This window comes from Lepus europaeus, chromosome 5, assembly GCF_033115175.1.
Source record: "Lepus europaeus isolate LE1 chromosome 5, mLepTim1.pri, whole genome shotgun sequence".
NCBI classification, from domain to species: Eukaryota; Metazoa; Chordata; class Mammalia; order Lagomorpha; family Leporidae; genus Lepus; species Lepus europaeus.
Window position 1 is genome coordinate 85,255,646 of NC_084831.1, and position 72,089 is coordinate 85,327,734.

General features: G+C 42.4%; 1 protein-coding gene across 1 annotated transcript; it reads left to right on the forward strand.

Annotated features, from left to right (window-relative positions):
* The first annotated feature begins 21,889 nt into the window (after window positions 1-21,889).
* CDC7 (cell division cycle 7) lies at window positions 21,890-52,234 on the forward strand. The gene is made up of 12 exons (XM_062191724.1): window positions 21,890-22,004; window positions 22,602-22,774; window positions 31,734-31,817; window positions 32,127-32,262; window positions 35,930-36,023; window positions 36,109-36,251; window positions 39,419-39,668; window positions 40,268-40,363; window positions 41,092-41,270; window positions 42,053-42,135; window positions 44,951-45,100; window positions 49,219-52,234. The coding sequence occupies exons 2-12, from the start codon at window positions 22,660-22,662 to the stop codon at window positions 49,611-49,613; spliced, it is 1,725 nt and encodes a 574-aa protein (XP_062047708.1). The 5' UTR covers window positions 21,890-22,004; window positions 22,602-22,659; the 3' UTR covers window positions 49,614-52,234.
* The last annotated feature ends 19,855 nt before the right edge of the window (window positions 52,235-72,089 follow it).

Consider the following 72,089-nt stretch of genomic DNA (forward strand, 5'->3'; position numbering starts at 1 on the left):
GCAGCGCCAGCATCCCATATGGGCATCGGTTCTAGTCCCAGTTGCTCCTCTTCCAGTTCAGCTCTCTGCTGTGGCCTGGGAGGGCACTGGAGGATGGCCCAGGTGCTTGGGCCCCTGCACCCGCATGGGAGACCAGGAAGAAGCACCTGGCTCCTGGCTTCGGATCAGCGCGATGCGCCGGCCGTAGCAGCCATTTTGGGGGTGAACCAATGGAAGGAATACCTTTCTCTCTGTCTCTCTCTCTCACTGTCTAACTCTGCCTGTCAAATTAAAAAAAGAAAAGAAAAGAAAAATAGCTGGCAGCTTTGTATGCTGCTTTACAGGTCTGTGAGCCTATAACTGCCCATGAGAAGATCCAGGTGTGGACCATGTATCCAATAGCTGGCTGGTTGTGGTCCTGGGTGACAGCAGCAAAGACAGGAGTACCCCTGATGCCCACCCTGGCCAAATGAGGGGCATACCTAGATCAGAGGGAGGCTATTAGGACTAGCTCCCTTTCCCAAGAATTGCAGGCCCTGTTGAGCCTGGTAACATACCGAACTGTGCCCGATGAGAGCCCTCTGGCTGTCCTGGAGTTTCAGTCGTTACCTTGAGGGTATATCACCCTTGCCATCTATAGCTGACGGATCCAGCTGAGGCAGTCCAGCTACATGGATCACAGTGGTGGTAATGATGGGATATGTGATAACTGACACCATTTGGTTTGAAACAGGTACTAGACAAAGTAGCCAGTGGGCTCAACTGCAGGCTGCATGGATGTTTTTTATAAATGAACCAGGGTCTTAGGATCTTGGGACAGACAGCTGGGCAGTGTTCCAAGGAAATCTTCATGGCTGCTTCAATGGGAGCAATAAACCTGGGATGCATGTCATTGGCCAGTATGGGAACAAGCAATGTGATGGGACCTATGGACCATGGATTCCATAAAGGAGGTCATGGTATATTATTTGAGTGGGCATCATCCACTGCTAGCCCCTGGAGAAGACGAAGCAGATGCACTAGCTCAGGCCCGTAGGCTCCAGATGCATGGCATGGATAAGGCTGTATGGTTGTGCCAGAAACTGGGGCATACATGTCCCTGGACCATGTTACATGTGGCCCAACATTGTAGTATAGACAGTAGTCCCAGCAAAACAATCCAGATGGTCAAGAGATGCCCAAGATGCACATGGGCACGCTCAAAAAATTTGAGCTGCATCTCACCTGACCACATATTGTGTGGAGAAGACCTCCTACAACACTTGCAGGTGGACTTTATAGGATCTCTACCTTCAGAACAAGGATTTAAGTATGCATGAACTGCTATAGACACAGCAACAAGACTTTTCTTTGCCTGTCTAGTTGTGTGACCACTCAGGATATAGTCATACGGGCACTGGAACACCTGAGTACAGTATACGGCCTCCTGGTCAACGTAGCTAGTGACTGGGGTTAGCATTTTGTGAGCCATAGAGTTCAAGTTTGGGCCAAAGATATGGATATGGATATATCTTGACAGTTGTATGTTCCCTATAGACCACAGGCTGCCAGCATGATACAGCATGAAAATGACCTACTAAAGGAAAAGTTAAGGCTGGGAACTGACCCACCTAGCCCCAAGGGGTGGGTCTGCCAATTGAACCAAGTGGTTTGCTTTTTAAATGAGCAACTGAGGTACATAGGAACGTCCCCACTAGATATGCTGCTGCATAGGCAGCCACAGTGTGTACAGATCCAGATTAATACAGAAGATGAGCTTCCGCAGCCACGGGTGGCCCAATTGGTCTTGTATTATTACCAGTCCCTTCTCTTTAGGTGGAAGGAGAGGAGACTAGATGGTTCTGGCCATGGCTTATGACGACTAATGTTACCCCCTGGATTGTCCTGCTTACTCCATGGGAAGCAGGGGTACTGTATGAATTACAGGTAACACCCATGGTACTTTCATGGCTGACCCCAGAAAAAGTGGGAGACTCCAGACATGATAAAGGAGCCCTATTGAGGGGAACATATGTGTTAGCCATATGGCCCATTCCCTGACTGCCCATAAGGGAAACACAGGAGGGGTCCGGGTCTGGTACCACCAACCAGGACATGCTCCACTCTCTGCTACCATTATCTCAAGAGATGAAATGGCTGTTTGCATATTGCCTGAAGGGCCTGACTTGACTGTAATTGTCTCTGTATAGCTTTTGTCTTTCTGACCAGACTGACTCAAGCCAACAGCCTAGTTTCATGGGCTCACACATATGCCATGGTGCATAATGTGTCCCATGGTTCTGTGTGCACCAAGTTCCCCAGAGGAGCAACAGAGGGTGCATACACCCAGCTGCTAAGGGGAACTGGACCTGGTTGGCTTCCCAGGACCCCTTGAGGCCAAGATGGGATGCAACCCAACGAGTGATCAAACACCTTCTACAATGAGATCAAGACAACATCCACTTCATTGGATATGCCATATGAAACGGTTGGGGGTGGTTGTTCAAGGAACAGACAGAGCTTAGGCTGAGGATTTAGATGTGAATAAAACAGCAATGGTCCATTGAAAATCATACCACAGAATACACTCCATAGGAAATGACGGAACAAAGACATAAGCCTCACCCATTCTTGCTCATTGCCCAAAAGATAAACATTGGAATGTATTCCTTGTCCTTGAACCTCAATTGGGTGTCATACTCTATCGCCTTCATACTCCATCCCCCACGGCCACCTGAAAGTCCAGTTGCTGGAACACTTGAAAGACCAGTTCCTGAAATTCCCCTCCACCTGCTGCCACCTACCCCAACCCCATCCCTAGCCCTCCTAAAATATAAAAAGGCCCAGCCCCTGGGGATCAGGGCCTTCTGCCACGTGTTCCATCAATGTACATGCAGGCAGTTGGTCACCCACCTCTACAAATTTATTTTCTCTGAATAAATTCGGTCTGGCTATAAATTCATACACTGCCTCCTCTTTATTTTGCAACTTTTTTCCTAACAGGAAATATGTGAAAACACTACCAAAGTTACAAAGCCCAATTATTGGTGGCATGGGGGGAAACACCAGCACTAAACCCATGAATATGCTCCCTCTTGGGCACCTTTGGGTTTGTGGACAGTATAACTGGCTGTACCTCTTCCCAGCTAACAGTACTGTAGAGGCCCTTGGGGGCAGCCCTATATCTCTAGTACAATTCTAAATCTCTGCCTGAGATGCCCCACAATTGGAATAGCATATTCTGTAGTTGGTACTGCCTTGGTGGTTTTACCCAGTGGTGGTACTGTTTCCGCCAAGTCTTTGAATCAAACATGCCAGGCTTTAGCCTTGTTGATGAATGAGACAACACAGATGGAGAAGGTAGCTCTCCAAAACCACATGGCCCTAACCACAGCCCAAGAAGGGACTTGTGCTACTCTGCATGTAGAATGCAGTGCCTTTACACCTGACAATCAATGTAACATCACACAGGCCCTCACTGAAGTAGATACTGAGGTAAAAGCTGTGCTAGCTTCATCCCACGTTCCCTCAAGGGAATGAAGGAACCATGTGTCCTCCACTTGGTGACAGATTTTGGTTGCCCTCACCTTGATATCTTTCACACTGGTAGTTTGTTGTTGTTTCCTATAATGCTGTGTGGTGTGCAGGTCCAACGAGCTGCTACATGGGCCCAAAGAAATCAACCTGCTTAATGGGTGGAATGTTGGAACTGTAAAAAAACTGAGGCAAATGGCTTGAGTACTAGTATTAAGATTGCATGCTGCCAGCCAGCGCCACGGCTCAATAGGCTAATCCTCCGCCTTGCGGCACCGGCACCCTGGGTTCTTGTCCCAGTCGGGGCGCCGGATTTTGTCCCTGTTGCCCCTCTCCCAGGCCAGCTCTCTGCTGTGGCCTGAGAGTGCAGTGGAGGATGGCCCTAGTGCTTGGGCCCTGCACCCCATGGGAGACCAGGAGAAGCACCTGGCTCCAGGCTTTGGATCAGCGCGATGCGCCGGCCGCAGCCCGCAGGCCACAGCCGTTGGAGGGTGAACCAACGGCAAAAAAGGAAGACCTTTCTCTCTGTCTCTCTCTCTCTCACTGTCCACTCTGACTGTCAAAAAAAAAGATTGCATGCTGCTATGCCTTTTTATCTATGCCTCCATGGCAACTGGGCAGGTCCCACTAATGTATTTTCTTCTGGTCAGCAGGCCCGTAAGGCTGATAGATTTTCTGCTGGCTAACTTCTTGGCTAGTGACCACTACTGTGTACCCCTGTACAAAAGGAGCCAGTCCTTGTGGGCTGCTGCTGCTGTGTTACAGTCACCTATGCTGCTGCTACCTGAATAAAGAATGAGCCATCTGCCTACAGCTCCGCGCGTGTTTTTTCAGTTCCTGTTCCCTCATGCCTCAATGTCCGCAACAACGCAGCGTGGTTTGACACCCTGTAACGCATTCTCTGAGATTATGGTTATGCTTTTTGAGGGATAACCACAAGGGAGTGTTTCTAGGTTGTGAAGATATAACCTTAATTTTTTGCTTCTGTTTTGATAGGCAGAGAGGAATACCCCAAATACCTACCATAGCCAGGGCTGGGCCAGGCCAAACCCTGGAGACAAGAATAGTGTCTGGGTCTCCCATGAGGCTTGCACAGACCCAACTACTTGAGCCATCACTTACTGCCTATCGGGATGCATATTACCGGGGATCTGGAATTGGGAGTGGATCCAAGACTTGAATCCAGATACTCTGATATGGAATGTGCCTGTCTTAACTGCTAGACCAAATGCCAGCCCCATAACCTTCATTTCATAATCCTCATAGAAGCTTCCAGTTTTCTAAAGAAGTAACATAATGTGGAGCTCCAAATTTTAAAATAGAGGTGCTACTCTATCCGTTTAATGTGACTAGGGAGAGAAAAATGCATTCAAATATGTGAGTAACAACATAGGATTTGAACTGGAAGAAGGATTAGAATCATTTCTATTAAAAGCTGTGGAAGCCATTTTATTGGTTTTAATACCACCTAATTCCAGCTACACAGCAGCAGCAAAGAAAATTCAGTGGATCTTCACTTTCATTTCAAACAGAGGCACTAAAAATAAACTCTAAAGTCACTGTCAATTCACAGTCAGGCTGCTAACAAAGACTTCAGCATATGGATTTCTACCATATTTCCTCATTCTCTGCCTTGCAGAAGGTCAGGAGAAAAGGATATTTTGGCACATGGAGAGGATAAATGGAGGCCATCTTGTCAAGAAAATGAAGGTACCAGGGCCGGCACCATGGCATAGCAGGTGGGGCTGCCGCCTGCAGTGCTGAGTCCCGTGTGGCCACCAGTTAGAGTCCCGACTGCTCCACTTCCAATCCAGCTCTCTGCTGTGGCCTGGGAAAGCAGTGGGAGATGGCCCAGGTCCTTGGCTCCTGCACCCATGTGGGAGACCCAGGGAAGCTCCTGGCTCCTGGCTTCGGATCAGTGCAGCTCTGGCTGTTGCGACCAGCTGGGGAGTGGGCCAGCGGATGGAGGACCTCTCTCTCTCTCTGCCTCTCCTTCTCTTTTTGTGTGGCTCTGACTTTTGAATAAATAAATAAATCTTAAAAAAAAAAAAAAAAAAAACGAAGGTACCATAAGGATGCACAGTCACAATTTTTAACTGTTGTAATTAACTAAAGTAAATATTGTGCCTTCTTTCTCCATATTGAGTAATTGATATGATGTATAATTAAAGGTTCTTCTCCACTCTTTAGTGACATTCTTTTAATCTGTATGTCCAGGCAACTGAAAAATTGCGACCTGCAAGCTGCAACTCTGATACTCCAGGAGCTGACAACCCTGTTCCAAGAGGAACCACATAGTAATTTTTATTTATTTATTTTTGTTAAGATTTATTTATTTATTTGGAAGGCAGAGTTAGAGAAAGAGAGACAGAGAGAGAGAGAGAGAGAGAGAGAGAGAGACAAAGAGAGAGAACTATTGCTAGTTCATTCCCCAAATGGCTATAAAGGGACTGGGCCAGGACGAAGCCAGGAGCCTGGAATTCCATTTGGGTCTCCCAGGTAGGTAGCAGGGGCCCAACTATTTGGGCCATCTTCCACTGCCTTTCCAGGTGCATTAGCAAGGAACTAAATTGCAAGTGGAGCAGCTGAGACTCAAACCAGCACTCATATGGGATGCCAACATTGTAGCAATTTAACACTGGTCCTAATATTTTTTGTTTTGATAGTTACACATTTTTATGTCAACTACTTAATTCTGCTCCTGTGGGATGAAAGCAGCAATAGGCAATATGTAAACAAATGAGCATGGCTATATCCCATAAAATTATTTTATGGATAACAAAAATATTCTTTCAATTTTTCCCCAATATGTAAAAAGTGTAAAATCCATTCTTAGCTTGCAGAGTGTACACAAGTAGGTGGTGGGAAGGACAGGGCTGTTGGTCTGTACTTCTCAGACTCCTGTGTTGCTCCACCATCAAGTTTATCTCTATGTTGAAAGTTTCACAGTAAATTGTGCCTTCTCTCCATTTTAAATGCTATTCTAGTATTTTAGGAGGGGCAAGGATTTGCAATTTAACTGTAAAATTCTTCTTCAGAATAAAATTTATATATTTAAAACCTAAAACTGAGAGGATAATTGTTCTAAACCTGAAAAACCACTAGCACTAAACCCCAATTAACATTGCTATGTAAAACTGGGTATTAATAAATTATCTCAAATAATGGACATCCACATCTTTTAAGTTTTTAAAAGCTGACTACTTGCAGTCTTATTCTGGAGCCTAAAAACACAGGGATATGAACATTTTTATATACCACTGAGGTATCATTTTTAAAGTATTCTCTTGAGTATGTTTCTTTACCAGTAAAAGGGCCTTGATCTTGGAATTTCTAGGGATTTTTCAAAACCTTTAATCATCTCCTTTAAAGATAGTAGACAACTGGCAGTCAAACCACTATGGCTTCAGTACAGTGGGTATTTCCCATTGGTGGGTGAAGTGAAATTGTCAGCTTGTTTCAGAGTGGTACCAGATGCTAGCAAGTTTCAGTCCCTGGAGATGAAACTTGACATAGCACAGCAGTTGCTCCTTAACCTCCCTGTCCTAATGGTACTTTACTTACACTAGAGCCCTGTGAATGCACAGAAATCTCAGATTTCATAAGCTTGCCTTTACATTTTTAAAATATGAATTTGGCCCTGCAAGTGTCCCTAAACTTTAGTAATAATAATGATTTTTTCCAGGGTGCTTGAAATCAGTATGTTTTAAGGAAAAATATGTTGTTTATTGCTCTGTGTGCTGCAGTCACTTTCAAGTGCAGCATATTTATTTCATCCTATAAATATTTTTTCTCCTTTGGCAGATTCCCAGAAATTCCTTAAACTACTTCCTATTATTCATGTTTTTAATTTTTGAACCTGGCTTACAACTACCCACAGGTACCATAAAAAAGGATAGCTAGCAGACAAACAAGGCAAAAGATAGATATTTGTTGTACTAAAGAACTTGGGTTTCTTTTAAAAGTTTTTCTTTCAACCTAATCTTGAAACATTTATATGTCTTTCAACAATGCTGGAAAACATGACAACAAAAATCAGTATCCATTTTCCAGTAACAGAGCATGCAATTATTTGTGCATGCAAACTTATCTGAACCTGACAAGTTTATTTGCTAGCTATGTTGAAAATAACTTTTGGGGCCAGCACTGTGGCGTAGTGGGTAAAGCCGCTGACTGCAGTGCCAGCATCCCATATGAATGCTGGTTCAAGTCCTGGATGCTCCACTTCCGATCCAGCTCTCTGCTATGGCCTTGGAAAGCAGTAGAAGATGGCCCAGGTACTTGGACCCTTGCACACATGTGGGAGACCTGGAGGAAGCTTCTGGCTCCTGGCTTCCGATCAGCGCAGCTCCTTCCGTTGTGGCCAATTGGAGAGTGAACCAGCGGATGGAAGACCTCACTCTGCCTCTCCTTCTCTCTGTGTGTAACTCTGACTTTCAAATAAATAAATAAATAAATAAATCTTAAAAAAAAAAAAAAACTTCTAAAACAGTATAGTTGAGCTGGCGCCGTGGCTTAACAGGCTAATCCTCCACCTTGCGGCGCCGGCACACGGGGTTCGAGTCCCGGTCGGGGCGCTGGATTCTGTCCCGGTTGCCCCTCTTCCAGGCCAGCTCTCTGCTATGGCCCGGGAGTGCAGAGGAGGATGGCCCAAGTGCTTGGACCCTGCACCCACTTGGGAGACCAGGAGAAGCACCTGGCTCCTGGCTTCGGATCAGCGTGATGCACCGGCCACAGCGGCCATTGGGGGTGAACCAACGGCAAAAAGGAAGACCTTTCTCTCTGTCTCTCTCTCACACTATCCACTCTGCCTGTCCAAAAACAAAAACAAAAACAAAACAGTATAGTTGAAGTTTACTAGGAAAACTGGATCTCCAAACGCAAAAGAAAGAAGTTAATCCGTTACCTAACACCATATACAAAAGTTAACTCAAAATGGATCAAAGTCCTAAATAGAAGACCTAAAATTATAAATCTATTAGAAGAAAACAAAGAGAAAAATTTTCTTGATGTTGTATTTGGCAGTAATTTCTTGAATTTGATACCATCAAAACTAAAACTATCTGCACATCAGAAGATATTATCAATAGAATAAAAAGATATTCTGCCCAATGGGAGAAAATACTAACAAACTGTGTATCAGATAAGAAATTAATATCCTAAATACATAAAAATTACTAAAATTCAATAATAAAAAGTTAAACAAACCAATGGAAAGAATTTACAAAAGACTTGAAAAGACATTTCTCGGCCAGCGCCATGGCTCACTTGGCTAATCCTCCACCTGCGGCACCGGCGTCCCAGGTTCTAGTCCCAGTTGGGGCACCGGGTACTAGTCCCGGGTGCTCCTCTTCCAGTCCAGCTCTCTGCTGTGGCACAGGAGGGCAGTGGAGGATGGCCCAAGTGCTTGGGTCCCTGCACCCACATGGGAGACCAGGAGAAGCACCTGGCTCCTGGCTTTGGGTCGGCGCAGTGCCCCGGCCGCAGCAGCCATTGGGAGATGAACCAATGGAAGGAAGACCTTTCTCTCTGTCTCTCTCTCTCACTGTCTATAACTCTCTCTCTGTCTCTCTCTCTCCCTGTCTAACTCTGCCTGTCAAAAGAAAAGACAAGACAAGACATTTCTTGTGGCAGGCACTGTGGCGCAACGAGTTAAAGCCCTGGCCTGAAGTGCCAGCATCCCATATGAACACCGGATCTAGTACTGGCTGCTCCTCTTCCGATCCAGTTCTCTGCTATGGCCTGGGAAAGCAGTAGAAGATGGCCCAAGTCCTTGGACCCCTGCACCCTCATGGGAGACCCGGAAGAAGCTCCTGGCTCCTGGCTCCTGGCTTCTGCCTTCAGATTGGCGCAGCTTCAGCCATTGTGGCCAGTTGGGGAGTGAACCAGTGGGTGGAAGACCTCTCTCTCTGTCTCTACCTCTCTCTGTAACTCTTTCAAATAAAATAAAATAAATCTTAAAAAAAAAAAGACATTTCTCCAAAGAAAATATTCAAATGGCCAATAAGCACTGAAAAGATGCTTACCATAATTAATCATTAGGGAAATGCAGATCAAAACCACAATGAGATACCACCCCACATCCATAGGATGACTACTATCAAAAGCAACACAAAATAGCCTAGAGGTTAAGACACCCACATCCCATACCTTTGTACTTGGGTCCAATTCCTGGTCCTGGCTCCTGATTCTGGCTTCCTGCCAATGTATATCTTTGGAGACAACATTGATGACTCAAGGTATTGGGTTTTTGCCACCTACATGGGAGGCCTTGCTGGAGTTTCCAGCTCCGAGCTTCAGCTCCTGCACAGCCCAAGCCATTGTGGGCAGCAGGATAATGGGCCAGAAGACAGGAGCTCTTCTTCTCTGTCTGTCTGTGTTTCTCTTTCTCTGTATCTTAAGTAAATAAAATTTAAAAATCAGGAAATAACAAATGCATCAAGGATGTGGAGAAATTGGAATTTTTGTGCAGTTATTAGAGAAGTAAAATGGTACAGCTGCTGTGGAAAACAGTATGATGATTCTCCAACAAATCAAAAATAGAATTGTCACATGGTCTAGCAATTTCACTTCTTAGAATATAACCAAAAAACCTAAAAGAATTTGAGGAGATATTTATACAATCATGTTCATAGCAGCATTATTCACAATAGCTAAAATGTTAGCAACACAAGTGTCTACTGATGGATGAATGGATAAAAAAGGTGTGACATATACATATGATAGATTTTTTTTTTTTTTTTGACAGGCAGAGTGGATAGTGAGAGAGAGAGAGACAGAGAGAAAGGTCTTCCTTTTTGCCGTTGGTTCACCCTCCAATGGCCTCTGCGGCCGGCGCATCACGCTGATCCGAAACCAGGAGCCAGGTGCTTCTCCTGGTCTCCCATGCGGGTGCAGGGCCCAAGGACTTGGGCCATCCTCCACTGCCTTCCCGGGCCATAGCAGAGAGCTGGCCTGGAAGAGGGGCAACCGGGATAGAATCCGGCGCCCCAACCGGGACTAGAACCCGGTGTGCCGGCGCCGCAAGGCAGAGGATTAGCCTGTTAAGCCACGGCACCGGCCCATATAATAGATTATTATATGGCCTTGAAAAGATGGAAATTCTGGTATTTGCTACAACATGGGTGAAACTGGAGACCATTATATTAAGTGAAATAAGCTAAAGACTCAGATTTGTCACAAAAGAACAAATTTATATGATTCCACCTATATGAGATATTTAGAGTAGTCAAATTCATAATGACGAAAAATATAATGGTGATTTCCTCAGACTGAGGGAAAGGAAGATAGAGGAGTTATTGTTTAATGGGTACAGTGTTTCAGTTTTACAAGATGAAAAGAGTTCTGGAAGGAGTTGATGGGTGCCCAAAATAGGAATGTAGCTATCATTGAAGCATACAATTAAAAATAGTTATTATGGGACATTTTTATAATATGTGTATCTTTCTCTGATAAAAAAAAAATAATGTTGGACATTGCGGCACAGTGGGTTAAGCCATCACTTGGGATATCCACATCCTATACCAAAACGCCTGGTTCCAGTCCAATTACTGCATTTCTGATCTAGCTTCCTGCTAATGCATCCTAGGAGGCAGCAAATGATGCTTCAGGTGCTTGGGCCCCTGCCACTCACATGGGATCAAGTTCCTAGCTCCTGGCTTCAGTCTGACCCAGCCCTGTCTGTTGTGGGCATTTGCAGAGTGACCCTGTTAATGGAAGATCGATCTCTCTCTCTCTCTCTCTTTCTCCCTCTCTCTCTTTCCCTCTTTCTCTCTCTCTCTCTCTGGTTCTGTCTCCTTCTTTCTCTCTCTCTCTCTCTGGCTCTGTCTCTCTCCCTCTTTCTCTCTCTCTCAATCTCTGCCATTTTTGTAGATAAAAATAGAAAACATTTTTTAAAAATAGAAAAATTATAGCTGAGGTCTAATATAAATCAAGACCATTGTCATCAAAGAACCCTATATTTAAATTCCAGCTATGCAACTTCCTTGCTTGTTGTCATCAGCAACTTACTTGGTCTTTCCTTATGCTCATTTTCCTGATCTATTAAACAGGTCCAAAAAATTAAAGAATTAACAAGACAACACGCATAAAGATCTCACTACAGCCTGCAACACAGTGCCCATGACAATGCCTCTCACTGTATCAAGAATTCAAATACACCTCAAGTGAAATGGAGAGGGAACTGTGGAGATCTTCCCTTACAGCACCACCATCGAACTTTCCTAACTCTTGTTCAGGACCCCTGAGTGAAAGAGAAGTCCTCCAGTATGATCCCTAGAATTTACGTCCCTCAGTGCCAGTACTGTGTTCTTTTACCTGTAAGTGTCCATTTCCCTCATTGTAATGTAAGACTAGGTATAGATATTAGTTACCTGCTTCAAGTCCAGCTGGACCCTGAGGAAGGGGTTGGAGGCAGAACAGCTTATCTCAGTTCACTCTCAACTATTTGCCATATTCTTAAAAACTAACAGGCCTGTTAGAGGCGCAGTAGGCCACAAAGAAAGTAATGTTGGAGCTGGTGTTGTAGCATAGTGGGTATAGCTGCTGCCTGCAACGCCAGTATCCCATATGAGTGCTGGTTTGTGTCCGGGCTGCTCCACTTCTGATCCAGCTCCCTGCTAATGGCCTGGGAAAAGCAGCAGAAGCTGGCCAAAATGCTTGGGTAACTGCCACCCACGTGGGAGACCTGGATGAAGCTCGTGGCTCCTGGCTTTGGCCTGGCTCAGACCTGGTCGTTTGCAGCCAACTGGGAAGTGAACCAGTGGGACAAAAGATCTCTCTCTCTCTCTCTCTCTCTCTCCCTCTCTCTCTGCAGCTCTGACTTTCAAATAAATAGAGAAATCTTAAAAAAAAAAAAAAAAGCTACAACACAGAAAAACAAATTTATTCCTTTGATCCACTCATTAGAATCTCTCATCTGGTTATTATTACTTCAACTGCTTTCTCTAGAAAAGGCAATGGCATTTGGTTATCACTAGAAACAACATCTTTGTGATCAAATTAGCAATGATGAGCACAGGATCGCTACTTTTGCTGTCTTGTAAACCTTGATGTCATACATCAACAAACTGGATATTCCCTGCCCTTTCACCATCTCTCAAATAAACAGAAACTAGAAACAGCCTGTGTGCAGTGTAAGACCTCACAGAGGAGAAGACTAATAAAAACTGAAGTTCTTCTGAAACAGACTAATTCAGATAACTTCAAGTCCTTTCTTACTCACTGGCTTGCTTGCTATTGCTCTCTCACTAAGCAGTTATCTGTCAAGTAGCTCACCCAGCTTGTCGCCTCTTCCTCTTACAGAGTAGTTCGGTTCTTACAATCTCCCCAAAGTGACCACAACAAAACTCAAGCCTATTTTTTTTTCTTTCCCACCATTCAGTCTCCTTTGTTAGAGCTTTATAGTGCTCACTTTGAGAACAGCATGCAAGAACTTTCATGATGCAGCCCCTGTTTATTCTCTAGCTTGACTCCTACCAATCTCTCTCTCCTATATGTGCTGGTGTAATGCCAAACAACTCATAACTTCCTGGACACATTTGTCTGTTCCATTTCTGCCACAATGCCTAAGAGAGTGTCTTTTCCTCCCCCTATTTCCCTGTTGAACTATTGATTTTTTAAAACTCTCCTTGGACTTCAATTTCCATAGAAAAAATTCTCTAAGAGTTCAGCACTCCCTCTTTTGTGCAGTTATTCCATTTTATTCATACATCCAACATCTCACAAATATTTCCTGACTAGTTAATATGTATCAAGTATTGCTCTAGGGAGTCTCATCATCACCCTTGTCATTGTGGTTAATACTAACAAAGAGTTCACAGCGTGCCAGGCACTCTTCCAATCTAAACAATAGACATTATTAATTAATTGACCTAAGCAACAACTCTATGAGGTAGCTACTTTTCGAATTACCACTGTTGAAATGAGGCAAGTGAATCCCAGAGATGTTAGGTAACTTGCCCACAGTCAACCAATTTTAAAAAGCATACAGAGGATGGCCCTCTTCCCTACCCTAATAGCAATCATATGTCCAGTGAGAAAGACTGACATTAACAAGTAGATCATCTTACACATAAAAGCAAAGTGTAGGTTGCTATGGAAGTGTGCACCCCAGGAGTCAGCCTATCCAGATGATGAGGCTCCCCAACAGAGATGTTCAGTGCAGACCTAGGAAGGAGGAACAAACATGAAATCCACTTCAAAGCCCAGATAGATGTCAAGTGACTTGAGAGAGGAGACCTCCTTTTATCCATCTCTATATTACTGGTACCTATTGTATTTCTAGGTGCAGCAAGTGTGAGAGGCATCTACTGAATGAATATATAAATTAAAAGTGGTAGATATCTATGAACTCTGTCAGAAGCTTCAAGCACCATTTGTTATGTGTAACAATACTGCCAGACAGTTTTCTTTCCTTTTCTCATCACTAACTGATAAATCAAGCATTGGAATTTTATGTATTTCAGATCTCCTTAGTATTCCAATGCAGCTTCAAAATTGACTCCCAGCATCTAGGATTTCATGATTAAAATTTATTTCAAAAATTGAGAAATTATTTAAGAATTAAAGTGATCTTTTTTAAAAAAGATTTATTTACTTATTTGAAAGGCAAAGTTACAGAGAGAGGGAAGTGAGGTAGAGAGAAAAAGGAAGATCTTCCATATGCTGGTTCACTCCACAAATGGCCATAATTGGGGTGGGGTGAGGTGCTGGGTCAGGCCTAAGACAGGAGCCAGCGGCTTCTGACAGGCCTCCCACGAGGGTGACAGGGACCCAAGGACTTGTGCCATCTTCTGCTGCCTTCCCAAGTGCATTAGCAGGGAGCTGGATTGGAAGTGGAGCAGCTGGGACTCGAACCAGCATCCATATGGGATTTCTGCACTGCAGGCAGCAGTTTAATCTGCTGAGCCACAGTACCAGCCCCAGAACCAAAGTTTTCTGTCCTACGTGTATTCTATGATGAATGGCTAATGCTTCATATTATAATCTGGGGATTTTTTTTTCAGTTACCTATTGCCTGAATGGAAATTTTATGTTCATATTCAAAAGCTATATGTTTGCTGAATTTTTACCCTGGGTGGCCCATCTTTGGGAAGTTTTTAAGAAATACTTCAGCTATTCATTATAGCTCAATAGTAGAGGTAAGGGCCCGTGTTTAGTCTAGAGAGAGTGCTACCATCTGCTGGTTCCCTCCCCAAGTGCCCATAATAGCCAGGACTGTGCTGGGCTAAATTCTGGAGCCAGGAATGCAATCCAGGGATCCCATGTGGGTATCAGGAACTCAATTACTTGAGCCATCATCTGCTGCCTCCTAGAATCTGCATTGGCCAGAAGCTGGAGTCAAGAGCTGGAGCTGGGAACCTACACACTCTTATGTGGGGCACAGGGATCTTAACCACTTGGCTAAATGCCTACCCTTGAACTTAGCTTTTAATCCATTTTCTATGAACTTCTTGAGGTACTCTCCTATAGCAGAGAAAAAACAATGACTACGTAAAATAATAGTTTTGAATCCATCTTCCAAGGTAAGAGATAGGGAATGAAAAAGAAATTAAGAAAAGGAAAAGTGGAAGAAAAGAGAAATAACAAGTGAAAAAAAACACCTATGCTGTTTTAATCTTAGATTATTCTAAATGTTGTATTGGGAAAGGAAAAAAGGAAATGGGAGAGGACATAGGGATCCTTGAAACAGTATGAGGACAGAGGTCAGTAGGCTCTGTCCACTGGAGGGGGGATGTGGAAGACTGCAGTGGCAAATGACCAGGAGTTGCTTAGAGGAAAACTGACTCCTTAGGCCTAGGAAGGTGCCCATCCCTGTTTTCCCAGAATTAGGGACCAGGGCTGGAGAACGGGTATTTCATCAGTAGCAAGTGCTGCATAATACACCTCCCTGGACCTTTTCATGATCCTGGAAAGTGCTGGAGGCAGTTACAGAGAGTGAATTCCCTTACATCTCAATAGAATGGTAGCTCAGAGTTGAATTAAATTTGATTCAGATGAATTGGTAAACTGTCATTTTTGAACAACTGAGTTGGAAATTGAACTTGCCTGGTTGGTTCACACAACAGTAGATGAGTAGAGATTTTTATTCTAGTTTTAATGCCATGTCCATTAAAGAGGAGAGCAAATTAGGGGAATGATTAGCTGTTCTCTACCTGGGTGGGCCCCTGGTATAGACAGAACCAAATCCTCATAAGGCTTTAACCTGCTGTGCCGGCCCCCTCAACATCCTTAAATAACAATTATTAATTCAGCAATGAATCACTTCCAATCTTAGTGAAGATATAACTGCAATCAACCACTTAAAACCTAAATTCAAGGCAGGCATTTTGGCATAGCAGGTTAAGCTGCCACTCGGACTGCCTGCATCCTACATTGGAGGGCTGGTTTGAGTCCTGGCTCCTCTGCTTTCTATCTAGCTTCCTGATAATGTGCTTGAGAAGCATGGGAAATGACCCATATGCTTGGGTTCCTGCCACCATGTAGGAGACCTGGACTGAGTTCCAGGCTCCTGGGTTTAGTCTGGCCCAGCTCTGACTGTTGTGGGCATTTGGGGAGAGAACCAGAAGATGGGAAATCTCTGTCTCTTTCTCTGTCACTCTCTCAGACACATAAATAAATTTTTTTAAAAAATTAAATTCTCATTCTTCATTAATTCTATAGCCATTTGTTAAGTCCCTATTGTGTGCACAGCAATGTGCCCAAGGTACTGTGATAGGATCATGGGGAAAGAGAGAACATATCTACTATAAATTAAATGAGCTAACAGTGTCAGGCCTACTTAGCTAAGGACTTTACAAGCTTTATGTCACCTTATCCAGCTTAATCCCTATTAAAAAAAACAAGCAAACATTTTGTCCATTTTACATTTGTGAAATATAGAGACCATCAAACATATTCAGTGACTTGTCCAGGTTACATCGTTAGTATAAAGCTTAAAAACATTTCAAGACACAAGATGCAGCCATTCAAAGAATTATTTACTGTGCACTGAATATGAAATATACCAAAAAGAAGTTAAAGACTATAAAAATTATATGATTAAAAGGTGGAAATAACTTTTTTAAAAAAAGATTTATTTATTTATTTTGAAAGGTTACAGAGAGAGAGACAGCGACATCGTCCATTAACTGGTTCACTCCCCAGATGATGGCAATGGCCAGCACTGGGCTAGGCTTAAGCCAAGAGCCTCCCATGTGGGTGAAAAGGGTCCAAACACTTGGGCCATCCTCTGCTGCTTTTTGCAGGCCATTAGCAGGTAGATGGATCAGAGTACAGCAGCTAGGACATGAAGTGGCACCCATAAGGAATGCTGCCATCAAAGGTAGCAGCCCTGGAAATAACTTTGGCAAGGTTTCTAACAACAGGCCTTATAGATTGATGTGTCCTATTTCTAAATCAATGGTTCTCACCCTTGGTTACACATTAAAATCAAATGGAAGAGCTTTAAAAGATCCTGATGCTTGGGTTCCAAACCCTAAAATTCTGATGTAATTGATCTGGAGTGGCATCCTGGGATTACAAATTTAACAACTTCTCAGATGATTCTAACGTGCAGGAGTGATTGAAAACCTGTGCTTTCAAACAGGGCTTTTGAGATTTTAATGTGTGCATGAATCAACTGGGGATCCCATTGGACTGTAGATTTGGAGTCAGTAGATCTGGGGTGGTTTTGTATTTCTTCCTTATGGCTATGTATTGAAATGCAGGCATGCATAAAGTACTAGAAAGAGCCATAGAATCCAAAGGAGGGGATATTCCTTATCAACTGACAAGAAAGTATTTTAGGTAATATAGCTGGTATATCCTTGGCCTGAGACCAGGTTATGGAGTCAGGAAAATATGACCTTTTCATAACAAAACAGATTTTTGGGGGCAGGCATTTGACCTAATGTAAGTTAAGATGCTGGTTAGGATTCCCACATCCCAAATCAGAATACCTATGTTAGATTTCTGGCTCTCTCTCTGCCAAAGATCTCATCTCACATTTTACTAAGAACAGTGATGTGATCAAACTACCTTGTCTTCCGACCCATACACAAACCACTTGCCTCTTAATTTATTTTTTGTCTTTCTCACTTCTTAAAAGGATGGGAATCGGGGTTCTTTTTTAAAGGCCCATCCACCTCCTCACGCTTTGGATCTGTTCTTTCAACTCTTCAATAATTTCATCCCTGGAAGTATACCCTTTGTCTCCAATATCAATAATTTCTTTCCCAGGCACATCATTCCCACACTCATATAAGCATTTATCTGCCAAAACAATGACATGAACCACAAAAAAAACTTCCTTGCTCTACCTGCCCCCTCTAGCCACCATCCCGTTTCTTTGTCCCTCACCCCACCCCAAAGAAAAAAAATCAACCAAACTAAGAAACCTCACTTCATATCTTGTGTTCTTAACTGAGTTCTTCAATACAATCATTCTGCCTAGCTACTCTTCCAAAATTGTTCCTGCAAAAGGCTCTCATGACTGCCTCTGGTCAATTCTGTGTTCTCACTACTCTCTGTGCAGCTTTTGCTATAGTTGTCCATGGCCTTCCAACTGTAAAACCTTCTTTGCTTGACATCTATGATGTCAGCTTTTAACCTCATGAGCTATTTCTTCTCAGTCTATTGCTATCTCTTCTTTCTCCTCTGCTGAATTTGGAGATACTTGAATTATCATAGCCCAGTACTCTATCTATAATCTTTGCTTAGATAATGTAATGCAGGCCAATACTTTAAGTTCCATCTATAATTGCCAAATATATTCCAGACCAATATATTCATCTGGTTATTTGACATTATCACTTGTGTATGTAATGGGTAATGCTCTCCAAAGATGACCAGGAATGTATCTGTAGCTGAACAAGTTGGATTTTTTTTTTAAATTTAAATTTTTTTATTTTAAAAAAATATTTATTTATTTGAAAGTCAGAGTTACACAGAGAGAGGAGAGGCAGAGAGAGGAGAGAGACAGGGAGAGGTCTTCCATCCGATGGTTCACTCCCCAGATGGCCGCAATGGCCAGAGCTTTGCCGATCCGAAGCCAGGAGCCAGGAGCTTCTTCCCGGTCTCCCACGTGGGTGCAGGGGCCCAAGAACTTCGGCCATCTTCTACTGCTTTCCCGGGCCATAGCAGAGAACTGGACAGGAAGTGGAGCAGCCGGGTCTCAAACCAGCGCCCATATGGGATGCCGGTGCTTCAGGCCAGGGTGTTAACCCACTGCGCTACAGCGCCGGCCCCAACAAATTGGGTTTATTACTTGATTCAGAGAGAATAGACACTATAGGGAACCATGGTATATATCAGAAAGTGTCAGGAAGGACTTGTGGGGCTGGCACTGTGGTGCAGTAGGTTAATCCTCCATCTGTGGCGCCAGCAACTCATATGGGTGCCGGTTCTAGTCCTGGTAGCTCCACTTCCTTTTTTTTTTTTTTTTTAAGATTTATTTATTTTCTTGAAAGTCAGAGTTACACAGAGAGAGAAGGAGAGGCAGAGAGAGAGAGAGAGAGAAGTCTTCCATCCACTGATTCACTCTCCAATTGGCCGTAACGGCTGGAGCTGCGCCGATCTGAAGCCAGGAGCCAGGAGCTTCTTCTGGGTCTCCCATGCGGATGCAGGGGCCCAAGTGCTTGGGAAATCTCCTACTGCTTTCCCAGGCCACAGCAGAGCTGGATCAGAAGTAGGGCAGCCGGGACTTGAAGCAGTGCCCACATGGGATCCTGGCACTGCAGGCAGAGGCTTTACCTGCTATGCCACAACGCTGGCCTCAGCTCCACTTCCGATCCAGCTCTCTGCTGTGGCCTGGGAAAGCAGTGGAAGATGGACCAAGCGCTTGGCCCCTGCATCCGCGTGGGAGACCCAGAAGCTCCTGGCTCCTGGCTTCAGATCCGCTCATCTCCAGCCGTTGCGGCCAACTGGAGAGTGAACCAGCAGATGGAAGACCAACCTCTCTGTCTCTCCTTCTCACCGTCTGTAACTCTACCTCTCAAATAAATAAATAAATCTAAAAAAAAAAAGGAAGGACTTGTGATAGAATTTGGGCTTGTCTTAGAGGGATTAAAGAGTTTTAGCTAATCCAATTAATTAATCCAATCTTGCTGTGGATTAGAAACTGTAAGGAAGCAAGGGTAATTCTATACTTGGATATTTTAACGTTTTATCTAGAAGAAAGGAAGACTAGACTGCAACTAAGATTGTCATTGATTTTAAAAAGCAGTCACTCATATTAGCTCAGAAAAGGGAGTGTTTGGTCATTTTTGTGGCTTGAACAATGTTTATACTTTTTTCTGTATTCATACATGATTACAATGATCTGTTTTGTCTTGATCTATCATTGTCACAGAGTAGCCTTGTCTGACATTGACATTTTGCAAAATTTTTAGTTTGACTAAAGAACACCAATGCCTATTGTGACTGCCAGGCCAGCTCATGGCAACATTAAACTAAGCTGGTATTCCAGGCCATCTCCTACATGCCAAGGTCTGTTTTTCTACTTCCCAGCATCCATACTGGAATTCTCCGTTTACTCCTCCTACTTCCCATGATTTTACAGCATTCCCTTCTATATGGCACCATCATCCATACCTGTGCTCACCAAAACCCCAGACCCACTGTTGATCCACTTTTATTGATGCTGCCCTTTTCCTTATCCTCCACAGCCAGTCACCAGATCCTATTGTCTTCTCTATTTCTTCTGCCATCATTCTGGTACAAACCACCATTACTGCCCTCTTAACTATGTAGAAGACAGGCACTTGGCACAGTGGTTACAATGCAGCTTGAAACACTTATACCCCGGCTGGCACCGTGGCTCAATAGGCTAATCCTCCGCCTTGTGGCGCTGGCACACTGGGTCCTAGTCCCGGTCTGGGAGCCGGATTCTGTCCCAGTTGCCCCTCTTCCAGTCCAGCTCTCTGCTGTGGCCCGGGAGTGCAGTGGAGGATGGCCCAAGTGCTTGGGCCCTGCATCCACAGGAGAGGCCAGGAGAAGCGCCTGGCTCCCGGCTTCGGGTCAGCGTGGTGCGCTGGCCGCAGCGTGCTGGCCGTGGTGGCCATTGGAGGGTGAACCAACGCTAAAGGAAGACCTTTCTCTGTCTCTTTCTCTCACTGTCCACTCTGCCTGTCAAAAAGAAAAAAAACAAAACAAAACAAAACAAAAACCACTTATACCCCATATTGGAGTCCTGGGTTCAAGCCCCAGCTCCAAATCTAATTCCAGCTTTCTGCCAACGCTCACCCTCGGAGGCAGCAGGTGATGGCTCAAGTACTTGGCATATTTACTATTACCTCCCACAGAGAAGGCTTGAATTGAGTTCAGGGCTCCTAGCTTTGCCCTTGCCCATTAATTGCTGTCATGAGCATTTGGGTAATGCACCAGAGATGAAGATCTGTGTGTGTGTGTGTGTGTGTCTCTCTCTCTCTCTCTCTGCCTTTCAAACAAGACAAATAATTTAAACTTGAAGTAGCTTCCAATTTTCTCTGCTTCCACTCTTGGTCCGTTTGTGTCACTCCCGTGCTTTAAAACGTTCTAATGGATTCCCATTGTATTGGGAATAAAGGCCAAATTTCTTGGCCTTTTTCAAAGCTGCATGTAGTCTAGTTTCTTACTAACTCTGTCTTCATCTTTGATTATCTTCACTTTCCCTCTGCTTCTTCCTCTGCCCAGGCCTTCGTCTCCCCTCAGGCAATACCAAGCACATCCCTATCTCTGGACTTCCTCTTCCATCTGCCCTACAACCTCTTCTGGGTCTGTTGTCTGAGGGGGCCTTCCCTGACCATCGCATCAAGGTACCGCTTCCCTGGCCACTGTCACATTTTTCCATTGGAGACCTAACCAAATCTGCAAGAACAGTGTTCATTTACTCCTTCGTTTGTTGTCGCCAGCACATGGGAATTTGGCTTCATAAAGGGATGGTGGTCTGTCTTGGTCCCATTGTAATCCCAGCCCCTCAAAATCTGTCGCACCTCAAGGCCAAAGAGTCAATATACTCTGAACTGCCGAGTGCCACTGTGCTTATTTCTACTGACTCAGTTGCAAAGAATCTAATTACATTTTCCGTTTGTTTTTAAGAAAAGTAGGGTACTCAAAGAAAATGAAGTAAAAAAAAGGAGTCAAAAGAATGTACTCTTGATCCCTGGAGTGCCTAATGTCATAAATGGCCACAGTATTACGGATATGTCGGAATGCCGGATCTTGCGGTTTTTCTTTTTCTGAGGTACATTCTTTCCTGAAAATCACGTTGGGCCCTTGGCCTACGGTTCACTCTGCAGTTTAGTAAAGGGTTATCCTGGCGTAACCGCTTTCTCAGGCGCCGCGATGCAGAGGCCGCCGCCTGACTCGTGCGCAAGCGCAAGCGCGCAGCAGCCGGTCCACGGCGCCGAGGGTTGCAGAGCGCGCGTGCGCCGGCAGAAGCGGCGAGGCGGGAAGTGCCGCGCAGGCGCGTTTGGCCAGCTCGCTAGGTTGGGAGCTCTTGGAGGCGGCGACCCAGCCACCTGGGAGCCCTAGAAGTCGAACTCCCTTAAACCGTGAGTTTCCGACTGTTTGTTCCACGGCGCGGGATTGTGAGGGATTAGAAACGAATTCCGGGCCGTACCTTCGGTTTTGTCGCAGTGCTGCTCCGCGGCGGAGCCCTCCGACCTGCGGCGGGAAAGTCGCGCGCCTGCGCACTAAGCGTCCCGTTCGGTCTCGCGTCGGGTGGGGGGGGGGGGGGCTTCGCCCGGCGCTCGCGGCCCTCCGCCCGCGCCCGCTGAGGAAGCCATTCATTGCCCCTTCCCCTCCTCCGTCCGGCGCTCGCGGCTAGTATCTCCTCTGTTCTCCACCAGCTTGCGCGGCGCCCTGAACGAGTGTCCGGGCGCTCCGTTTCAGGGGTCACACGATGTGCCCCTCCGTTGTCTTGCTCGGGACAAACCGTCCCGCGGCTCACGCACGCCCCCTCCCCCACGGCCCCGCTGCCCGGGCCCGCGGCTGCTCGGGCTCCCCCGACTGGAAACGCTGCCTCCGACCCCTGCTGGCGTTCCTGGACGGGGACCCTAGGAATGGTCACGGTTGGTTGGTTGGGGATTTGGACCTAGGGCGCGTTTTGAAGTGCCTGCTTCAGTGAGTGATTTCTTCACCCTCTCCAGTGCTCTCCCTGCGGCCATGACCCCCTAGCCGGCACCTTGGCATCCCACTTGGTTGGTGATGGAGGCGACATTGGAGATTCAGATGGAGCAGCCAATGGCCTTTTCTTCCTCCTGTGACCGGCTTCAGGCTGATGGCTCGTTAAAAAAACGTGAGCAGAATTTTAAACTGCCAGGTATGTGTAATTCCAGTGACATACAGTTCCCAAAATGTGCGAGCAGCCATTTGTATCTTCTGTTGCTTTTGGAAAAAATCACATTGACTCTTAAAAGTGAGTTGTATGTTGATCGAGGAGCATTTTACGAATCAGCAAAAGCTTCATAAGATATCTAGAGTTAGATTGCATTTGAGCAGGTTTGGGGTCCAACCGTACCATTATACAGTCTGTCTAATACTAAATACTAAATACTGCTAACTTGAGTAAGACGTCAGAAGCCTGTTGATGCCCGGATGAGAATTTCTCTTCTACACCTGTTTGCCAGTCTCTCACCATATTGCATTAAGCTTGGTTGGAAACAACACTGAAGGGACCCTCACGGAAGAATTCCAAAGCAGAATTCAGTGGCAAAAATAAATATAACAGTAACAAAGCACTACATGTCAGTGAACTTCATGAAGTGTTGTTTGACCATACCAAAGACCTTGAGGAGAGGCTCCAACAGCACTGTGTTTTGTACACTAAAATCTATACTTTCATTCCTGCTCCAGCACAGTATATAGTACATGGTGGACATTTAACAAATATTTGTTAAATAGTGGAGTGTCTAGTTCTATTCTTTTTCTCATAAAGGTGTCTAAACCTTTTCCATCTTGATCTTAAGTGAATTTAGTGCTTGTCCAAAAGATGTTAACTTTGACCTTTTATTCATGATACATACTTTACACACTACAAATAGATTGTAACCCCAGCCTTGAAAAATATATTGCATACTTTTCTTTCTTCCTAAAAACTAAACTCATCTTTGGTATCAAAATGGGTACCCTTCTAGGTCTCCCTGTGTTTGGTCATGAGAGTCACTGTTACGCCCATATCTACAGTTAAAACTCAGTGTTGTCTTAATTTTATGCCTTGTATTTGCTCCCCTATCTAGTCACCCAGCTTTATCTTCCTTCTGTTTAATATGTATGGCATTACATCTCACCATTCCCATTTCTAGCACACTAATTCATTTTTACACTTTGTTCCTAAATTATAATGAAGTTTCCTGCTTAAACTGTTGGCTTTCACTTCTGTTCATCCTCCAGTTCATCTTGTACACTCCTACTAAAATAATCTTAAAATACATGGCTTTCATGAATGTGGTCCCTGTTCCTTCCTTATCAGTTATTGGATACGTAATCCAATCTAGTAATACAGTAATGTGTTGTTTAACATTCCATGTTTTCTTAAGTTCCCTTTAATTAAGTAGAATGTGTGGACAAATCTGACTTGTTTTAGCATTATGTTCAGGAGAATCCAACTCAGGATATTCTGAAAATTTGTTAGGAAATAAAGAATGGAGTGAATTTTATTCCAAATATAAAAAGTTTTGTCGCTTTTACATAACACATTGGACATTATAAATAGTACCAATTGTAATTTATAAAACATGCCAAAATGTCATTCGTGTGGTTCTTTTTATTTATTTATTTTTATTTTTTGATAGGCTGAGTGGACAGTGAGAGAGACAGAGAGAAAGGTCTTCCTTTGCCGTTGGTTCACTCTCCAGTGGCCGCCGCAGCCAGTGCGCTGCAGCCGGCGCACCGTGCTGATCCAAAGGCAGGAGCCAGGTGCTTCTCCTGGTCTCCCATGGGGTGCAGGGCCCAAGCACTTGGGCCATCCTCCACTGTACTCGCGGGCCACAGCAGAGAGCTGGCCTGGAAGAGGGGCAACCGGGACAGAATCCGGCTCCCTGACCGGGACTAGAACCTGGTGTGCCGGCGCCGCTAGGCGGAGGATTAGCCTGTTGAGCCATGGTGCCGGCCTCATGTGGTTCTTTTTAAGAATGACCCTTAGTAAAAGCTAAGGTTATATGAAAAGCGTAACTTCAGTAAGGAGTAAAGTTGATGAGGTCCAGGCACATAACTGTCTCATGATCTACTTTGACTGACTTTCTCAATTAGATCAAAAGACAGTCATGTGCCTGGACCTCATCAACTTTACTCCTTACTGAAGTCATGTTTTTTATTGGATAGTGGAATTTTTATCTATCTATCTATCTATCTATCTATCTATCTATATCTTTGCATTCCTGGTAGCTAGCAATGTCGAGTATAGTGAATGCTTGAAAATATTTGAATGACAAATATAATACAAGGATATAAAGTTAAATTCTTAGTGTATTAGATGATTAGCTTAGCCCATTGATTTGGAATACTTGTCACATTTTGCAAATTTTTCAAATTATATATACTTTTATTGAAGAAAATTAGGAAGTATAGCAAGCCAAAATAAGGAAATGTTATCTAACTGTTTAAATTTTGCCAGTGTTAACATTTTGTTTTGTATTGTGTATCCATATGGAGATAAAAAAATTAAATTGAAATTGGTATCAATTTGTTTCTAGTCCATTTTTTGTTAAACATACCTTCAAACATTTCTTGTAAGTACTCTACAACTTAAGTTCCATTACCTAATATGCTATAATTTATTTGACTTGTCTTATTGGCCCTCTACCTCAGTTTGCATTTTTTTCTATTAAGAAAAATGCTGCAGTGCACAAAGTATCTGGCATAGTATTAGGTCAAATATTTATTCTTGTTTCAGCGAGCTTTTCCCCCCATATGTATCTGCAATATGCCAAGCATACTGAGAAAAATCTTTTCAATGAAAAAATAAGCATAAACTACTTATAAACAATATATACATATATATTACTTATATATGAGTATATATATTTATAAATATATGTAATAGTAATGCATAATATATATATTATTTACATATATGTGTGTGTGTGTGTATATATATATATATACTTGTATACTGAGTGTCTCCTTTGTACTGTATATTGTATGGATGCCCTTAACTTTTGCTTCTGAAATGTATTATAGGTACCATCTTGGATTTCCTGGAAAAAATCTGGTTTATACTTGCTATTATAATGTAATTATTAGCACTCCCTTTCCTCAAGAGTATCGCAGTTGGGGTTAAATTATATGAGAAATCTTCAGAAAGTTCATGAGACATGCACATTATCTTTTAATTCCACTTTAACACAAATTTTTTCAATTTTTTAATTATTTTAACCATTGAATCATTTAACTTTTTAAGAATTTTTTTTTTTTTTTTTTAAAGTAGAGTGACACATCTTTGATCCACTGGTTTACTCCCCAAATGGCTGCAAAGGCTGGGCTGGGCTGGGCCAGGCCAAAGCCAGGAGTCTAGAACTACATCCAAGTCTCCCTCATGGGTGGCCCAAATTTGGGCCCAAATGCTTGGGCCATCATCTACTGTTTTCCCAGAATCTTTAGCCTGAAGTTGGATCAGACATGGAGCAGCGGGACTCCAGTCAGTGCTCTGATAGGGAGTATGGGATGCCATGACAAGGAAGCAGAAGTACAAAGGCTGTGAGATAGGAGAGTGCTCAGCATTCAAGAATAGCCAGGAGGCAGGAGGGACCAAAGCTGTGGTGCAGTGGGTTTAGCTGGCACTGTGGCACTAGGCTTCGGTGTGGCCCAGTCCTAGTTGTTGTGGCCATTTGGGGAGTAAACCAAAAGATGGAAGATCTGACTCGTGGCTAGAAGGAGAAAGTGATGAGAGTAAAGTCAGTGATATGAAGTGACTTTTATATGGAGTCAGATGGGAAACCATTAGAGGGCTTGAGCAAAATATGTGACTATATATATATAGTGACTTAGCTTTAATAGGATAATTGTGGCTGCTTTATTGCAAATGTAAGCAGGGGGTATAGCTAAGGAAGTTGTTGGTATAATAAACCCAACTTGGATGTATTACATAGCAGAAAACAGCATTTACTTAAAATTTCAGAGCAGAAGCCTAGATTTTTGTGAGTATGGTATGGGCATTTATATAGTTTGGTTTGGTTTGGTTTGGTTTTTTAGCACATCAGAGACTTCAGGGTCTTCTCTCAATCTTCAAAGTCTGTATTCATTTGTCTCTGTCTTTAGGATTTTCCATCTTTTGATATGAAAACCCTCTTCTTTTTACTCTGACCTTGCACTTCAGAATCTGAGGAATATTGCATTGTCTTTGTTGCCAGGAAATTTTATTGCTTAATCATGTCGCAGCTGTTCCATGGTGACAGGTAACCTTAATATGAAAATTTTTGAGTTCGTAAAGAAGTAAGTTTACATGTTTACTCGCATGGTTTGTGCATTATAACATTTTTTTTTTTAAGATTTATTTATTTGAAAGAGTTACAGAGAAAGAGAGAGAGCTTCAATCCAATGATTCACTCCCCAGATGGCCGCAATGGCCGGAGCTGCGCCGATCCGAAGCCAGGAGCCAGGAACTTCTTCCAGGTCTCCCATGCAGGTGCAGGGGCCCAAGGTCTTGAGCCATCTTCTACTGCTTTCCCAGGCCATAGTAGAGAACTGGATTGGAAGAGTAGTAGCCAGGTCTCAAACCAGCGCCCGTATGGGATGCCAGCACCGCAGGCGGTGGCTTTCCCTGCTATGCCACTGCACCAGCCCCGTTTATAGCATTTTCTTATTACGTATGTTTTCTTTCTTGTGATTTCTACCAGTTAACCAATATCTACTAATAACTGCAAACTCATGCTTATGCAAAAGGAAGTTCCAAAGTGTTGAACTCATAGGAGAACATAGACTATGTTGTACTTGGAAGGTAAAGTTCATCTGATCCAGTACCTTTGTTGTATAAATGGAGAAACCAAAGTCTCGTGTATGACAGGAGTTGAATCCAGATGTTTAGATTCCAGGTTTCCTCTGTATATCAATGCTGTCCAATAGAAGTTTCCCTGATAATGAAAATGTTCCTGTACTGTCACATGTAGTTAATACAACTGAGGAAAACAATTTTTAATTCTATTTAATTGTAACTAACAAATAGCAACATGAAACTCTTGGACAGCAAGACTGTTATCAATAGAAAGCTTTCAGTATTATTACTCACATAAATATACATACAAACACTTGGATACATTTAATAATAAACACTACAAATAGTGCTACAACATTTCCTCATGGGGCAGGCATGATGGTATTTGGGACCCCAGTATCCCCTATCAGAGTACCCAGGATTGAGTCCTGGCTGTTCACTTCCAATCCAGCTTCCTGTAATGCCCCTGGGAGGTAACAGATGATGGTTCAGGTCCCTGAGCCCCTGCCACCCATGTGGGTGACCCAGATGGGGTTCCAGACTCCTGGCTTCAGTGTGGCCCAGCCTCAGCTGTTGGGGCATTGGGGATCTCTCCTGTCTCTCTGCCTTTCAAGTGAATAAATAAAATTTCTTGAAGTGTTATCATTTTTAAACCCCCGAAAATCACCATTATTTTATGTTCACATCAGAAATGCTTCCAGTTAGAGTATGTCACCATGTTTTCTTATCACTCAGAATTTTTTTGCACCAAAATAAACTTAAGAGTTAAGTGAATGCTCTGATTTTCTTAAGTCACTGACACCTATTCTCAGTTTTGATGTTGACAGTTATAAAATGCATCCCAACTCCAGGGTTGGTATAATTGTCTTAGAACCGAAGAAATGGGATACCAAATACAACATACTATTTTAATACCTATTTATGGTACTTTTCCTTAGACACTATGGAATTTGAAGCTGACTGGAATTGATACTCATTAGGAAAGATTGTAATTAACTATGGTAACTGTGACTATTAGAAAGTTGTTTTGGCTTCCAGAGTAAAGTACTATTGTAGTTGGTAAGTAAGGTAGCTGATAACTGTCTTTGGCTTCATTCTGCGGTGATTTCTAAACTTACTTTTTACAGCTCTCAATGCCCATAATGATAGCAGTGATTCATTTATTCAACAAATGTGTCAGGCACTGTTCCAACTAGGAGCTGAGAATACTATGGTGAATTATATAAAAAGGGAACCTGTGTGGCTGGAGCTTATGTTCTAATAGGGAGGAGACAGGCAGTAAACAAATAAATCAGTGGAATAACAGTGAACAGGGTAATGGAGGGAATGGAAGGAAAGCTAATTTAAATAGGGTATCAGAGGAGACTGACACTTGAGCTAGCCCATAGCTCCAACAGTGTGAACTGTCACTGTCATTTATTTAATATATACTGTGTGCCAGTTGTGTAAAAAGCTTTAACACATAGATAGTCCCTGGCATACGATGCTTTGACTTAAAATTTTCCAGCTTTATGATTTTTGGCTTTATGTTAGTATGAAAGTGATATGTGTTCAGTAGAAACTGTAGTTTGAATTTTGATCTTTTTCTAGGCTAGTGATAGGCAATATGATACTCTCTTGGGATGCTATGCAGTGCATCGAGCTGCAGCTCCCAGTTGCCAGGAGGCCACACAAATAAACAGCTGATACTGTATAGGATGTGTGGGGAATGTCCAGCCCACAAGCTGCCTGCAAAATCATCTGGTCTAGCCTTGCCAAGGCAGCTACAGGCAGAACTTGAAATTCTATAAATCTATAGCAGGCTAATTTGTAAGTTAATGATTTTGTATGGCTCCTAGATGATGTTGTAAATATACAAGTGGTCCATGGCAGAAAAAGGTTCCCCACCTTCACTTTACAATGTACTTTGTTGATAAGCTGTGATGTATTAAATGCATTTTCAGTGTAAGACACTTTCAGTTCACAGTGGACTCATCAGAACATAACCTCAGTGTACATCAAGAGGCATCTGTACTTATGGTATTTAATCCTTAAAATATTGCCAGTGGCATTGGCACCATTATTACTTCTTTTCTGTAGATGGAGAAACTAAAGTTCAGAGAAGCTGTGTGCACAAGGAGGGTCATGCTGGCTAATAAATACTGGAGCCTGAATTCTAACACCCCCCCCCCAACCCCACTCTACCCACTCCTAACTGATACACGTAATTGCTGTGTTACATTGCCTCTTGTGTTGAATTCCATGAAAGTCTTTGTCCCGTATACCTGTGAAATATGACATGGAAAGTTTGGGGTAATTTCACTTCTTCCCATGTCCACAGATGGGTAAATACAGAAGAAATGACATTGGACCATGTCTTTTTGGCCTATTGTTTAGTCTCTAGCTCAAAATAATTTCTCCTCCCCTTTAATCCCAACCTCTCTTTAAAAGTTTCCAGTGGCTTTTGTTTGTATTCTCTGCCCTTCCCTTCCCCAGCTGTGTTGTATTTCATTCTCTCCTTGCCCTCCTCCATTCCCTAATCATGTATTTCTTTTTCCATTTCTGTGTCTTTACACACATACATAGCTCCTTCCTAAACTGTCTTCCACTTTTGCTACTTGGTGAATACTGCAGAACACAGCTTAACTCTGACCTGAAACCTTCTGGTACTTTCAGAAGTGTTTGTTCTCTGCCTCCACCCCTTCTTTTTAGTCAAGTATGTGTTCTATTACAGTTACCATTGCATTCTATTACCATTACTATTGCATTAAGGGTGATAATGGCTGTCTTTACTAGACTGAGCTCCTAGAGAACAGTGGCATACCACTTTTGTTCATTTTTTAAATATGTCCATTGATGAGCGTTTTTCAAAAGTGTATTAAATGAATGAGTCTGTAGGCAGCAGCAGTACTTCTGTGAAATTGGGTAAATGATTTAACTCCCCCGAGAAAGGGTTTCTTTATCTGAAAAATCAGGATAATAATTCCTGTTCTGCTAAATCACAGTAATTGAAGAACTGAAAAGATAATGCATGTAAGAGTGCTTTGAAAATGTCCTATCTGTTACACTTTGTGGCATATTATAACTTTTTTTTTTTTTTTTTTAATTTGACAGGCAGAGTTAGTGAGAGAGAGACAGAGAGAAAGGTCTTCCTTCCGCGGGTTCACCCCCCACATGGCCACTGCAGCTGGTGCACTGTGCCGATCCAAAGCCAGGAGCCAGGTGCTTCCTCCTGGTCTCCCATGTGGGTGCAGGGGCCCAAGCGCTTGGGCCATCCTCCACTGCCTTCCCAGGCCACAGCAGAGAGCTGGACTGGAAGAGGAGCACCCAGGACTAGAACCTGGCACCCATATGGGATGCCAGCACTGCAGGTGGAGGATTAACCAAGTGAGCCACAGTGCCGGCCCCGGCATATTGTAACTTAAAATAGCTTGGCCTAAATATGGTAATAAAAATCTTGAGCCTTTATATAGTTCTGTTTTGTATCCAGTAGTTTATTAGATATATTACTACCTCCCATTGTTTTAACTATGTATATTTTTGTAAAGAGCTGATACTGATTTAAAAGTAGCAGTTTACCTGAACTTCAGTAGACCTCTGAATTCAGTACATAAGACATTTCCAAGCCTGTAAGATTTTTTTTTTATCCTTGGGGGAGAGTTTTCAAGAACATGGTATTGCATCTGCCATGCCTTCTAGTGATCACAGCACAAATTGTTTAGTTATTTTAATTTATGTTCTTCATTGTACTGTATTTTATGTAGTAACAATGTATATTAATATAAATTCAGTGTAGTAGAAATTTGGTGTATTTGGTTCTGGGGCTGTCATTTTTGTTTCTTCAAGAAGTATGTATGGTCTGGCATTGTGGTATACCAAGTTAAGCCTCCACCTGTGACACTGGTATCCCATATGGGCCCCGGTTTGTGTCCTGGCTGCTCCACTTCTGATCTAGCTTCCTGCTAATGAGTTTGGAAAAGCAGTAGAAAGATGGCCCAAATCCTTGTACTTCTGCCACCCACATGGGAGACCCAGATGAAGCTCCTTGTTTCTGGCGTCAGCCTGGTCTAGCCCTGGCTAATGTAACCAGCTGGGGAGTGAACCAGCAGATGGAAGCGCTCTCTCTCTCTCTCTCTTGCTCTCGCCCTCTCTGTCTCTCCTTTTCTCTATGTAACTCTGTCTTTCAAATAAATAAAGAAAGAAAAAAGTATAAATTATAACAACTTTTTAGCGTTTTAGTTATAATTTTGAGATTTATTAAAACTTTTCATTTGTAGTACTCATCTTAAAGTTTATCTCTTTGAGGTTTTTTAATTTAAGCTATAAAAAAACTCTCCTTGATTGTAACCATAAATTTTTGTTTCCTTGATAGCTGTTAAAAAGGATATTGAGAAGCTTTATGAAGCTGTTCCACAACTTGGCAATGTGTTTAAGATTAAGGACAAAATTGGAGAAGGTAATTTGGGGGTAAACTTTCTTATCTTTGTAAGTTCTTTTCCCTTTTCCTTGAGCAATTTTGATTTTCATTATTTTTAAATTTAAAAATATATTGCTTTTTAAATATTATGACCATGATTATATTACTAATTATGATGATAGATTTTCTTTTTTTCCTCCTGGGAAGAATGAAAATGTAACTGATATTTACAGTAAAATGAACATCCCTGTTTTAATCTAATACCATTAAAATTTCTTTGGTATATTTTAGCATTTTTTCGTTAACATCTTAAAAACCAAATACTGAAAAACTTAATTGTTTTTATAGGCACTTTCAGCTCTGTTTATTTGGCCACAGCACAGTTACAAGTGGGACCTGAAGAAAAAATTGCTCTGAAACACTTAATTCCAACAAGTCATCCTATAAGAATTGCTGCTGAACTTCAGTGTCTAACAGTGGCTGGGTAGGCAATTTAAAGACATTTTAATTGTACTGACCATCTGACTTGCAATATTTTAAAGTAGTTGAATAGGGCTGATGAGATTGTACATTAATTAAGCTTATTTTTTTAGTTAGTGATTTAGCTAGTGATTTACTAGCACTTTTTTCAAACCTTGCAAAGATTAATTAAATTTATATTCTTTTAGAGTGGATTTCCTTTGAGCTCAGTTTGGCTTCCTGTTCTTTCACCACTTAGTTAATATTCCTGCCAAATCATAAACTTTGGTATCCATGTTTATATTTTTTTAATGTGGTAATCGCATATTTCACATCTACCTAACTTTTGATGACCTCATCTCATATTTTGATTAGAACAACAGAATTACCTCTCTGATAAATCATTCCTATCAACATATGGACACAATCTAATATCTAGTGGCTTCTGAACTTTCCTCTCTCTTCCAGTTGCTCCATTATTTGCTCTCTTTTACTCTTCCTCAGTTACTATTCTGCATTTCCATATGACTTATGGTAATGATTTCCTAAAGGATGTATCTAGTCTAAGGTCTTTTAACTGCAGATATTTCCAAATGGATGCCTGATAAATATTTCAAACCTAATGTGCCAAAAATGCAAAAATTTTTTTAAGAAAATACTATTTTATAAATACTAAATACTATTTCTTGACTTTTCTAAATACTGTTTATTTGAAAGGCAGAGAAATATCTTCCACTCACTGGTTCACTCGTCAAGTGCCTGTAACAGCCATGGGTGGGCCAGGCCACGCCAGCAGCCTGGAACTCAATAATCTCACAGATGGATGACAGGGACCCAGCTACTTGACCCATCACCTGCTGCCTCACTACCTTAATCCAAGGCTAGACTACTACTCTTGCCTGTGTCTTTTGTGCCCCCTTATCCTATCTTCATACAGTCATCAGAGTGAGCTTTATATTCTGTAACATAATTTAGACAATGTGAGTTCTGCCACCTAAAATTTTTCTGTGGTTTCCTAATATAGTTTAAGGGAAAAAAGCCATTCCTTTATCATGCCGGTCTTCCCAACTCTCTTCCCTGTGCTCCAATTTCTTTAGTTCCTCCAATTTATCTTAAGAGCTTACTTTCTTTAAGGCCACTCACTCCCAAACTCTTTCTCCATACAAGAAGAACTCTCTGGTCTTCCAATGCTGTTATCTCTCATTTCTGCTGTAGGCAAGAGTGACATTGTTTCAAAGATGCCTTGGATTAAATTTGATTCTCCTGTATTGATGGGTGTGTGTGTGTGTAGGAACTTTAGGCTTTTTCTAAGTCCCGTACTGTAGTCCATTATTTGTCATCTTATTTGTCCATTGTTCTACTAGATAGTAAGTTCTCTGAGGACAGACATTGTATAATTTTACTCATCATTGCATCCCCCATGTCTAACATAGTGTCTGGCAAATAATAGTGCCCACTAAATTCTTATTAAATCAATGAAAGAATGAGCCTGTTTCTTTGATTCCCCCTTCTATTTACCATAGAAGACAAGATGGCCTTTCTAAGGCATGATTACATCCATTCTAGTCCTCTGAATAAGGGCAGTCCTTTCTCTGTACTTTGTGTGTCTCTACCCCTTTTTCTTTTCTCTGCATTTCAAAAATGTGCATGCTAAAAACGTCTTCCTCTGGTCTTGCAATGCAGTTGGCAAATTGTCTTTGTGCTCTGCTTTGAACACTGTCCTGGTTGCTTTCCTTAACTCCTAGTTTGCTTCTTTCTTTCCACTTAATTGCTTTTAGAAAAATTACTAGTTTCCCTGTCAGTCCAAAAGCCTTTACTCAGTCATTATTCTCTGACCTCCATGTTGGGGGCTCCTTTCCAGCTCCTTACTTTGTTATCCTTCCTTAATTTTACTTTTCACCATGAAACTTTTTCCAAAACTCACTTTCTCTTCTCTCTGTTTATCTTCACAGCTTTGGATATTGCTTCTTTGTAAGTTTTCTCACTTGACTTCCCAGTAAAGATTTAGTCCTGGGGGCCAGCATTGTGATCTAGCCAATTAAGCCACCACCTGCAGTGTTGGCATCCTATATGGGTGCCCATTTGTACTTCCAATCTGGCTCCCTGCTAATGGCCTGGGAAAGCAGTAAAAGATGGCCCAAGTGCTTGGGCCTCTGCCTCCCATGTGGGAGACCCAGAAAAATCTCCCTGCTCCTGGCTTTAACCTGGCCCAGCCTTGGCCGTGTGGCTATCTGGGGAGTGAACCAGCAAATGGAAGATCTCTGTCTCTCCTTTTCTCTCTTTGTCTTTCAAATAAATAAATAAAATATTAAGAAAAAAAAGATTGGGGCGGGTTATTGGCATAGCTGGTAAAGCCGTCACCTGTAGTGCCAGCCTCTCAAACGGGCACCAGTTCATATCCCGGCTGCTCCACTTCCAATACAACTCCCTGCTGATGGCCTGGGAAAAACAGTAGAAGATGGCCCAAGTGTTTATACTCCTGCCACCCGTGTGGGAGGCCAAGATGAAGTTCCTGGCTCCTGGCTTCTGCCTGGCCCAGCCCTGGCCATCACTGCCATCTGGGGAGTGAACCAGCAGATAGAAGATGTCTCTCTCTCTCTCTCTATAACTCTGCCTTTCAAATAAATAAATACATCTTTAAAAAAATTTAAAAATATTTGGTCCCATATCTAAATTTTTCTTTTAAAATGATGAATTATTGGTTTTGTTTGTTTGTTTTACTTAATTTTTTTGGCATCTACATGATATTACAGTCAGTATCAAAATCATGGAAATCAATATTCCATTTTCCTTACCCATTAAGAAACATTGTGATTAAGAACATTGGTCAGGAATAAACTAACAGGATTCAACTTGTAACTCAAGGGGCAAGTTTTTGGCCTAGTGATTAAGGTGCTGGTTGAGATGTCTGCATCCTATGTTGGAGTGCGTGGGTTTGAGTCTAGCTCCATTGCCAATTGTAGCTTCTTGCTAAAGTGCACCCTGGGAGGCTGCAGGTGATGGCTCAAGTGCTTAGGTCCCTGCCACCTATATGCGAGGCCTAGACTGAGTCCCAGCCTGACACAGCCTTGTAAGCATCTGGGAAGTGAACCAGCTCTCCCTCTGTCTGTATCTCTCTCTCCTGTGCCTCTAAATAATTTTAAAAGCTTTTTGGTTTTTTTTTTAAGTCATGGCTCCAAGACTTACTAGTTTAATGACCTTGGACAAGTTCTTTAACCTCTCTCTGCCTGTTTCATCTGTGAACATGGAAAGGAATAGTAGCACCTTCCTCGTAGGGTTTCTTTGGAGAGTAAATGAATTTGTTGGTAGATATGAAGTACTTAGATCAGAGCTAGTTGTGTAGTAAGTGTTCAATTAATGTTACCTGGAATGAACGTATTATTCTTACCATCTTATCTGCTACCCAATCTTCTTAATTCCTTCTTGTTTATCTTTCCCTTCTTTTTTCGCCACTTCTAATTACCTCATATTGAATTATTATAGTGACCTCATAGCTGATAACAATTTTTATTTTAAAAGAATGCTTTCTTTCTTATACAAGTGAGTTAAATGTTATACTACCTTGTGATGACTTAAGTCAGTTTTATACTGCATGCATGCATTGTTAAAGTTATATTTTTTTAAAAAAAGATTAAGCTTTAATGATTCAGTTTGATTTTTCCTCTAAAGCTCACTGTACTTTTTTCCACTAGGGGGCAAGACAACGTCATGGGAGTTAAATATTGCTTTAGGAAAAATGATCATGTAGTTATTGCTATGCCATACCTAGAACATGAGTCTTTTTTGGTAAGTTTTAATATTTCTTGAATTTTTATTAGCTAAATATTTAATTGAAAACTACCTTATGACCCTATTTATAACTTTATTTTAGGACATTTTGAATTCTCTTTCCTTTCAAGAAGTACGGGAATACATGTTTAATCTGTTCAGAGCTTTGAAACGCATTCACCAGTTTGGTATTGTTCATCGTGATGTTAAGCCCAGCAATTTTTTATATAATAGACGCCTGAAAAAGTGAGTATGAAGAGTTCCTAGATAATACTTTCACTTCAGTGAATTTGTGCAGTAGGGTCCAGCCCTTAGAGATACATTTCAGCAGTCACGTCCAAATCATTTCTTTCTTTGTGATTAGGAAAGGAAAATGCAGAGAAGATAACTTTGTATTAGTAAAGCAGTGTATATCATTAGAGGAACTGTGGTTTAGAGTAAATAACCCTTAGTTAAGAAACTTAGAATCTTTGAGTTTACACATGACTTTATTTTTCTTTTCTAATAAATGAGGAATTAAACCACATAATAACCAGTTTCCTGTTTAAACATTAAAGCTCTATTTTTATGTATACTTTTTATGCTAATTATATACATAGAGGAATAAAATAACTTAAATGCTGCTGTTTATACAGTATATCATATTGAATATGGTAAGAAGATTAAGAGTGTAACTTGTTTGTTGGGATTTTATAACCATGATTTTTCTTTTTCTTTTTGTAAATTTTTTTTCTTAATTATTTTTAACAGATTCAATGTGCTGTGTAGATACAATTCTAAGAACATAGTGGTATTCCCTCCTTCTCCCTTTCCCTCTCTTTCCCCCTCTCACCTTTCTACCCTCCTTTCTTTTCCCTTTTCTTTTTTCAGTTTTTGAGATACATATTTTAAATTTACATTACAGTAAAAAGGTTTAATACTTCACTGAATAAGTTTTAACAAGAGGCTGGCGCTGTGGCATAGTGGGTAGGGCTGCCTCCTGCCGGTTCGAATCCTGGCTGCTCCGCTTCCATTCCAGCTCTCTGCTGTAGCCCAGGAAAGCAGTAGAAGAGGGCCCAAGTCCTTGGGACCTTGCACCCACATAGGAGACCTGGAAGAAGCTCCTGGATCCTGGCTTTGGATTGGCGCAGCTCCAGCTGTTGCAGTCAGTTGGGGAGTGAACCAGTGGATGGAAGACCTCTCTCTCTGCCTCTCCTTCTCTGTGTAACTGTGACTTTCAAGTACAAGAAAAAAAAAGCTTAACAAGTAAAAAGCAAAAAGACCTGAGCTTAGTGTGACTAGACAATAGCTATACAGAATAATTGAATGGAAAAATGACCATTTCACCCCTATAGAGTAAAATTTTTATTTTTACTTATTTGAAAGGCAGAGAAACAGGGAGACAGAGATTTCCCATTCACTAGTTTACCCTCCAAATGCTTATAACAGCTGGGGCTGGGCCAGGCCAAAAAACTAGGAGCTGAGAACTTAATCTGGTTCTCCCACATGAGTGACAGGGACCTGGGTACTAGAACCATACCCCTGCTGTCTACTTCGGTGTACTTTAGCAGGAAGCTGGAATGGAGAGCAGAGCTGAGACTTAAACCAAGTACTCTGATAGGGCATGCAAAAGATATCCCAAGCAGCAGCTTAACTTTGGTGCTAAATGGCCACTCCTTTAGTTTTTAAAAATTAAGTCATATGTTAAAACCATTATTTCAACTTACTTCTCTTTTAAGCTTGTTTTATTAGAAATTACCTGCTGCGATGCCATCTGTGCCATGATCAGAGAATAAAACATTGTATTTATATAGCACATTCATCTTCTGCCCCATTAACATAGACCACTGGAAAAGAGAGAAAAGCAATTGACTGTGGAATGTGTCATTTCTTTTTCTCTTTTTTGTTTTAAGATTTATTTTATTTATTTGAAAGAGCCAAGAGAGAGGACGAAACAAACATCTTCAATTTGCTGGTTTGTTCTCCAAATAGACACAATAGTCAGAGCTGAGCAAGACTGAAGCTGGTATCCTAGAAGTCCACCTGAGTCTTCCATGTAGGTGGCAGGGACCCAAACACTTGGATCATCTTTTACTGCTTTTCTTAGGTATATTATGGAACTTGAGGGGCTGGCGCTGTGGCTCAGTGGGTTAATGCCCTGGCCTGATGCACCGGCATCCCATATGGGCACCGGTTAGAGACCTGGCTGCTTCACTTCTAATCCAACTCTCTGCTATGGCCTGGGAAAGTAGCAGCAGATGGCCCATATCCTTGGGCCCCTGCACCCACGTGGGAGACCTGGAAAAGCTCCTGGCTTTGGAATGGCACAGCTCCGGCCATATGGCCAGTTGGGGAGTGAACCATCAGATGGAAGACCTCTCTCTCTCTCTCTGCTTTCTTCTTTCTGTGTAACTCTTTCAAATAAACTAAATAAATCTTTAAAAAAAAAAAAAATCTGGAACAAAGTGGAGCAGCTGGGACTTTAACTGGGGCACCCGTAGGAGATGCCAGTATTGCAGGTAGCAGTTTAGCCTGCTAAGCCATAGTGCCAGCTCCTAGAATATATAATTTCTTATTTTTTTTTCTTAAGATTTATTTGAAAGGCAAAGTTACACAGAGGCAGAGAGAAGGAGAGAGGAAAGTCTTCTGTCCTCTGGTTCACCCCCAAATGGCCACAACAGCCAGAACTGAGCTGATTTGACCCAGAGCCAGGAGCTTCCTCCAGGTCTCCCACAGGGTTGCTGGGGCCCTGGAATTGGACCATCTTCTGCTTTCCCAGGCCATAGCAGAGAGCTGAATCAGAAGTGGAGCAGCCGGAACTTGAACAGGCACCCATATGGGATGGTGGCACTGCAGGCGGTGGCTTTACCTGCTATGCCACAGTGCCAGCCCCTATGTCATTTCTTAATTTTCAGTTCTACCTTGGTGTTAAATCCTTGCTTTGTAACATGTATTTTTTTCTTTTTTCTTGAACAATATTCTTTCTTTTCTTTTCTTTTTTTTTTTTTTTTTTGACAGGCAGAATTAGAGAGAGAAAGGTCTTCCTTTTTCCGTTGGTTCACCCCCCAAATGGTTGCTACCGCCAGTGCGCTGTGCCAATCTGAAGCCAGGAGCCAGGTGCTTCCTCCTGGTCTCCCATGCAGGTGCAGGGCCCAAGTACTTGAGCCATCCTCCACTGCCTTCCTGGGCCACAGCAGAGAGCTGCACTAGAAGAGGAGCAACCGGGACAAAATCCAGCACCCCAACTGGAACTAGAATCTGGGGTGCCGGTGCCGCAGGCGGAGGATTAGCCAAGTGAGCCGCGGCACTGGCCGGAACACTATTCATTCTTAATTGATCCTGAAAAGAATTATAGTTTCTGTATGCATGTGGTTGAGAGTATTGAAAGCTTTAATTGTTAAAAAGGAGTAAAAATGCTTAATTTTGTTTCTTAGGTATGCCTTGGTAGATTTCGGTTTGGCCCAAGGAACTCATGATACAAAAATAGAGCTTCTCAAATTTGTCCAATCTGAAACGCAGCAGGAAAGTTGCACCCAGAACAAATCTCATGTAATCATGGGAAACAAGATTTCATTGAGTGGCCCAGCACCTAAGGAACTGGATCAGCGGTCTCCCACCAAAACATCTATCAAAAGACCCTGCACAAATGCACAAATTCAGATTAAACAAGGAAAAGATGGAAAGGTCCTACCTGTTTTATTTCTTAAGTAGTAGCATTGTTTTAGAAATGTACTCTTTCATCCAACAAAGGGAGATACAACACTGAGATGGTATTCGTAATTAAAAAAACATTTTTTAGCATCTTTATATTTGCTTGATTATATTTTCACTGAGACTTGTTTAAAACTGAAACTTTTTGATTTATGTTTTTGTCATTCTGTATTACAAAAATTGTATGACAATAGAAAATAGGTCATTTTCCCTTGCATGTTACAAAGTTTGGGTTAATTACCCTTTTTAAAAGAAAGTATTAGTTATAGGGGAAAAATTCTGAAGTGTCTATCTCCATTTTAGCTGCACAGCAAAATGTAACATTCACGCAGGTAATTTTTGAATTTTTTTAGTTTTATATATATATATGTGTGTGTTTGTGAACTATGACATTGTATGGGTGTTTAGAGTATTTTCTCCTTTCACAGAAGTGTTTTGGTGCCTGAGAATGACTTGGATGCAGCTGTTTTTGTTTCATGTCACTTAACTCTTTCACAACTATGGCAGAGTACAGCTGGCAGAAAGTGTTACAGATATAACCCTTATTTTCCTTGTTTTTGTTGGTATTGTAGGAGGGATCTGTAGGCCTTTCTGTCCAGCGCTCTGTTTTTGGAGAAAGAAATTTCAATATACACAGCTCCATTTCACATGAGAGCCCTCCAGTGAAAGTAAGTAATGTAGCTTGATAGTGCAATGATCAGTTGTACACTGAAGACATTTAGGTAATGATTACATTAACATTTAATTAAGTGGCTTGGCTTTCACATATTAATGCTTTGAGCATTTAGTTACAATTTTTATTTTATTCAATCCTTTCTAAACTTTTCTGGTGGACTTTTTCATCATTTTTAGTTAAATGACTACTGTTACTCTTCCCTCAGAGGAACATTGAGAACGTTAAGGCCTTGTCTGTCAGTCAGTGAGCTCCCCGCACCTAATGTGGTTGATGCAGAGTTGATAGTGTTTGTAAAGTTAACAAGATTGTCATCAATGTTAGATGATTTTAAATTGGTGTATGATACCCCCATGACAGCTGGACAGCATGAGCAACAAATTAAAACCAATTTTAGCCGATGTATTTGTGCAGTTTACAGTTCTGAAATGGAGTTAGACACTGGAACATAACTGCTGTATACTTTTGCAATATATCAAGAAATGTTCTAATGAAGGATAAGTCAAATATTTACTAAACTTAGGACTAATTAGTAAATGTGTTTATTCAACAGAAAAATCCAAAGATCATAAACATCTTAATGGACAGCTGTTTATATACACTCCAATAGCACATTCAGCAGTTTTAAAGTAACGCTTTTGTGATTACTTTTTTGCTGTACTAGCATTGGAATACATTATGTTAAGTGTTATGAAAATAGAAAATGTAACTTTTCTTCTACAGCTTATAAAGCCATCAAAGAGTGTGGATGTATTGTCAAGAAAGTTAGCAACAAAAAAGAAGACTATTTCTACAAAAGTTATGAACAGTGGGGTGATGAGGAAAACTGCCAGTTCTTGTCCAACTAACCTGACCTGTGACTGCTATGCAACAGATAAAGTGTGCAGTATTTGCCTTTCAAGGTAATATATTGTGTTTGTGCTATAAAATCACCAGCATGCTGCCAGACAAGATGAGAAATTGAGCACTGATTGTGGGGAGCAGTTGATTTAGTGAAGGGAGGGGAACTATACAGGCACTGATGCAGAACAGTACCTCGAAGAACAACTGATGCTGTTGTCATATTGTTCATTTGACATGCATATATTCTTTGGAAAACACATTTGCTCTTATGTGCAAGTAATTGAGGGGGAGGCAGAGAAGCTCTTTTGAAAGTTTAGAATTGCACATTTTGCTTGCTGATGTAATTTTGTCTGTTTTCACTCTTCATTCTTGCCCATGTAAAATAACTAGAACCAAATAATAAAGCTGCTTTCTTTCTCCCACCTCCAGCTTATTGCATTATAAATTCTTTCCCTTCCTGTAAGATTTGACTTTCATCAAGCCTTTCCTGATTAACTAATCCATAAGTGAAGAAATAATCAGTGATTAATCACTCCAAGCAGAAGTGAATTTTTACGTATTCTGTTTTTATCTAATGGCTTTTATTGTCTACTGTCTTGTTTGCTTAGAAGTTACCCTAACTCATTTCAGGAGTGAAGCCAGGAAACCAGTAGAAGTGGAACAAACCAGTAGAAGCAAGATCTATAATGTTCATCATACCAGATTATCATTTGCTTTGTAGTAGCTTTATATAAATGTCAAGGCAAAATTTACTGTGAACTAATCTGATAAATGTAATTTTTTTGGATTTAAGTAGTTCAACTTTAACATAACTAGAGAAATCTTATTTCTTCATTATAAGGCGTCAACAAGTTGCACCTAGGGCAGGTACACCAGGATTCAGAGCACCTGAGGTCTTGACCAAGTGCCCCAATCAAACTACAGGTAGGTTGCGCTAGAAATACAGAACAAAATTCAAATGGGTTGTCCTGGTTAAATTTTAGGATCTTTGTCCAGTTTTGACTAATATTGAGCTTCTCTTAATTAAATTATGCAAACAGTCTAGCAGTTCAGCATTCCCATTTTTGAGATAATGCTTTTTTTATTTTTAATTTATTTTTTAAGAAATACAAATTTCATAAGTACAACTTTAGGAATATAGTTATTCCTCCCACCATACCAGCCCTCCCACCCCCACTCCCAGCCCTCCTCCTCTTCCCTCTTCTCTTGCCAGTCCCATTCTCCATTAAGATTCATTTTCAGTTAACTTTGTACACAGAAGACTAACTCTGTACTAAGTAAAGATTTCAACGATTTGCACACACACACACACACAAACTGTTTGAGAACTAGTTTTACATGGGGAGTTAGTGCACAATGACTCCTGTTGTCACTCTTATGTATGACATCAGTGATCACCCCAGGCTCTTGACATCAGCTGCCTAGGCTGTGGAAGCCTTTTGAGTCCACAGACTCCATCAGTATTTGGAATGCTTTTCTTTACAAAAGTTTCTAATATTTGTGTTGTCTTCCTTTTCATTTTTACAATTTATTTCCAAAGATTGCTTTTCTGTGTACAAGATGATTTTACCAGGAATTTTGTTGCCATTATCTTTGTGAGAGGAAATAGCTGTGTTTGGTAGTTTATGTCACCTTTAGCACTTCAATCACCAAATGCCCGAAAAATTTTCTGTTTGGCAGATATAATTGTGTTTGACAAAAATCATTTTTTGTACTATGAAAACAGTGTAATAGCAGTTAGAAGGTTTTTAAAGAGAAAAATGTCTTTTATAATCTAAAAAGTTATCATGGGGCTGGAACCCAGGAGACATCTTTTGAATGAATGGATGAGTCCTGCTATTTGCTTGGATTACGAGCTTTGAAGAAATGCATTTATTCATTGTATGTCTCTTCTTTGCTTGCTAGTGATGCAAAAATGAGAACATCTGTTCACACCATAGTCAACATAATAATTATAAAGTAACCTGTTGAGTATGGTGCTAAAATTATATCTAACTATCATAACCCAAAGGAATATGGAAGGAAGTTCATGAAAGAGATGACCTTCAAGATGAATTTAAGTTGGGGTGTGGATTTAACGTTGAGGCATGAGCCAGGGAACTCTCAAGAAAGAGTATAGTCTCATCATATTGGAATCTGAACATTCAGTATGACTTTAGGTGCAAATTGTTAGAAGTAAACCTTGAGGATGAGCATTTAGCACAGCAGGTAAGATGCCGCCTGGGACACAAATCCCATATCAGAGGGTCTGTTCAAATCCTGGCTTCTGATTCCACCTTCCTGCCCTGGAGGCAGCAGGTGATGGCTTGAGTACTTGAATCTGGGCAACCTACATAGGAGAACCAGAATGAGTTCCAGTCTCCTGGTCTGGCCCATCCCTGACTATTGAAAGCATTTGGGGAATGAACCAATAGATGGAAAATCTCTGTCTCTGCCTTTCATTTAAAATAAGTAAATAAATAAAAAATTTAAAATAAGAAACTTAGAGATAGACAAAGTCATCATGCTCTTAAACAGCTCAGACTGTATACTGTAGATGCTGGGAAGTTATTCCAGGGAGAGTTGGTAGTACTGTATTCTACAATAGATTTTGGAGAGTGTTACCCTATAATGGTTGAAGCAAGAGATGAAAGCATGAATGAGGAAATTGGTAATAAGAATGAAATAAGAGAAGGATTGCAAAGGCAGAACCTGGTAGGTAATTGGATCTGGAATTGGGTTTGAGATAGTGAAGGAAAACATCATCTAGGATGTTCACCAGACTCCTAGCTTGAGGGACTTGGATGTGTACCAGTAACTGAAGTGGAGAATAAAGGAGAAATAACTGATTTATAGGTAAAGGTAGGATTTGGTTTGGGGCATAAATGGTTTCAGATATTTTTGGAACATGCAGATCTAACAAAGTAAAAGTTAAGTATGAAGCTCAGGGATGGAACTGGGCTGGAAATAAATGTTGAGTGTCATTTTTATAGAGGTGATAGTTGAATTCATGAAGTGGATGGACCAATGAGAGAGAGTTTAGAGGGGAAGAAGTTGGGACTCAGGAACCTCAGCACTTAAGACTTTGAGAAGACATTGAAGGAACAGGCAGAAGTAGGAAGGGAACTAAGGCAAGTGATACAATGGCCAGTGAAATTGAGAGCAAATAATTTGGTAATACTAGGTGTTCCAACAATTAGGAAAGATGTCTCTAAGAGAAATAAAAAGGAGCTTTTTTACATGGAACTGAGCTGGTCCAGAATTCTGGAGATTTCTTTGGGAATACTTAGTGCTAGCATCTGGTTAATGAAGAGCTTGTAATGTTCAGTACTTTTCACTAAAACGAAAACACTTTCACTACGATGGCGTCATTCTTGAGGAGCATCCAAGTTTTTCCCCATGTAGCCATTTTTGGGTTTCTTTTGATCTTTGATAAGCATTTGCTTAATGTTTTCTAATGATGAAATATTCATTTAAGTTTATGAATATGTTGTTCAAGAAAGAGTAACATATTTTGAGTAAAGATGTTTGATTAAGGATTCTCAGTCATGGCTTTAGATTGAAATGACTTGAGGAACTTTTTAATACTATCTACTCCAGAACTGTTGGATGAGAATCTTTGAGGGTTGGGACCTAGGCATCTGAGATTGTTAAGGCTCCCAAGGTGATGCTATTGCACAATAAAGGACAAGAACCACTGATTTAGGATGATAAAACTGTAAGTGTGGAATTTATTTTTAAAGTTTCTTTTCTGTTGCAGCAATTGACATGTGGTCTGCAGGTGTCATATTCCTTTCTTTGCTTAGTGGACGATATCCGTTTTATAAAGCAAGTGATGATTTAACTGCTTTGGCTCAAATTATGACAATTCGGGGATCCAGGGAAACTATCCAGGCTGCTAAAACTTTTGGTAAGCAGATTTATATTATGCAACAAAACAAATGCCTTTGATTATCTCCTACAGATGACTTAAATTATTATAAAATAGTCTTTACAAATAAGTTTTCTTAAAATTCTCTAATCCTAGATAGAATGATTATTAAACCTTAAGAGTTACATTGATGTAAGAAAATATTTTGTCATCATTTTCCTCTATACATGTAATCATTTAATTTTATCAAGCACTAAGTACTACACTTACAAAAATAAGGAATAAAACCTTAACTCCCTTTAGTTGTGGCTTGAATTTTGTTGTATAAATATTTTTAATATATTTTAATTCTTTTTTGTACATTAAGCATCAGGTTCTCTATCTGATATTGAGAATATCCTTGCCTTAATTGATTTTAGTCTAACAAGCAAATAGCTAATTATATTTAAGTGTAACAGAACTACAGTGGAAAAGGGGAGAATTGCTTTTAATTTGAGGGTTAGCAGAGTGAAATGAATAGAAAACCTTCACTGATGGAGCAGTATTCTAAGCATATATTGGATGTGGGAAGTTATCTCCCAGGTTCTTCTTCAAGACTGGGATATATGGTGTGCTTTGTAGGGCACTTAAGAATTATCTTAGCCTTGCTCTGGTCAACAACCTGTTCTCAAATATCCCCTTGTGTCTATCCTGCAAGGACAATTACAGTTAGTGCTTTCCAACAAGTGATACGATTGAGTCAGCTTACCACCACACAGTACAGAACACCCATACAGCACAAGGTTTAAGTCAGCCTACCTCAGGATTAGCTGGGCTGCCTTGAGGCCAACCCCAGAATCAGTGGGTCTTAACCAGGAATGCATCAGAATTACCGGAGAAACCTCAAAAAGTCACAGGCTGGCCTCACTCAACTGATTCCTGGAAAATATGATTCAGAAAAATATATTTAGCAAGGCTGCAGACTTAGTTTGGAAAAAAAGTGATTTTGATCAAGAACTGCTTCTAGCTAAGAACGTCCATGAAAATGATTGTCTCATGCTTAGGCAGCAGTGTCAGGGTCTAATCCACAAGAAAATCTTAGTGGTAGTTATATGCAGAATGCATCATAATAAAGGCTTGCCAAGAAATGCTTCTGCAACAAAGTCTACCTATTGCAATAAAATGGTATTTGAAGAATGGGGTAAAATGATACATTTAAGGGAAAAATAATCATGAGTAGAAAGCAAGATTGATGTCTTAGAAATAGTATTCTTACATAATAATAAATGGGAATATGTTTATTCTCAAATAATTGAGGAAACTTTAATTTAGCATTAAGGAATTTTAAGAGAAGCTTATAGACATGAAGTTCATCCAAGACATTGTGTCAAAGCTTGTATCTCCCTGTTGTAGAATATCTGACACAGAAATGCTCCAGGGCAAGTACCATGATAGCATGCAAGGACTTACATAGATTTACCACTGTTAATGCTTATTCTCATATTTAAAAAGTAGTAATGCTATATAGCACTTGTCTCGATTTTATTAATAAGACTTCTGTAGTTGTTTCCCTCAGATCTTATGTAACTTTAAGCTGAGTATAGAAGGCTCAGAATTTCAACAAATACAACTGTGTTCCTGTTTATATCCTAAAGAAATGACTTACCTGAGATGAGCAGTGAGAGCACATCTTGTTTTTTTGGTAGTCTTTCCCACTGTTGTCAGCCTCATTGAATTATGTTGAATGAATTGAAAGAAAAACCATAAATTAATCAAATCTTCGGAGCATGCTAATCTGCACAAAAAAAGTTCTTTGATTAGTTTATATTCCCTGAGTGTTTTGAGTGAAACTTCTCTTTGGTCATATAAAAAAGGAATTTAGGTATGTTGTGTAGCTTAAGAATGTACTAAAACATATTTTTGATTATTTCATGATATCAGAGTGAGCTAATAAATTAAGGAATAAAACTGTGCATGTTTTCCTCTAATTTACTAGAGACAGTGGGATTATAGATTTTTGGTTTTTTAATCATTTTTCTTTTTGACTCTTGTTTCTCTTTTATTATTTAGTTTTTAACAGATTCAATATAGTTTGTAGATATAAATCTAAGAACATAATGATATTCCCTTCCTCCCTCCCTTTTCCTCTCTGTTTCCCACCCTTCTCCCTTTACATCTTTTTTTTTTTTTTTTAGTTTTTGAGATAGCGTTTTAAATTTACATGACAGTAAAAAGACTTAATACTTCACCAAACAAAAAGTTTAACATGTAAAAAAGCAAAAAGACCCTATTTTAGTGGGAATATAGACAACGGCTGTAAATAGTAGTTGAGAAGAAAAATGACCATTTCTCTCATATAAAGTAAATTTGAAAGTAATCACAGGTCGCTAAAACTATAGTAGTATAATATTCTTAACCATTGGTTTGACAAAACAAAGTTTCACAAAACTATTACAGCAATACTGACACACATAGGCATTTTTCTTTTCTTTGTTTTTTAAATTGTAGCTCCCCCATATAAGGGAGGATATGGTATTTTTCTTCGTGGGACCAGCTTATTTCACTTAACATGATGTCCTCTAGTTACATAAATTTTGTTGCAAATGGCAGAATTTCATTCTTTATCACTGAATAATATTCCATTGTATGTATGTACCACATTTTCTTTATCCATTCACCTGATGATGGACACTTTGGTAGATTGTAAATTTTGTCTCTTGTGGACAGTGCTGCTGTAGACACGGTGGAGCAGGTATCTCTGGTACAATGTGTTCATGTCTTTGGGTATATACCCAGTAGTGGGATTGCTAGAGGAATGATAGGTTTTTAAAGTTAGAAAAGGATTGGCATGTTGTATCTTCACTAAACTTAGTTTTTGGTAATTTATTCCACTCCCCCTCTCAGCAACCTCCTTCCTTCTCCTGCCCTGGCGTTTTTTTCTGCCTTGGTTCACCAATCCAATAGTTAGATCAGACTGAGTAGAAGTAACTTTTTAACATGTAGAGCTAGATTAATTGCTTTGTTGACAATCTGTCTCTCCCAGAGAGGAACCTGGATATTGTGCTACTCATTGTCTTGAGCCCCATTTATTTAATAAGGAAATACAAAGCAGAAATAATACCCACCTGCCTATTTCTGTACTCAACCTATTTTTACCCATGTCTGCTAATAAACATCTCAGGAAGTTATTTCAGACATTCATATTTTTAAAAATTGAGATCTGATTTGCTTCTTAATCTATTCAGAACTTTATTGTAGCTTTAGGTGTTCCAGACACTATTTTGAGTCTCTGCTCTTAGAAAGCTCAAGTTCTAGTGAGGGAAAGAAAATAAATGTATAATCTCAGTGAGAGGTGAGTGGTGTTGAGAAAGATTAAAGGAGAAAAGGAGTGAAAAGGGATTAGCAATCAAGGGTAGGCTGGTCAAGAATAGCATCTGTAAGGATGTCACATCTGAACAGAGAGATTCAAATAAATATTGCCTTTTTGTCTAGTACAGCAGACGTAAATTGAACACCTGGTGTCTGCTAGGCATTGTCTAGATTTTGGGAGGTCAGAGGTAAATAGACAGTCCCTGTCTTCTGAAAGCTCACAGTCCAGTAGGTGAGATGCACATTTTATGAGTTAGAATATAGGATAGCAAAAATAATAATAACGCTTCTCAGCATGTGACAGAATGCTGGGAAGAATTAAAATGATCAGTTGTGAACGTGTTGGACCTGTAGAGGTGATTGTTGAGCCGAGTGGTAATGTAAGTGGGAATGTCCTGGGTACACCCACGGGCATGGGGCATCCTAGGCAAAAACAGGAGCCATTTAATTTAGTCAAAGGTGTAGAGGCTTGAAAAGAGTGAGGAGGGGGGATGCTGCAGCTGGTTAAATGAAGCTAAGAAGTTGGCAGGGTCAGGGGGTGCCTAGCATAGCTTACTTAGTAAGGCACTGCTTTCTGAGTACTGTGTCCTGCTTTGTAGTTTGGCCTTCAGCTAGTTCAAACAGAACTTAAGTGTGCCTGTGGTGCTCTATTTCTTATTCAGTGTACACACACATAAACACACATACATAAATACACTTCCACACATATACTTTTAGATATATAGCCATAAAGTACATGGCTAGATTTGTGTGTTTCTCTTGAGAGATGCTTCTATTATATTCTAATAATTTTTTTTTTTCCTTTTTAGGCAAATCAATATTATGTAGCAAAGAAGTCCCAGCACAAGACTTGAGGAAACTCTGTGAGAGACTCAGGGGTACAGATTCTAATACTCCCAAATTAACAAGTGATACACAAGGGCCTGCTTCTCATGACCAGATTGTCTCAGAGAAGACTGACCATAAAACTTCTTACCTCATACAAACACCTCAAGCACAGCCCTCAGGGAATTCATTACATGGAAAGGACAGTAATGGCTGCGGAAGTCATTTTGATGAGTGTACAACCAATTTAGAAGGCTGGGATGAGGTTCCTGATGAAGCTTATGACCTGCTTGATAAACTTCTAGATCTAAATCCAGCTTCAAGAATTACAGCAGAAGCAGCTTTGTTGCATCCATTTTTTAAGGATATGAACTTGTGATTATGCATCTTCATTTACCATTACTGTTGTGTATTAGGTAAAGATGAGTTCTTTGTAAATAGCCCTAAATCCTTGTTTACAATCTTTGTTTACAGTCCAGGGCAGTATGAATAATTTATTTTAAAATGTTAGTATTTACTCTGGTGGCAGATACATAAAATACAGATTAAGATTACTTAAAATGCCTGGGATAGTTCTTTGGACTAACAACATGATCTTTGAGTTAAATCCACTCAAGTAGAATCATAGTTTTAGTTTCTCTATTTATTTTTCACTGCCATTTACAGACAAAGGAGCAGTTTTAGCCTTGTACAAAGTAATCCAAGGTGCAAGTCTGAAAGTTAATAGACATGACAGGGATTTAATGATTCAAAACACATAGTTAGTTTACTGAGTTATAGTGAGTTATGTGTACTTCGTAAAATTTAACCTAGTGCTGGTGCTGTAATCTGTAGGGAAAGAAAGTAATTCCCTTTTCTAGAAGCATATATTAAATCTTTTAAAGACACTAAAATACTGAGGAGATGTTGGTCATGGGGCAAAATACCACTTAAAATTGAATTTTTCCATTTTTCAAAAGTCATAAAACATTTTTGTGTGAATTGTCATATTTTCTTTGCTTCTAACACATTCTGATTGGAAATTGTATGGTGCTACAACAAAGGTTCTGGGTGCTTTATTAGATTCAGTGTGTCTTTACAGCTGGCAATTTATAGTAATGCTTATACTGGATAAGGGAAAGCTGTAGGGCAAAGGTGAAGATTGAGAATCCAATATGCCTTTATTTTCCTCTTTGCTGTGTGTATGTTTTGTCACAATATTTTAGGCATCATTAAGTAGCTCCCAAAAAAACAAAGCAAACACAGAATTAAGTTTACTGGAGACTTTTTCTCTGTCTAGAGCTATCTGTAATGCTAGATAGATCCTGTTTGGACTAACTTGGTCTTGGCTCGGAGAAGAATGATTACTAGAGTCTTAGGTGTTACAGGAAGAGAGAGAATGAAGTAAACAAAGTAGAAAAGGACCTAAGATTAGGGGTTTCTGTATTATTTACATTCTAAACATACATGTCAAGCATATCTTGTGGAAAATAAAGTAGGGGAGGGAGTGGATCTGCTGACAAGTTTCCCATTTAGTAGTCTTAGAATATGGAAATAGCTTAGAAACATAGATTCATTTTGTTATTTTGAGCATTGATGGGTCAGTATGTCCACCTACTCTACTTGGGAAGTAATAGTGTTTATATAAGCCATTACTATGGATCTGCTGTCTTAAAATTGTTTCTTTAAAAACTTGAATGTTCTTGAATTTATATGTTTAATAAAGTTACCCTTTTATATTTTTTATGTCAGACTAATTTAAAAAGTGACCATTAAGTGGCTGGTGGAGGTATTTTCCTTTTGAGATTGATGAATGCTTTCATCAGCAAATAGTAGATAGTAGGTTAACAAATAATGACCTGGCTCAAGTAATATGAAAGAAAGTAGATTTTTCTATAGAGATAAGTGTTCGTTGACTTAATTTATAGGATAATGTCACAAATAGTAAAACAACCATCTTAGTAACCAAAATGAAGTCTTTATTCTGCCAAAATTTTTGACAATCAAATCTGATGAATTTATTCTTAGAAAAGTTACCAAAAGGGCAAGAGACTTTGTCTAAGAGACTTTAAAATCCACACTGTTGGCCGGCGCCGCGGCTCAGTAGGCTAATCCTCCACCTTGTGGCGCCGGCACACCGGGTTCTAGTCCCGATCGGGGCACCGATCCTGTCCCGGTTGCCCCTCTTCCAGGCCAGCTCTCTGCTGTGGCCAGGGAAGGCAGTGGAGGATGGCCCAAGTTCTTGGGCCCTGCATCCCATGGGAGACCAGGAGAAGCACCTGGCTCCTACCATCGGAACAGCGTGGTGCGCCGGCCGCAGCGCACCTACTGCGGCAGCCATTGGAGGGTGAACCAACGGCGAAAAAGGAAGACCTTTCTCTCTGTCTCCCTCTACTGTCCACTCTGCCTGTCAAAAAATAAAAATAAATAAAAATAAAAAAATCCACACTGTTTTAATTTTCTATTAGGACAGAATTTGGTTGTTCCATAAAGGGGCTGGTAAAGTGAGCTAGTGTATTAAAAAATACCTGTGTTACAAATGAGTTCTCTGAGAATTTCAATCCCAGAGTAAAATGCATCCCCACTGTTGGGCAAACATTCCCAAAGTGCTGAATAAAAATAACAAGGAGCTTCCATATACACATTCATGAGGATTTTAAACCTAAACGCTATTTTATAATGGCAGATACCTCCCTACAAGATTTTATCACGCAAAATTAAGTTTCCTAGAGAAATATTAAGAGGGTGATTAGTTTAATGTCATTGTTAGGAAGTGCCTGAGATATTCAGCTATTTTTCACTTTGAACTTTTTAAAATTCTTACTGCTCAGATTCTTGAGATAAACTAGTAAGGGTGTTTTCATTTAATAAACCATGGGCATTAATATATCACAAGCTGCAAGTATTAGTTTCTGATAGAGGCCCCAGCTTTCTAGCATTTTTAATGAAACTTTTCCTTAAAAGGAGATGATTATGGTTGTCTTAATGACCTAAATAAAGATGTGACTCAAGAATAAAAACCTGAACAAAAGTCATTAGAGGTGTTAACATCTTTGTTTCTGACATCAGCATTTTAGGAACAAAGTGGTGTTACAAGTGTCAGAATATTGATTGCATAAAATCTTAACCCACTCAATTTGTAGGCTTAGTTTTTTACTAGTTTCTGTTGTTTGTGTAATTTCAGCCCTACACGTCACCAAAAAGTTATTTATCCTAAGAAACTGGCCAAATTAGGCGGGTAATTCTGTCTGCCAGTGTCTGCAGATGTATTGTTTCCGCCTGCATTTGTGTGTGTTGTCTGTGGTCTTCAAAGAGCACTAACACCAGACAAAAATGTCAATCCTGTTCGTACTTTTCCCTTATATTCTTAGAACTGATGTGGCAGTTTCCTAATTTTGTCAAATTATGTGGCTGAGCTTCCATTCTTGGAAAGGTGGATGTTACCAACGTAATCAGAAGTAGTTAGTGATGTGTTAAATCACAGCAAAGTTTTCAGCAAAATAACCACAGTGGTCAATGCTAAGACAAGTTTTTGGTCAATAATGACATTTTAGATATCTAAAGTAAAAAAGTATGGCCTTAGGAAAGCACTTGCAGATTGAGAGAGAAAATGTTAAAAATGGAGTTTAGAAAAGTAAATATAAGAAACTCATGAGCTTGGTTTGAGCTAATTTTTTTCTAGAAAATGAACTGAAAGGGTGAAATTCTGACATCTCTTGAGTGCCTCAAAAGTTAACACTCTATGGGAAAGAATTAGGATGAGTGAAATAAAAACCTACTGGAAAGTATATATGTAGCTTTTTCTAAGGAAAGAAAGATGACTAGAAAACAGATGTAAATGGTTTAGAATTTCAACTTAAGCATGCGACATGTGTGAAGTATCCTTTTGAATTTAACACATCATGTCCTAGGTCCTAGCCGTTAAGCAGATTTCATCTTGGACTCTACTGAAGCAATTCTTTAGGAAGAATAACAGTTTTAGCAGCAGGAAATTTAATTCTAATATACAAAGAAAAATAGGGAATAAAGAGTATTTAGAGATCCAGCTCTAATTTTGGACTTAGAGAATGCCAATGTTGCTCCAGTAGGAGACCAAGAAAATAGACCAAGGAATAAGCTTCTGACATCCTAAAATCAGAAGGTAATAACTGCCAGCTGTGAGGGGATAGCACAAAGCAGAAAGTCAGAAGAACCATCGGATGCTTGTTTTCTAATCAGATTTTTCACATGTGTTCATCAGCATTCTATCAGTGGTATGTTTTCATCTGTGAATTTAATTATGTGTTTGCCCTTTGTGCAAATTCCTTCCGTAACTTTTCTGAAGACTGTAGCATATGATCTAGAAATGATTCCAACTAGTACAACACCAAGAAAATAAATCAGAAACACATGTATGGCTCAGTAACCTCACATTATTACTTTAGCTCCATCCTTAAAAAGGAGTGAGGGACTGGGTAATCCAGCCACCTCCAAATTTCTCAAGACACTTAATGTCATTTCTTCATTTCTTTGTGACTGATCATCTGGCTACATGCTGGAATGCACTGATTAAAATGAGTCACACTATGTGTACGTAAATGAGTAATCTTTAGTCAAGTATTAGCAATGCTTTTTTTAAAAGATTTATTTATTTATTTGAAAGCTACAGAGTGGAGAGGCAGAGAGAGAAAGAGGTTTTCCACCTGCTGTTTCACTCCCCAGTTGGCCACAATGTCCGAGCTGCACTGATCCGGAGCCAGGAGCTTCTTCCGGGTCTCCCACATGAGTGCAGGGGCCCAAAGCCTTGGGCCATCATCTACTGCTTTCCTAGGCCATAGCAGAGAGCTCAATTGGAAGTGGAGCAGCTGGGACTCAAACCGGTGCCCGTATGGCATGCCGGCATTGCAGGTGCAGGCGGTGGCTTTTACCATTTTACTGTTACACAACAGCGCCGGCCCCAGCAGTGTTCCTTTAAAATACACTAATGCAAAGTTTGTGAAATTAATGTCTAGTGTTGTGTCCTTTCCGTTATAAATTGTTACCTTAAAACTTCATTAGCTCCTGGAAGCAGGTGTTGAGCAAAGAAAAGACGCTCATATCCTACATTGAGCATACCAGGGTTCAATTCCCAGCTCTGGTTCCTGACTCTAACTTCCCTCCAATTCAGAACCTAGAAGGCAGTGGCTATAACACAAGTGAATGGGTTCCTGCCTCACAGATGGTGGACCCAGATTGAATTCTCAGGTCCTGGCTCTGGCCCTGTCCAACCCTACCCCTTGTGGGCATTTTTGCATATTTCTCTCTCTCAAAATAATAATTAAAACACCAATGTCTAACACCGTATTATGAAGAAGTCTTCCTTGTTCATTCCTATACAGTGTGACTGGACTGGTGCCTGGCATTTATTGAGTGCTCTGTAACTGCAAAGGGATCTTTGAAAAATTCATGGGCAGTGCACATTAATGCATAGTATCTCTTAATCCATTTTTCCATGAATTTTTGGAAGTCACCTCATATTTGCTGAATGAGTGCATAAGTTACATTTAATTAATTTGCTTCTATGCAAAATATTAAACACCTCTCTTTAAAATTTTTTATTGATTGAATTTTATTTGAAAGGCAGAGAATTTATGCTGGTTCACTTCCCAAATTCCTTCAACAACGAGGGCTGGGCCAGGCTGAGGCCAGGAGCCCAGAACTCAATCCAGGCCTTCCACCTGGGTCCCAGAGACCTAAGTACTTGAGCCATCATCTGTGCCTTGCAGGGTGTGCATTAGCAGGAAGCCAGATCAGAAGCAGAGGAGCCAGGACTCTGGCCAGGCACTCCAGTACGGGATGTGGGCATCCCAAGTGGTGTCTTAATTGCTGTGCCAAACCTTTTTTTAACAAGGGTGCCTATTTTCCTCAGTTTGAAACAATTTGATTGGGAGTGACACCACATGGTAAGGAAAGTGAAATGTCCCTCCTACATAACTTAGCTCTTCCCAGTAGACTCCTCTCATTAAAACCCATGCAGTTTTAACGAAGGCAGAATTCTGATGGCATCCATGCCTTAGGTTCAGAGCGGCTCCAAAGAGGTCTTTGGACTTGGTAGTTGCTGTTAACTGGAATGCCTTGCTCCAATCTGAGTCCCAAATGTGTTCATTCTTATCAAGCATCAGACATCCCACTCCTTCCTCTACAAAGCTTTCCACGATGACTCCAGTCCAATTGATCATCTCCCTGATCATTTCAGACTTCTTGTTGGTAGAGACTGTTTTATGTCCCCCTACATTTCTTAACCACCAGTTAAGAGACCTGGATGTACATTTAAAACTTTGGGGTTAGCTAGGAGTTTTACACTGTGAGGTATTTCCAAACCCCACTAGAATAATACCGGCCTAAGGACAAAGCCACTTAATTCTTAAAGCATCTGAAGGATTATGTTGTTTTCCCTTGGTGACTGATCCTAAGACTTTTCAGCTCTCCCACCCCCATCTCATCCATCTCAGTTGCAATTTCCATTCCTTGCTCTGTCACCATTGTGTTGACTGGAGACAGAAAACAGCTGGTGGACATTTTATCTGTAATAACCCTTCACATCCTTGTATAAGAGGCAAGTGAGCAAAAATTTCTTGATTCTCTATTGTCATGTTTTTAGCTCGTATTTGTGTGCCAAGCACCATAACAATCAACAAAGTCAACTTGTAAGTACGTATAAAGTACTAAGGGAAAGCATAGTGTACATGCTTGGTTATGCTATTATTATGACTTATTTTCATACATATAAGACCCTATTTATCAGATTTTTCTGAGGCACCTTCAATCCAAAAATGACAGTCAATTCCAAAAATGTGTTGATGAGTTCGGAGAATTCCAACAGTTCTGCATCCAAATTGCATTTCTGAGAATGTCTCTGTCAACTGGAAATATGAAATTGTTAGAAATGCATTCCAGTTTTGGCCGGCGCCACGGCTCCATAGGCTAATCCTCCGCCTGCAGCGCCAGCACACTGGGTTCTAGTCCCGGTCAAGGCGCCGGATTCTGTCCCGGTTGCCCCTCTTCCAGGCCAGCTCTCTGCTATGGCCCAGGAGTGCAGTGGAGGATGGCCCAAGTGCTTGGGCCCTGCACCCCATGGGAGACCAGGAGAAGCACCTGGCTCCTGGCTTCAGATCAGCACGATGCACCGGCCACAGCCATTGGAGGGTGAACCAACAGCAAAAGGAAGACCTTTCTCTCTGTCTCTCTCTCTCACTATCCACTGTGCCTGTCAAAAAATTTAAAAAAATGCATCCCAGTTTTGTTGCTTTGGAATTAATATCGTATTAAAACATATGTCACATCTGAGACTATGTTCACTCTGGACACCAGCTGATACATTAGTGAGTGAAACAGAGATACTTCCAACGTCTTGAACACTGAATGGGGACTGAGGTATTTTCACTGAGGTCTCACATTTAGAAGTTCTGCTGTCACAGCTGGGGAACATTTTAATGCCTCTTAACCCTTTGTTGGTTAAAAAACAGACCTTTACTGGAGGCAGCGTAACATACAGGAGTCAGGCGAGGCTGGTTCTTCCCTGTACCCTAAGTCTGAGTGTCCTCAGCTGCTACGTGGGGCTTGGGGCCTTCCTCACTGTTCCCAGAAACACATGAGAGCGTGCTCATTAAGTACAAGGTTCTTTCTTCCCCATCCTCCATCTCAGTCCCCACCTATTCCTTTTGCTGTCTCTGTGGGGAGCATTGTTTGAGAACATTTTTTAAAAGGATGTATGTTATTCGTAATAATGAGAAGATAGAACAGAAAACCACTTAAGCAAGACTACAGAAATCAATGCTTTTTGAATAGTTTGTCTTAAGGTGTTTAAAAATGTTAACTCTATGTAAGGAAAATTCTCCTGCTCCAAATAAAATTACACTTTACCAAAAAAAAAAAAAAAAAAAAAAAGGATGTATGTATGTATTTGAAAGGCAGGCAGAGTTACAGAGAGAGAAGGAATGCTTCCGTTCACTGGTTTGCTCCCCAAATGGCTGCAATGGCCAGAGCTGGGCCCATCCGAGGCCAGGAACCAGGAGCTTCTTCCAGAGCCACATTCCAGTGCTTTTCCAGTGGAAAAGCAGGAAGCTGGATCAGAGGTGGAGCAGCTGGGACTCAGACCGGCACTCGTATGGGATGCCGGCACTCGTATGGGATGCCGGCACTACAGGCAGTGGCTTTACCAGCTGTGCTGCCACAGCACCGGCCCCGAGAACATTCTTACTTTTTCCCTAAAATGACTTCAGCACACCAGGGCAGGAGTGAAAAGTTGCCATAATCTGGAATGTTGTGTGTCTGAAGCTAGAGGACGTTGTGATGCCCTCTCTGTCCACCAGATGGCAGGAATTCCTGTGCCATGTTCCGGGAGGAAGCTGCCCTGTCATGTTCGGGCGGATCTGTCAGTAAGACTAGTAAAAGAGCAAAGGTGCACAAACACGAATGACTCTTGACACGGCTTACAGTTCTTCTTGAGCCAGTGGTCACCTCCTTGTCTTTTCCAGCTACAAATGTCTCAGATGTGCTATTCCCACTCTTCTGGGTTTTTGCATATCCTGTTTCTTCTCCCTAGGACACTTCTCCACCAAACCCCAGCCTCCTTCATCTGGCTAATTTCTCTTCATCCTTCAGGTCTCAGGTTGGGTGTCAGTGTCAGGAAGACTCCCTTGACCTGTCATTCTGAGTTCAGGATGCCACAGCCTTCCCTGTCCTTTGACCTCATCCTGCTTCCAACATCTGTGCGAGTGTTTTCTCCCTGGGGCCAGTGTTGTGGCATGCAGATTGGGCATCCCATATCATCGCATATCCCGACTGCACTGCTTCTGATCCAGCTCCCTGCTAATGTGTCTGGGAAAGCAATGGAAGATGACTCAAGTATTTGGGCCCCTGCCACCCACAAGGGGGACCAAGATGGAGTTCCAGGCTCCCGGCTTCAGCCTGGCCCAGCCCCAGCCTTTGTGACCATTTGGGGAATGAACCAGTGGGTGGAGAAACTCTGTGTGTGTGTGTGTGAATGTGTGTCTGTGTGTCTAATTCTGCCTTTTAAATAAATTGAATGAAGTTTAGCCCCCAAAATTCCTCCTCAAACAGCCCTTCCAGCTTACTTATATATCATGTCTTATACTGGCACCTAGGACAATGCTTAGGACAATTAAACACCCAAAACCTTGTGGTAAGGAATGACTGTTCTTATAGCACACTATAGCCTCCAGTCATCGCTGCTTTGGCCCTTAAAACACTATACATGGTCAATCCTTCTTGTCCATATGCCCATTAGATTATGAGTTCCATGACAACAAAATCATTTTAATTCATGCACCATTGTATCTCCAGTGCCTGGCCCATAATCAGGCCTCAGTAAATATATGTTGGAAAATGAGCACATAGATGGCTAAACTACACAAATGTACACAGCATAAATAAACTCAATTGTTTTTTGAGGAGGTCGGTGACACAGAGGAGAAGAAATGGTGACAGGGACCATTCTTTGCTACAGTCGCACCTGTGTTCAGATTTTGATAGCAGTTGTATTAAATACTTTTCATGATGGCCTGATTTTCAACAAGCGAATTTAGAATTAATGTCATACTCTGTAGGAAGTTAAACATGGTTTGCAGAGTGAGAGTCTGGGGAGGCTCCGAGGGTTGGGAGAGACGGTTATGAGCAGCCATCTGGTGAGCAGATAGTCTCACAAAAATATGCAGCCTGTGTGGATTTAGACAGGTAGGGACGAGAAGTGAGGCTGGGCTGTAACATTCAGAAAAAGACTCAGATTTGAACACGAGAAGAACAAGGGAGGATGTGCTGTGGGTCTCAAACAGTGCTCACATGAGGCCTCTGAGGGTCTCGGGGAACAGGGAGGTCCTGCCATATGTCAGCCAAGAGGGGCACAGGCCACTTCCAATCCAATCCAATCCCAGTAGATTATTATCTTTTAAACATTAAGATGACAAACAGATTTACGAAAATGGTTTTTAAACCCTCTCATTTAACAAACTACCAACATTAACATAGAGGTTATGGGTTTGTATATGTGTATTAATTTGGGCTACTTGGTGTTAGTGATATTCAACTATTTTTGACCTAGCAAATTGGCAAGTTCGTATGAATCAACTTCATACAACCTTGTTTGGAGATCAGTGCAAGAGGACTATATGAGGCCCTGCCTGCAGCGACTGTGAGGGCCTAGCAAAAGTCCTCTTCCACCCCTCCACCCGCCCCGGCTCTCTCAATACTGGCTATAGCCTTCAAGGTTGAGGGCATTCCACCCGTGCAGACATGCGAACTCACCCTGTAAGCACAAGCTCCTTGACCCAGCAGTGATGGGGACACCAGACTGCGAGAAAGCTAAGTTCTACAGATGAAGCTGATGGATGGAGGGCAAGGAGGCACCTGATTTTCTGTGTGAGTCTTTCCAAGGGCAAACGCTGGGGCTTCTAAGTCCACAAGTCAACGAAAACACAGCAGTGCCTGATGCAGGGGAGGCCTGCAGAAAGGTTGGTTGATGGCGCCTTGTCTGTGTCGCTGAACTGATGGTCTCCCCACTCCCTGCTGCTGAGGGTGAGACTAGTCCTGTTTGACTCACTGTCCCCCACTTCAACAGGGAAAACAGCACTCAACAGCTCCAGGGGCTCTCCCTGCCCTCTCCCCCTGCACCTGCACATTTATCTGTCTGCTCTCCTCCCTCCTTCCCTTCCTTGCCTTCTCTGCTTTGCCAGCCTTCCCTGTCTCACGTCCCATCAGGCTCTGTGCCTCCTGTGCCCCTGCTAACCCCTGGGTAGTAAGGGAAGAGAGCAATGCCTTCTCCTACCCTCCCCCTCCCACAACAGGTCCTAAGCTCATGTGCACCTTGTGTTCTCAATAAATTTAGCAACGTTGTTTTGCTCATTCCAGGGAGACCAAGATGTTTGAATTCTTCTCGCCCTCTCATCACCACGATGTGAGATGGATCCAAATATGTTGCAACAGCATGGCCTTAGGCCTGCAGCTCTTGAGTTATGAAATGTTGCAGCAAACTCTCCTTGTATAGCAATGTTATCAGCCAAGAACTCTATCCTTAACCCTATCCCCGAGAATTCTAGAGTGCTTCCTCCTGGCTGCGCTCGCAGACTTCCAGAAGTTTCTCTCTGACAGAACCAACATCTGAAATCTTCGTAGGAGTATGGTAAGACTGCTCAGGCGGTTTCTTTGTTCCTTCCCAGATGCTATGCTTATACAGTCCATCCAAGTGGAGCGTAGCAGTGTGCAGGAATCCCCACAACCAATTCTTCCCTAATTGCACACTTAAGGGGTGGCAGATGTTTGAGTTGGCAGCTGGGCTGCAGGAGGTGGAAATATGAACATTGTGTTCCTTTCCACGTGGAATCATGTATAGTTTTTCCAGCATATGATGAAGTTGCTGTAAGAAGGGAAATCTGGACTTTCGCTTTCTGGATATAAATTTTAGGGCCTCTCTCCACTTCGTACCTCTTTGGGAGGATCACTTCCACTATCCTGCCCTACATCGTCATGATTTGTGTGCCTATCTTATCCTTGAGTGGTTGCCAAAGCTGATTAATTTTCACATCCTGATCTCATTTGCTTCCTCGCCCAGTGTCTATCTAGCATAGTACGTGGCACGCAGCGTTCGATAACTATTGAGCTATAAAATCTGCTTTGCTTTGGAGCTGGTTTTTGTCCAACCCTCCCGCTGGCCAGTTTTATTTGGAAGACTTAGTATTTAATACATTAGAATGATGTCTGCAGGACACTCAAGTTGGGGTGTAAGCGCAGCTCTCAACATTTCCAGTTTCTTCGGGAAACTAATCCACAGGAATGGTTCCCCAGTGATCACATCAGTGTCGTACGGCTCCCCCTACCTCCCAGACACATCCTGCCATAGCTGCTGCGGCCAGAGCTTATATCCAACAGGCTGGGCCACTCAGTTGACTCTCCCAGGTAGTTGAAACTTTAAGGAAGTAGGTGTGAGCTATTAAAGACTGGGATCTTGAGAGAAGATTTAAAGATTATCACTGGGGTTCTCTTTGTCCCCACTGCACCTGTGGCCTGGTCCTTGCGCTCCTCTCTCGATTCCGTGAGCTGTTGCAGCTTCCTTCTGGAAAATCCCTTTTGTGCCCAGGTTGACCAAGATCTGTTTCTGTTGTACACACCTAGAGGCCCCAGGCGAGTGCAATGGTTAAGAAGGGGATAAAAAAGCCTGCAGGGCTTTGGGATCGGACACTGCCTTTACTGTGCTGTGTGATATAGGACAGTCACGAACCACTCTGACTCCTATGTTTAATATGTATTATCACCAGGGATTCAGAACAGTGCTACACAGAGGGCGCTGAAGGAGGGGTGGACCCAGAAATGGCAAAGGAAGTTCATTCTGAGGATGGGCAGTGACTCCCGACTCCGGTGAAGAAAAGCAAGCGCCTGTTTGGGAAACAAGAAATTCTGCTGGAGCATGGGGTTCCTCTTTTACAAAATACAGGTTTTATTATTACTTACGCCCTGCAAAGCCAGCACATTCGGAGAAGATGGTTATTGAAGACAGTTTGTCGCACTCCCAGGTCCCATGGGAAGGAGGCATCAGCACAGGGGCCAGGTGGGCCAGCACCAGAGCCATGAAGCAGGCAGGAGGAGCAGGAAGAGACACAGGCAGGAACCTTTACGGTGCTCTCCGTGGGAAGGAAGGAGCGAGGCAGCATCAGCCGGTTGCAGTTTAGCTACTTTGAGTAATTTCGGTCTGCCCGGGGCATAGGGGCTACCCCTTCTTGTTTGGTAACTGGCCCTGGGGTGCTGGGGTGATTGGGCAGGGGACTAGGAGCCCCGAGTGTGAGGCCTGGCTAGAGGAGGCGTTTGGAGGGTGGGCTCTGAATTGGTTGGTTTGCCTTTCGAAAGTTCGCTCAAGGGCTAGCTGTTTACAGTCACTAGGAACTGGCTAATCCTGAGAGGCGGAGTCCTCCGTGCTCAGCAAGGCTCCAGATGTCAAAGCATCAAAGTAGGAAAACATAGAGGACTTGGTGAGTACATTCCTGTAGGAGAGGAGCAGGACTTGCAAGAGGGAACAGGAACGGGTCTGGATCACAAGGGCCCACCATGGAAAGCAGACATTTGGGTTTCACTCTACAACTGGTGTCCTGCAGCTCTCTGGAGGACTCAGAAGGATTTTGTTCTCAGTGTTGTAAGAACTGCATATTACGAATATGACTCTGGTGTCTTTGGGCAGGATGGGTAGAATTTAAGAATCAGATCAACAGAAGATGTGGGGTTGAGGGGAAGATGAAGATGAAAACTGATTCTAATATTTCAAACCTTTGTGATTGGAGGAGTGCATTTGTCTCAGTAGATACAGGTGTCTGAGGAGAAGGCATCTCCAGCTGGAGACTTGGGAGATAAGTGGGATTAAGTTGGATTTCAGAGATGTGGCTATGACCATCCTTGTCCAACAGACAGTTCTCATGTCTTGTCTGGCACTGTGTGTGTCTCTGTGTCTCACCCCCTTAAAGCTTTTGTGTCAGAAGAACCTTATGTGTCTTACTGTCTTTGTCTCTCCCCAGTACCCAACACAGAATCTCGTTCCTCTGGTCCTGGCCCCTTGGGGGGTTATTTCTCAGCAGGTACATCCACCAGGACTTGTCCACCTGAGAAAGGAACACCCTGGGCCCTTGGACTGCCTATCGGAATCCAAAGATGTCACAAAGTTACACACCCAGGACATGAACGAGAGACTTAAGTCCAGAGGGGAAGAAATGTTCTCTTAGCTCTTTCCTGGAGCCAAAGTTTTAAATCATTTTTGAGATTTAATGATGGTAGGAAAGTCCCTAGTGAATCAGAGACATTGTCTACTTGTACTTTGTCACTATCAGTGTTAGGCAGCCTCTTGCATCTTGACTCCTACCAGACTTTGTTCATCTGAGAAGCAGATAATTCTAAAGCTGTTAGAGCCTTCCTGTTCCTCTCCTCATTTTCTTAACCTTGTCTTCCCTCTGTGCCATGAGGTGAGGACACGCTGGCGAGTTGGCCCACCTGTTGAGATGAATGGGTTCCAATTTATGCTTTAGACAGAAGAGGCAGATGGTCAGTGAACGAACCATTTCAGAACTTCTCTGGAGTATCCTAACTCCACTACCAGAATAAGGGAATGAGCGAGCCCCATCAATGGTGAAGACGAAAGCATGGATGCAAAATGTGAAATGGCATGATGAAGCAGGCAACAGCTAGGAGGGGGAGACATAGAGGAAGCCTCGTTTATGAAGGGTTGCCCACGCCAGATGCCTCAGGTCCTCTTGCCAACCACTCCCAAAGTGCCATGCACCTCTATTGTTACACCAACAGACTTTGGAACATGGGCTCAATGCCTCTCTTCCCACTGAGGTGGTGTCCATTCAGACAAGGCATATACAGGGCCTGTCTTGTTCACATCTTTATTCTGGTTCCTAGAGTTTCAGGGAAATGGTGGCTTCTTGGTAAGTATTACAAGAGTGAATAAATATATACAGTTAGCCCTGATCATGCTGCAAATGCTATCTCTGTTGGACAAACGTTGAGGCTCCAAGGGATTTAGTGACTCACCTGTCATCACACAAAAAGCTGAGAAACAAAGGCTGTGAGGGTGTCTGAAGCTAGGTTCTTTCTATTCTTCATGAAGGTCCCCAAGCAAGGGCCACAGCCATGTTCTATGTCTGTTCTTTGTAACACAAATGAACAACAGCTAACTTTAGCAAAATACAGAATTGTTAAGAATTATTTATTTGACAGGCAGAGTTACAGAGAGAAGGCCAGGGCTAGGCCACACTGCAGCCAGGAGCCAGGAGTTTCATCCAGGTCTCCCATGTGAGTGCAAGGGTCCAAGGACTTGGGCCATTCTCTACTGCTTTGCCAAGCACATTAGCAGGGAGCTGGATTGGAAGCAGAGCACCAAGGACTAGAACCGGTGCCCACAGGGGATGCTGGCATCACAGGCAGTGACTTTATCTGCTATACCGCAACACAGGCCCAAAACAGAATTTAATGGAATGCTATCGGGGGTTCACAGAACAGAAAAATAGCTAAGACACTGGGGCAGAGCTGGGATTCAAATCGTGGACGTGAAGACTTAGCGAGGGCTCTGGAGCCAGGTCTTCAGCAGGCTTTTCCCGTTTCCACCCATCACTCGAGTCTAGGACAGAGTTTCATTGGCCAGAGGAGGGCAGCATGCCTGTATTGATGGCCCCACCAGGACTGCACGTACTATGGGGGAAAGCATGTCCTCCCTCCCCCAGATAAGCCAAGTAGTTTTACTAAAAAAAAAAGTCAGGGTGTCTGTTGGGCATCAAAAACAAAACAAAACAAAACAAAACAAGTATCCACTCCAAACTGTGAGGTGAAGCTCTGCCAGCTTCCTTAATGGGGTGAGTCTCAAGCTGTGACTTGGCCTCTCCTCCCCCAGGGGGCCTTAACGGAGGAGGTGGGGGCAGGTGGCAGGATCTATCACAATGCCATCTTGGACTGCCAGCTGGGCTCCTCCCTGGAAGTTTCTAAAGTGGAAGAAAGTGAGAATTCACATGCCTTCCAATCCAACACTCCTCTCCCTGCCTCCTGCTACCACCAATGAGAGCTGGCCTGGCTGTTTTTGTCTGTTGCTTCAGTTGTTGTTCACACCTTCCTGTGGGATTGGTTCAAATCCCCATTTCCTGATGACCCAACATCCTTCTGCAATCAACTGGCAGAGGGTGAGCTTGCCAAAACCTCAGGTAGCAGCCCTGCCCAGCACCATTTGCAGCAACATCCTGTGTCCACAACTTTCCAGTTCAGCTCTAAATGCCTGTTTGGGTTTATGAAAATTTCCATGGCCTCCTGCTAGGCTCCCGTTTCACCTATGCCAGCCCACAAGCACAGTGACCTTGGCCAGGTTTTCTCCCTCCCACACTGGGCCCCCGCCCCCGCCCTGTGCTGAGTGTCATCATTGTTTTGCACAAGATGCTTTGAATGTTGGTACTGAGCTCCGACTGCTGAAGCTTCCCAGGGCATATCTTAGGTACCAGGAGAAGTTATGGTCACACAGTCATAGGATTGTGGCAGAACCAGAACTGGAAACCAAGGCTTTTGGCCCATAGCTCCAGCCTTTTCCATTAATAAAGCTGCTGCATCAGATCATTTGAGAGCCTTGTGATTCTGCTACAATACACCCAGACAGCCCACAATTCCACAGTTGCAACGTAGTCCTGACATTTCTGTAGAAGCAATTGGTTCAGAATTTTCCCTCAGCAAGCACCAATTATGTTAGCAGACTTTGGGCTAAGCACTTTGTAAATATCACCTGCAGTGCTCAGAACTACATTGAGATTTACTACTAGCCCCATTACACAGAGGGCAAAACTGAATATTTTAAAAACAATTTGAAAGGCAGAATGAGAAAGAGAAAGAAATAGAAAGCTCTTCCATCTACTGGCTAACTCCCCAAATACCTGCAAGGACCAGGACTGGGCCAAGTCAAAGCTAGGGGCCAGGAACTCCATCCAGGTCTTCCATGTGGGTGGCAAAGACTGAGTTGTTGAGCCATCATCTGCTGCCTCCCGGGCACATTGGCAAGAAGCTGAATTGGAAGCAGATGCAGAGGCAGGAATCAATCACAGGTCCTCCAATAGGGGACACAGGTGTCCCAAGCAGTGGCTTAACCTGTTGTGCCACAATGCTGACCCCTGGAAGTATTTTTAAAATTTGATTATGATAATTGTGATGATTGTACAACTGTATACATTTACTTAAAAATTCAAACTGCACATGCTCATGTGGCTGGGAAAACAGAAGACGATGGCATAAGTTCATGGGTCCTTGCACCCACATGGGAGACCTGGACAAAGTTCCTGGCTCCTGGCTTCATCCTGGCACAGTTCCATCTGTTGAGGCCATTTGGGGAATGAACCAGTGGATGGAAGATCTCTTTCTCTTTGTCTCCTCCTCTCTGTGTCACTCTGCCTTGCAAATAAATAAATAAATCTTTAAAAAGAAAATTCTAATCTCCTAAAAGCTTTCCTTCTGCCCTTACACAGTCAATCCCCATTGCCGCCCCCACTCCAGTATCTGCCTTCTGTCTCATACTTTTGCTTTTTCTAAAAAAAAGTCTTGCTAATGAAATCATATGAAAAATATTTTGTGTCCAACTTTTTCAAGTTAGCATGTTTTTTAATGTTATCCTATGTATTCATGTATCCATGAATGCCATCCATGTTATCAGTAATTAGCTCCTTTTCATGGCTGGATGGTAGTCCATTGTATGAATAAGTTATATTTTGCTTAACTAAACACGCATTTATGGGCATTTGGATTATTTCTAGTTTGGGCTATTAAGAATAATGGGGCTACAAACATTTGCATGTAAGTTTTTATGTGATATTATGTCTTCATTTCTTTTGGATTTAGGAGTGCAATTGATGGGTCATATTTTACATCTTGAGAAATTGTCAAATTGTTATCTAAACTAGATGTACCATTTTATATTTCCAATTTCTTCACACATTTGCCAACACTTGATATCGTCAGTGTTTTATTATAGCCGTTCTAATGGTGGATAGTAACAGTCTGTTAGGCTTTTAATTGCTCTTTCCTAATGCCTAATACATGATGGTGAACATCTTCCCACATGCTTATTGACTTCATATGTCTGCTTTGATGCAGTGTCTATTGAGTATTTTTCATTTTATTTTTTATCAATTTGGGTGACATCTTATTGAGAGATGAGAGTTCTTTATATATTCTAGCCACCAATCCCTTACACACATAGAGTTTGCAAATGTTTTCTCCCATCATGCAGCTTGCCTTTTCAACTTTTCATCGGTATCTTCTGAAACACAGGACGTTTTAAATTTTGATAAGGCCAATTTTGTCAATAGTGTTCCTTTAAGGATCATGTTTTTGGTTTCCTAATCATATTTGCAACGACTTTCTCCTAAGTTTTTGTCTGGGAGATTTATAGTTTTATCCCTTACATTTGGGTCTGTGATTCATTTTATGAAGTTAATTTTTATATGATTAGTGTGAGATAAAGATATACACTAATTGTTTTCTTTTTTACATGAAGATATCCAATTGTTCCAGAATCATTTATTAAAGCATCTCAGCACCTTTGTGAAAAATTGATTGGCCATAAATGTAAGGGTTTATTTCTATAGTCTGTTGTGTTCAATAGATCAATATGCCTGCTTTAAAGTCATTACCACACTATTCTGGTCAGTGCAGCTTTTTTTTTTCTAATGTTCATCTCTATTCTTTTCCAAAATTATTTTGATTTCTCTAAGTCATTTACATTTTCATACAAATTTTAGTATCAGCTTGTGAAGTCCTACCAAAAAAAAAAAAAAAGCTTCTTGGGATTTTCATATGGGTTGAGTTGAAACTGTAGATCAATTTGGGGATAAGTGCTACTTAACAACATTGAGTCCTCCAATCCATGAATATAGTACATCTCTCTATTTTCTTAGATCATCTTTAATTTCTGTCAGCAGTGTTTTGACATTTTCAATGCATAGGTCTTGCATTGCATATGTTAAAATTATTCCTAAATATTTTATTCTTCTTTATGAGTTTGTTTTCTTAATAGAGTTGCTTTCTTAATTTTATTTTCAGATTGTGTGTTATCAGTGTATCCTACAACCTTACTAAACTTGCTGATTGGTTCTAGTAGATTTTTGTAGATTCCTTAGGCTTTTCTACATATAAGATCATGTCACCTGCAAATAAAAACAATTTTACTCCAGGCCAGCGCTGTAGGTTAATCCTCCACCTGCGGTGCTGGATCCTATATGGGCACCGTTTCGAGTCCCAGCTGCTCCTCTTCCCATATGGCTCTCTGCTATGGCCTGGGAAAGCAGGCCCAAGTCCTTGGGCCTCTGCACCCACGTGGGAGACCAGGAGGAAGCTCCTGGCTCCTGGCTTCGATCTGCCCAGCTCTAGCCATCACAGCCATTTGGGGAGTGAACCAACAGATGGAAGACCTTTTTGTCTCTTCCTCTCACTGTCTGTAACTCTACCTCTCAAATAAATAAAAATTTGAAAAAAAAAATTTAAAGAACAGTTTTACTCCTTCAGCTCCAATCTGCATATCATTAATTATTTTTTTCCTGTTACATTAGCCAGGATCTCCTGTATAAAAATGAATAGCAGTAATGAGAGCAAAAAATCTTGCCCTTTCCTGCCAGTCCTTTTGACAGACCCCGGCTGCACTCTTTTCAAAGGGAATCCTGATCCCTCTTCCAGAAAAGGAAAGGGTGGATACCTTTCTGTTTCTCTAGGGGGTCCCCTCAGCCTCTCTCTTGCCTTCTTGCCTAAAAGAAATATGAAGCTCAGAAGACACCCATGCCTCTCTCCAAGGAGTTCTTCTGGAGCAACCCTATCCTCTCCGCACTAGAGTACCAGTGTCTCAGAGGAGCAACACCTGCTTCTCTTGACCCCCTTGCGTCAGGGTGCAGGTGAGGAGGAACTGAACACCAACTCAAGTTCCTGAAGCTCTGATGAAAGATCTCCCTCGGCCCCAGAAGGAGCTGAGGCTCAAGGCCCTGCCAACCGAGGCCCTGTGGTGTCCCGCGGTGAGTGCCACTCTGCACGCCACTGCCTGTGCTCTCTTCTTTCCTATGTTCTTCAGAGCAACTGCTGAGCTCCAAACAGGCTAAACCCTCTAAACTCCCTTACAACGCCGTGCTCAGGGGCAGGTGCTATGGCGCAGCAGGTTAGAGACCTGGCCTGCAGCGCTGGCTATCCTATATGGATGCCGGTTCCAGCCCTGGCTACTCCACTTCCAATCTAGCTCCCTGCTATGGCTTGGGAAAACAGTGGAAAATGGCCCAAGGACTTGGGCCTGCATGGAGAGACCCAGAAGAAGCTCCTGGCTCCTGGTTTCAGATGGGCTTAGCTCTAGCCATGTGGCCATTTGGGGAGTGAACCAGCAGATGGAAGACCTCTCTCTCTGTTTCTACCTCTTTTTGTAACTCTTTCAAATAAATAAAATAAATCTTAAAAAAATAAATAAAACACCATGCTCATCTCAGGACCTTTGGTTATGCTGCCCTGTCCCTCCTCAGCTCCTAACTATAGTTCTTCCTCTTCCACAGAACTTCTGATCGTTCTGGCCCCAGAGACTTCTCCACAGCTGTTAACTTAGGCAGGCATCCAACTTAGGGCATGACCACGGGAGATCTGTACTGTGCAATTAGCATGGATTTCCCCAGGCCACTTGGATGTAAGAAACTTACACTTTTGCTTGTTCTAAATCACAGCCAGGGCCAGCGTTTGGCCCAGCTGTTGAGATGCAGGCATGCCATATCGGAGTGCCTAGCTCCAGTCCCAGCTTCTCTGTTTCCCATCCAGCTTCCTGCTGGTGTGCACTCTGGAAGGCAGCAGATACTCAGGTCCCTGCCACCTGTGTGCAAGATCTGGGCGGCAGCCTGGGCTCCTGGCTTCATCCTGGTCCACCCCTGGCTGTTGCAGGCATTTGGGGAGTGAACTGGAGGGTGGAAAAGTCTCCTTCTTCTTCCTTGTCTCTCTGCCCCTGTCCTGCTGCCTTTTACAGAATGTGAAAATAAATAATAAATCGTGATCGCTGGCTTGGCCCCACCCACCAACACTGAAGAGAAATCTAGTATCAGCCACTAATAGGGACCCCTTCTCTTCTCTACGGTTCCTACAGTGGGTGGGGGGCAGGTGTTTAGCGTCCTTTATCACTGATAACTTATCTACTGTCTTTGCCCCCAAAGTCCACTAGGTAGGCAATGGGAGCCAAACCAGCAGTAGGGCGAGCACAGGGCAACCTCCCAGTAAGATCCTGGCTGACCAGTTGGGCTCCATGCTAATATCACCTGCCACTTCTTTGAACCTCTCTTCGGTACCCTGTGGGGGACACCCCAGATTGGTTAGCCTCTTCCCACCTGATCAAGGAAGAGGGCGTGGCCGGAGCTGCCTGGGGCTGGAGGTGACCGACCCGCACGTCTGGGGTGGGGGCAGCCCGAGAGCAGGCTGGGCAGCCAGCCCGGTCCCAGCCCCTCCCGCCTGAGCAGCCCCGCCGCGCCCCCTGGAGTCCGCAGTTGTCCCACTGCCTGCAGAGCGTGCGCCTGCTGGCCGCTTTGCCGGCGTGACCGTCGCTCGCTGAGGGAGGTGACTTATAAAATCAGCTTTCCGCGCTCTGTTCGAGCCGACCTGGCCCGAGTCCCCTGAACTCTCCTTTGTCCACGAGGCACAGACCCGCTGGATCGCCCGGCTGATGTCTCGCGGCGGCGAGGCAGTCGTGCCCGGACCCGCCCTTCTCCCCTCCCGAAGCCCCGGCCGTGCCTCCCTCTGCACCCTGAGCCGCGGGGCGCGGGAAGTCGTTCTCTCCTCCCTGGCACCTTTCGCTCTGTCCCCCTGCGCCACCCACTACCCCCGGGATAGGTGGGCGGAGGGCTGCGCGACGGGGCGGGGGTCGCGAGGGTGGGCAGCCGGCGGCGCGTGGGTTTCGTGTTATTTTACTGCTGGGCACGGACGATCAAGCTAACATCCTCAGGGGGTCCCCAGGCCTCGGGCTATCCCTGCGCCCGCCAGGGCAGGAAGGAGGGCCGGACGCGCGCGCTGCCAGTGCCAGTGCCTTGGACAAACAGAGGCGTTTCTTGCCGCTGTTGAAAACCGGACATCTTTTCAGGCAGGCCCCTCCTAGGGCTTGCTTGTTCCTTCCTGCCTGGGTCCCTCCGCCTTGCGGTCTCTCTGCTCAGCCACTTCCTCCCTAACCTCCTGCATTATCTCCTTGGAAACACTGTGAAACTTACTTCCACCTGGAAGCCGCTCTTCTCACGCCACCCTCTAGGTCCTCAGCTGTCTCAGCACCCGTGGGCTTCCGTTTGACTTCTTTGCATATGTTTAGTCTTGGCTTTGCAACCCACTGGGGGAAAAAAGTTTTTAAAAGAGGATTTATTCATTTGAAATGTATGGTGACAGAGAGAGACAGAAAGAGATCTCCCATTCACAGGTTCACTCCCCAAATGGTCCCCGTGGTCCGTGCAGGCAAGGCCAGGTGGGAGCCAGGAACTGCATCCCAGTCTCCCACTTGGATGGTAGGGGTCCAAGTACTCAAATATCTTCAGCTGCCTTCCCAAGTGCAGTAGCAGGGAGCTGGGTTGGAAGGAAGCAGCAGGGACTTGAACTGGCGTTCCCATATGGGATGCCTGCAGTTACAGGTGGCAGCTTAACTCTCTGTGACACAACACAGGAAGCAGTATCTGAAATCTTATCCCCTAATCTCAAATTCCCCGAAGCCGGAGAGTTCATCTTTCCCCACGCTGAGCAGTGCCCAGTTCAGTTCTTGGTCCATGATCTGTTGACCAGCTCTCACAAAGCCTCATACTTGCTGCACAAAACTCAGGATGTCTGCGGGAACACTCAGGAGGGGCTCCTGGGAAGAACGGCCCCTCTGCCACCCGCCCCTGACTCAGACCCATCCCGCGCCCTGATGTCTCCTCTCGCGTGGGGATGAAGTGTGTGCACTGTTTATACCCCCTAAAGACAAAGGAAAGGTTTGGCGGGGAAAGCAAGGAGGGAGTTCCTGAAGGTGGCCTATTCCCAGTAGGTTTTTCTGAGCCCTCAGGGCACAGGTGAGTGGGACCCCAGGAGTCCGTAATTTAAAAAAAAAGGAAAACAAGTGCAAACAAGGATGATGGACAGTGGGCTTTGTGAACATGTGGTAGATACTTGCATCTCAAAGTGCCGGCCTCTGGCCAATGCTGTGGGCTAAAGCCACAGCGTCCAGTGCTGACATCTCATATGGGTGTTGGTTTGAGTCCTGTCTGCTCCTCTTCCATCCAGCTCCCTGCTAGTGCACCTGGGAAAACAGTGGAAGATGGTACAAGTACTTGAGCCCCTGTACTCATGTGGGAGACCCAGATGAAGCGCCTGACTCCTGGCT

Bases quoted from the DNA above. Each gene is read 5' to 3' on its own strand.
- CDC7 (XM_062191724.1), top strand. From the start codon at position 22,660: ATGGAGGCGACATTGGAGATTCAGATGGAGCAGCCAATGGCCTTTTCT. The intron at 42,136-44,950 runs GTAGGTTGCGCT...TTTCTGTTGCAG, and splicing joins GTGCCCCAATCAAACTACAG to CAATTGACATGTGGTCTGCA. The intron at 45,101-49,218 runs GTAAGCAGATTT...TTTCCTTTTTAG, and splicing joins CCAGGCTGCTAAAACTTTTG to GCAAATCAATATTATGTAGC.